Genomic DNA, 72089 nt, shown 5'->3' on the forward strand with positions numbered 1-72089 from the left:
CAACTTGACAATGAAACTGAGATTCCCAGTTCAGATCCAAAAAGAGGCAAATCGAGCTACAGAAAAGGGGATGAAAGCGAATGGCCGCGTCCAGCACCTAGCTAGTCTTCTTGTCTTCCCACCAGCGTGGAGCTAAGTGCTTTCACTGGCTGTGAACATAGTAATTGGGGGACAGTGTCGATGGCCAGCGCGGAGCATGGTGCTTCCACTAGGACGTGGGCGGGAGCTCCCGAGGCCTAAGGGCGGCACTCCGGAGACTCTGGGGTGTGTACAGCTCCACTCATTATTACGTGAGAGTGTCACGAGCGGAGACCTTCACAGGCGCGAGCCTCAATTCATACCACCAGACGAGGGCCCCACCCTGCGCCACCCTCGACCACCGTTGGGGCGTCCGGAAACCAGGATGGTGCCAAGGGGCAAGGCGGACGCTAGCGGCGCCCTCGTCGACCACGGGCCCTCTACTGGGGGGAATGGCTCGGCAGCGCCTCCCCGGCAGAGGACCTACCTCCGGGCAGCGCCTTGCTCCATGCGGCGCGGGGAAGGGCCTAGCTCCAGACCCCTCCCATGCAGCCCCCAGGGCGCTACCCCCGGTTGCAGCGTTGGGGTCCCCATCCGCCGCTGTGGCCTGATCCACCTGTGACCCATGGTTAGCGTAAGCCTACTCCTGAGATATCAGTGGTACCCTGCGATTGTTGTCATTGGTGGGGTCGGTGAGGCTCCTGGGCGGCTCGCGGAAGGCCTCAACTTCCAGCATCTCACCTTCCCAGCCCGGCTCGGGAAACGAGAAAGGGCCATCCTCTGGTGTATACTCATGGTCCACCATGCGGGGCACATAGGCTTCCGAAGTCGCCGCTTCGGAACCCTCGCATAGGTGCCCTGCGCCTTGCGCCGCCAGGCCATGCGCGCCCTCCTGATGGTTGTAGGGTGGCTCCTCAGGATGGCCGCGCAAGGGGTCGCCCAGGCCCACGCCACCCGGGGAAGCGCAGATGTGGCCGGATGAACGGCTTCGTCGAGCGTGCTGACGTCGGTGAACTCTACTAGTGCGCTGGGGAGCATGCGAGAGCGATGGGGCCCGCCGTGTGATCTGGCCACAACTTGAGGTGTAGGCGGGGAGCAGAAAGGCAGCGTACCCCTGGATGCCGCGTCCAACAGCTCAGCGACATGCTCCAGCAGCCCGTCGCGGCCGCTCTCTGCCAGCTGGCACCACAGCAGCTCCCGCACCACAACAAGCGCAGCTCACATGTTTGCCTGTTCCTGTCGGGTGTGTGGTGCCATTGCCGCAGTGTAGCCTGAGGATCTCGCGGTGGCCCGCGCGCACCATGGTGCGAGGGCGGGGGCGTCGGTCTGCGCCGCACGCGCCCGGCGGCATTCGGTGGTACGCGGGCCACCTGGAGTGCAGAGTTGAGGTCTTCTTGGGCGGCGGCGCTGCCCGGACGGGCCAAGCAGCCCAACGGTCGGCGTGATTCCTCGGGTCGTCAGACATCGGAACCGTGGGGTGTCGGCGGGTAAGGCAGTCCTGGACTAAGGGGTCCTCGGCCGTCCGGCATGTCAGCCATGGGCCCTACCGATGGGCTGTGAAGACACGAAGACCGAAGACTGCACCCATGTCCGGATGGGACTCTCCTTGGAGTGGAAGGCAAGCTTGGCAACCAAATATGTAGATTCCTTTCTTTGTAACCGACCTTATGTAACCCTAGAACCTCCCAGTGTCTATATAAACCGGAGGACTTATTCCGGAGGGGAGAGACTCATTACCATAGCCATACAAGCTAGACCTCTCGGGTTTAGCCATTACGATCTCGAGGTATATCAACTCTTGTAATACCCGTATTCATCAATATCAATCAAGCAGGACGTAGGGTATTACCTCCATAGAGAGGGCCCAAACCTGGGTAAACATTGTGTCCCCTGTTTCCTGTTACCATCGACCTCAGACGCACAGTTCGGGACCCCCTACCCGAGATCCGCCGGTTTTGACACAGACATTGGTGCTTTCATTCAGATTTCCACTGTGCTGTCGACGACAGGATCGATGACTCGCCTCGTCCTTAAAGACAATATTACTACCGGAGAAGAATTAGCCCCAGGCCAAACTGTAACACCCTCGATGCGACTATATCTCCCACGTGTCGAGGCACGACTTAGAGGCATAATCGCATTGAAGGCATATGTCGCAAGTGAGGTAATCTTCACACAACCCATGTAATATAATAAGGGAAAGAGATACATAGTTGGCTTACAATCGCCACTTCACACAATTACATGAATAAACATTACATCAATCAAATACACTCATGGTCCGACTACGGAACCAAAATAAAAGAAGAACCCTAAATGCGACAAAGGTCCCCGATCGACCCCAACTGGGCTCCACTACTGATCAACTAGAACGAAACAACACAAAGGACAAGATCTTCATCGAGCTCCTCCTGAGCTTGGCTGCGTCATCTGCACGGTCTCATCGGCACCTGCAAGCTGGTTTTGGAAGTATCTGTGAGCCACAGGGACTCAGAAATCTCGCACCCTCGCGATCAAGACTATTTAAGCTTATGGGTAAGGTAAAAGTATGAGGTGGAGCTGCAGCAAGCGACTAGCATATATGGTGGCTAACATACGCAAATGAGAGCGAGAAGAGAAGGCAAAGCACGGTCGAGAAATTATGATGAAGAAGTGATCCTATAACAACCTACGTCAAGCATAACTCCAACAACCGTGTTCACTTCCCGGAACCCGCCGGAAAGAGACCATCACGGTTACACACGCGGTTGATTCATTTTAATTAAGGTCGACTTCGGGTTTTCTACAACCGGACGTTAACAAATTCCCATCTGCCCATAACCGCGGGCACGGCTTTTGAAAGTTCAAATCCCTGCAGGGGTATCCCAACTTAGCCCATCACAAGATCTCACGGTCAACGAAGGAATAGACCTCCCCCCGAGACGTTCCGATCAGACTCGGTATCCCGGTACAACAAGATATTTCGACAGGGTAAAACTAAACCAGCAACACCGCCCGAATGTGCCGACAAATCCCGATAGGAGCTGCACATATCTCTTTCTCAGGGCACACTCAGATGAGCCAGACGTCGGGTAAGCCAGCCCAGAGTTGCCCCTGGTAGCCTCGGACATCGCTCAGTCGGACCAACACTCAGAGGAGCACTGGCCCGGGGGGTAAAATAATGATGACCCTCAGGAGCGCGACTCCCAAGGGAAAAGAAAAGGGCTAGGTGGCAAATGGTAAAACCAATGTTGGGCATTGCTGGAGGAGCTTTACTTAAGGCGAACTGTCAAGGGGTTCCCATAATAGCCCAATCGCGTAAGGGACGCAAAATCCGGGAACATAACACCGATATGAAGGGAACTAGGGCGGCAAGAGTGGAACAAAACACCAGGCATAAGGCTGAGCCTTCCACCCTTTACCAAGTATATAGATGCATTAATTAAATAAGATATATCGTGATATCCCAACAAGTAAACAATATTCCAACAAGGAACAACATCTCCATGTTCCAACAAGGAACAAACTTCAATATTCACCTGCAACTAACAACGCTATAAGAGGGGCTGAGCAAAGCGGTAACATAGCCAATCAACGGTTTGCTAGGACATGGTGGGTTAGAGGTTTGACATGGCAATTGGGAGGCTGACAAGCAAATGGTAGGCATCGAAGCAATGGCATAGCAAGAGCGAGCAAACTAGCATAGCAAAGATAGTAGTGATTTCGAGGGTATGATCATCTTGCCTGAGATCCCGCAAGGAAGAAGAACGAGTCCATGAAGAAGACAAACGGACGTAGACGAACGGATCCTCACAAACTCGACATTAACAAAACCAACCCGAAGAAGCAACACCGGAAAGAAGCAAACAACATAGTAAACAACCACGACATAATCATGGCATGATGCGCAAACAAGTATGATGCATGTCCGGTTTAAGTATGCATGGCATGGCAAAGTGCACAAACAATCCTACAAATTAAGTGGAGCTCAATATGCAACGGGATGCATATTGACGAAACACCACATCAATTATTTAGTTCTCTCTCGGTTATGTACCCAACAATATTAAATGTTGATTAACATGGCAAGGGGTGAAGCACAACAAAACTACCTATCTAGGCAAGTTTAAATGAGGCCGGAAGCAACGAACAACAATTCCGGAAAATCCTCATATGCATAATTTAAGGTTTGGTACTGTTCTGCCCTAAACATTATTTTAGAGTTGTTAAACATGCAAGATGAGTGCACCATGTTAAACTAGGCATTTTTCTACCCCAATTACATATAAAATTTATTAAATTCCGAGTTACGGTTATTTATTTATGAAATAAATCATTTTAGCATGGCATAGGAGAAAATTAAAGCAAACTACATTTTTAACATTCCAAACATAGATGAAAGTTGGATATTATTAATCTACACAAAATTCTGAGCAAGTTTCATATATAAAACATTTTAATCCGATGCACCAATTGTGAGTTATTATATGAATGAACTAGAGGGACTAATCTGTAAAACAGCAGTCTCAGGATAAATGGGCAAAATCGCTCCACAGAAAAAAAAACATGAATCGGGCCGAATCTGGGCAAGCCCAATAGCAGAAGGAAAAAAATGGGGCGTTGGGTGCTCTCTCACCACGGGCTTCGGCCCGGCTGGAGGGGAAGCAGGCCGAGGCGGGGGCGGCGCGCTGGGCCGGATGGAGCTAGCTTGGGAGGCCAAGGTGGCGCTGGGCCTTGGCGCCTGCGACTGGAGAGGAGGCCTGGCGCTGGCTGCGGGAAGCTGGGCCGACGATGCTGGGCCTGGGAGCTTCGGCCCATGCCTGGAGGAGGCGGAGGCGCTCGTCCCCCTCGATCCCGATGGGATCCCAGGAGGCAAGGGCGGCGGCGCCCGAGGTCAACGGCGAGGCGGCAGCGGCGGCTTGCCGTCGGGGAGGAGCAGAGGAGGCCCCTGAGGTGCGGATCCGGACGGGATCCGTCCGTTTCCGGCCGCAGTGGTGAAAATCCGGCGACGGAGGCAGCGAGGCGGCGAGAGTCGGTGCCGGCGACGAGGCTCGGAGGCGGCGGCGGAGGAAGACTCGGGCGGCGGCGGATCTGAGTGGCGGCGGGGAGCCTCGGGCGGCGGCGGCCGATTGGGCTCCGCGGGTCCGATCCGGGCCCGGCGGGCTTGGCGCGGTGGAGGAGGAGAGAGAGGACGGCGGTGCTGACGTGGCATGCCGTGGTTGGTCGCGGCGGGCGGCGCGGACATGTCCGGCGCGGGAAGAAACGTCCGGCGGCGCAAATCTGAGAATTTTTAGGGTTAGGGGAAGAATGAACCGCGAATTTCGGAGGGGGTGTATATATAGGCATAGAGGGAGCTAGGAGAGTCCAAATGAGGTGCGGTTTTTTGCCACGCGATCGTGATCGAACGACCGAGATGATGGAGCAGAGTTAGGTGGGTTTTGGGCCAAATTGGAAGGGTGTTGAGCTGCAACACACATGAGGCCTTCTCGGTCCCTCGGTTAACCGTTGGAGTATCAAACGAAGTCCAAATGATACGAAACTTGACAGGCGGTCTACCGGTAGTAAACCAAGGCTGCATGACAAGTCTCGGTCTAATCCGGAAATGTTTAATGCCCACACACGAAAGAAAGGTAGAAATGACCACCGGAGGAGAACGAAGCGCCGGAATGCAAAACGGATAACGGGGAAAATGCTCAGATGCATGAGACGAACACGTATGCAGATGAAATGCACATGATGACATGATATGCAATGCATGACACGCAAGCAATGACAAGGCAACACCAGCGAATAACTGAACGACACCTGGCACATCGGTCTCGAGGCGTTACGACACTCCACCACTACCAGAGGATCTCGTCCCGAGATCTAGAATGGCACCGGAGGGAAAAACGGAGGAGAAAGAGAAGAGGTAAAACTAAGTTGCTTCTTAGACAAACGAGTGAAACCAAAGAACCTTGAAAAGGTTAAACAAATTCGAGAAAAGAATACAATGAAGGTGAACAAGGTTGAAAACACTCCGTTAGCAAAGAGGGACAAAGAACATTTGCGAAAAACCTTGAGGTTGAAGGGAAGATATATATTGGAACCACGCCGGTTAAGGAAGGGGATCAAGGAAGACCAAATTCGAACAGCACTCCAGTTGAAAAGTGATACAAGACTAGATAAGATGAAAAGAACTTGAGTAGAGGACACGACACTCCGGTTAAATGGATAAGCACGAAAAGAACATGATCTTTGACAAACGAGATGATGGGTTGAAAAGAGCAACATCACAATGACTCCGGAACGAAGGGAAACAAGATCTTGAGAGAGCACGGATACAACAAATGCTAGAATGGAGTTGTTGAAAACCAACAACGAAAAGAATAATCTTGATATGGTCTTATGAAATACATCTCAAATTATGAGATGACAACCTGCCACTCACAGGAAGAAGAATTGGATTGATATGAACAAGGAGACGAGAAACTTATTTCACCGGGAGGATAAATGAATAACTTGGGTCATTTCTAAACACCATAGATAGCAACAATCCTTAGGGAAGGCTTTAGGTGAAATATAACCCAAGATAACTCCAATGAAGAGATTGATGGATTTGAAATATCTCATTCATGACAACATGTGAACGAAGAAAAATGAATTCAAATATCAAGAATGATGTAAAACCACCTCCAATGATATGGTAGAAAGAAATGCACTCCGGATTGCAAGATGAAGAAAGCTTGAGCTCCTTAGAAAAGAAAACTCAATGAAAAACTTCTAGAAGGAAATAAATCCTTGATGAACCATCATGTAGAGCCTCCATGAAGAACTCCGGTAAACAAAAGATAACAAAAAGAAAGAGAAGTTGAAAACACAAGGTGAAACCTTGTAATGATTAGATAGATCTTTGGAATGATATGATTTAAATAACTTTGAGCTCCGGAAAGAAAGATTAAACAAGTGAAACCGAGAGTTTTCATGAGGCTCCGGAATAAGGAATTGAATTTACTCGATGAAACAAGAATAAGAATTACATTATGCTTATCCTTCATCAATTAAATTGATGACAATCAACGGATTTGACATATTACTTATTCTCGTGGAAAAGATTAAGAGAGATATAACATAAACTTGAGAACGTCTTCGACGAATCCACCGGTAGGATTGAAAATGAACGAAGAAGAAAAAATAAAGAAGCACCGGGAAGAATTAGAGAACAAATGAAGATACTTGAGGGGAATTTATATACATGAGAACGAAGAGATCACGAGCTGATAAGAGAATACTTGAATGATGCGCTGGTAAGATTTAGAGAAAGAGAGCTGAAAGCTGAGAATGAATAAATCTTAGATGATGGGCTCCGGATAATCAGACTGAGAAGACTCTTGAATAGCTCCGGATGGGTGAAAAGAATTCCCACAATCGAAAATAATCATGAGAGGATGGCAACAAGCTAGAATCACGAATGTTTGATAGATCGAAACAAAATTCAAGGGGAAACTCTTCTTCGGTCTTCAAATCCGAGAATGACGACGAGAACCAGCACCAAATTGTTGAGACACTCCGGAATGATTAAAAGAGGAGAGGTTGAGCCAACGATGAAAAGAATTTGCAAGAATTTGGAGAAAACATATGACTGATGATGAATCATTCTTATGTCAAACTTCAAAAGAAATTTGAGGATAGCTCCGGGAAGACTAGAAGAGTCAGGTAAGATCCTGGGAAAAGACCCGTGGGTTAGGGCCCACTCAAAAGAAACACCGTTGAGGGATTTAAAAGATAGATTGCACCAGTTGAATTAAATGACTTGAATGAGATAACAACCTCGAAAGATCTTGAACAAATGCAGAGTGGAAAACATGAATCTTTGAGATATCTTGAGCACACCGGAATAATTGAATAGCGAGAGGTGAATGATAAAGAGGTGCATCGGTAAGAAAAGGTATTTGAAATGAGGAAAAAGGATATGATCAACACCAAAAGCTTGAATTGGTTCCATCGGAGAAGAAAAGAATGAAGAATGACGAACTAGTAGAACATCTCCTTGAGAACCACTGGGTAAGAATATTGATTAAAAAGAATGGAGTGACTTCACATGAGTTGAATGGATACCCGATGAAGAAATCTGGGTCCTCGAAGAAACAAAAAGGGAGGGAGGGTGGGAAAAAGAAAGACAACTTCGAGATGGATGAAACGAACACCATTGAGAGAGCTAATACTTGATCTTGCAGATGTTGAAATGATCGGATCCACTTGAGGAGAGACACACCAGTTGAAAAGAAATTAAAATGAGAAACTCGATGATCGAGAAGGATTAGTATTCACATAGGAATATGATAACACCATTTGGGGAAGGTATGGAATCAACATTTGACTTCGAAGCAACTCGAATACCACAACTCAAAACAAAACAAAGGATTGGCTTGCAGAATAAGCCGGAACAAACATATGATAGAGATTTCGTCCGAAGTTTTCGTGGTGGGGCCTACATGGGCTCGATCGTACAACACCATCATGTACAAGGCAGTGCACATGACATACGAAGCGTCCCCGAGTCGGCATAGCCAAGGACTCTTTAAGACACAACAAGACCACTGTAAAACCGACCGTGAATAGGCGGACCACTAGACGTCGAACCCCAATTTCATATCATACATCTGTCGGGAAGATATCCTAAGAGCTACTTGAATTCCCACCTATGAAACTCCCGAAATTTTCCGGTTATGCAATCAGGTGTTGGGGATACTGGGGAAGCATAATATCTCACCCAAAACTAGCAAATCCTACATCCAACTGTATCCATCCTTCAACACATAACCAAAAAACCTTCGGAAATCATCTACCTCAACCTTCGAAAAGCATCTGTTATACAAGTTATGGCGATACTCCCGAACTCCCGCCCCAGTACTGGGTGGCGTCGAGGTTATCTCACCAACGAACTGCATAAAAGAGATTTTCGATGTCGGCGTACTAAACTCAGGTATTCCAGAATTGCAACGATAAAATTATGACGACAAAACCTCAGAGCTCAACGCGTCGGGACACTTCCACAAAACCCCTGACAGGAGGCACCAAGACAATGTTCTCGTCATAAAACCATCGAAACGATTCCAAGATACCCGCGTGATCCTAAAAAAAATTTAGTGAAATTTGAGAAGGGAAGAGTCAAAACTCTACGTCAGGAAGCCTTACCAGAGCGATGAGGACACTGGGAAGTAAAAAGAATTCCTAAACTCTCCGATATATAATTCCTAAATGACTCAAAACATTTTTCTAGACACAACTCGGTCGCTAAAAACGATCAAGCAAGGGGGCTCCTAAGGTCGGGGAAGGCTCTGATACCAACTTGTAACACCCTCAATGCGACTATATCTCCCACGTGTCGAGGCACGACTTAGAGGCATAATCGCATTGAAGGCATATGTCGCAAGTGAGGTAATCTTCACACAACCCATGTAATATAATAAGGGAAAGAGATACATAGTTGCTTACAATCGCCACTTCACACAATTACATGAATAAACATTACATCAATCAAATACACTCATGGTCCGACTACGGAACCAAAATAAAAGAAGAACCCCAAATGCGACAAAGGTCCCCGATCGACCCCAACTGGGCTCCACTACTGATCAAGTAGAACGAAACAACACAAAGGACAAGATCTTCATCGAGCTCCTCCTGAGCTTGGCTGCGTCATCTGCACGGTCTCATCGGCACCTGCAAGCTGGTTTTGGAAGTATCTGTGAGCCACAGGGACTCAGCAATCTCGCACCCTCGCGATCAAGACTATTTTAGCTTATGGGTAAGGTAAAAGTATGAGGTGGAGCTGCAGCAAGCGACTAGCATATATGGTGGCTAACATACGCAAATGAGAGCGAGAAGAGAAGGCAAAGCACGGTCGAGAAAGTATGATCAAGAAGTGATCCTATAACAACCTACGTCAAGCATAACTCCAACAACCGTGTTCACTTCCCGGAACCCGCCGGAAAGAGACCATCACGGTTACACACGCGGTTGATTCATTTTAATTAAGGTCGGCTTTAGGTTTTCTACAACCGGATGTTAACAAATTCCCATCTGCCCATAACCATGGGCACGGCTTTCGAAAGTTCAAATCCCTGCAGGGGTGTCCCAACTTAGCCCATCACAAGCTCTCACGGTCAACGAAGGAATAGCCCTCCTCCCGAGACGTTCCGATCAGACTCGGTATCCCGGTACAACAAGACATTTTGACAGGGTAAAACTAAACCAGCAACACCGCCCGAATGTGCCGACAAATCCCGATAGGAGCTGCACATATCTCTTTCTCAGGGCACACTCAGATGAGCCAGACGTCGGGTAAGCCAGCCCAGAGTTGCCCCTGGTAGCCTCGGACATCGCTCAGTTGGACCAACACTCAGAGGAGCACTGGCTCGGGGGGGTAAAATAATGATGACCCTCAGGAGCGCGACTCCCAAGGGAAAAGAAAAGGGCTAGGTGGCAAATGGTAAAACCAATGTTGGGCATTGCTGGAGGAGCTTTACTTAAGGCGAACTGTCAAGGGGTTCCCATAATAGCCCAATCGCGTAAGGGACGCAAAATCCGGGAACATAACACCGATATGACGGGAACTAGGGCGTCAAGAGTGGAACAAAACACCAGGCATAAGGCTGAGCCTTCCACCCTTTACCAAGTATATAGATGCATTAATTAAATAAGATATATCGTGATATCCCAACAAGTAAACAATATTCCAACAAGGAACAACATCTCCATGTTCCAACATGGAACAAACTTCAATATTCACCTGCAACTAACAACGCTATAAGAGGGGCTGAGCAAAGCGGTAACATAGCCAATCAACGGTTTGCTAGGACATGGTGGGTTAGAGGTTTGACATGGCAATTGGGAGGCTGACAAGCAAATGGTAGGCATCGAAGCATTGGCATAGCAAGAGCGAGCAAACTAGCATAGCAAAGATAGTAGTGATTTCGAGGGTATGATCATCTTGCCTGAGATCCCGCAAGGAAGAAGAACGAGTCCATGAAGAAGACAAACGGACGTAGACGAACGGATCCTCACAAACTTGACATTAATGGAACCAACCCGAAGAAGCAACACCGGAAAGAAGCAAACAACATAGTAAACAACCACGACATAATCATGGCATGATGCGCAAACAAGTATGATGCATGTCCGGTTTAAGTATGCATGGCATGGCAAAGTGCACAAACAATCCTACAAATTAAGTGGAGCTCAATATGCAACGGGATGCATATTGACGAAACACCACATCAATTATTTAGTTCTCTCTCGGTTATGTACCCAACAATATTAAATGTTGATTAACATGGCAAGGGGTGAAGCACAACAAAACTACCTATCTAGGCAAGTTTAAATGAGGCCGGAAGCAACGAACAACAATTCCGAAAAATCCTCATATGCATAATTTAAGGTTTGGTACTGTTCTGCCCTAAACATTATTTTAGAGTTATTAAACATGCAAGATGAGTGCACCATGTTAAACTAGGCATTTTGCTACCCCAATTACATATAAAATTTATTAAATTCCGAGTTACGGTTATTTATTTATGAAATAAATCATTTTAGCATGGCATAGGAGCAAATTAAAGCAACCTACATTTTTAACATTCCAAACATAGATGAAAGTTGGATATTATTAATCTACACAAAATTCTGAGCAAGTTTCATAGATAAATCATTTTAATCTGATGCACCAATTGTGAGTTATTATATGAATGAACTAGAGGGACTAATCTGTAAAACAGCAGTCTCAGGATAAATGGGCAAAATCGCTCCGCAAAAAAAACATGAATCGGGCCGAATCTGGGCAAGCCCAACAGCAGAAGGAAAATAATGGGGCGCTGGGTGCTCTCTCACCACGGGCTTTGGCCCGGCTGGAGGGGAAGCAGGCCGAGGCGGGGGCGGCGCGCTGGGCCGGATGGAGCTGGCCTGGGAGGCCAAGGCGGCGCTGGGCCTTGGCGCCTGCGACTGGAGAGGAGGCCTGGCACTGGCTGCGGGAAGCTGGGCCGGCGATGCTGGGCCTGGGAGCTTCGGCCCATGCGGGGAGGAGGCGGAGGCGCTCGTCTCCCTCGATCCCGATGGGATCCCAGGAGGCAAGGGCGGCGGCACCCGAGGTCAACGGCGAGGCGGCAGCGGCGGCTTGCCGTCGGGGAGGAGCAGAGGAGGCCCCTGAGGTGCGGATCCGGACGGGATCCGTCCGTTTCCGGCCGCGGTGGTGAAGATCCGGCGACGGAGGCAGCGAGGCGGCGAGAGTCGGCGCCGGCGACGAGGCTCGGAGGCGGCGGCGGAGGAAGACTCGGGCGGCGGCGGATCTAAGTGGCGGCGGGGAGACTCGGGCGGCGGCGACCAATTGGGCTCCGCGGGTGCGATCCGGGCCCGGCGGGCCTGGCGCGGTGGAGGAGGAGAGAGAGGACGGCGGCGCTGATGTGGCACGCCGTGATTGGTCGCGGCGTGCGGCGCGGACATGTCCGGCGCGGGAAGAAACGTCCGGCGGCGCGAATCTGAGAATTTTTAGGGTTAGGGGAAAAATGAACCGCGAATTTCGGAGGGGGTGTATATATAGGCATAGAGGGAGCTAGGAGAGTCCAAATGAGGTGCGGTTTTCGGCCACGCGATCGTGATCGAACGACCGAGATGATGGAGCAGAGTTAGGTGGGTTTTGGGCCAAATTGGAAGGGTGTTGAGCTGCAACACATACGAGGCCTTCTCGGTCCCTCGGTTAACCGTTGGAGTATCAAACGAAGTCCAAATGATACGAAACTTGACAGGCGGTCTACCGGTAGTGAACCAAGGCTGCATGACAAGTCTCGGCCCAATCCGGAAATGTTTAATGCCACACACGAAAGAAAGGTAGAAATGACCACCGGTGGAGAACGAAGCGCCGGAATGCAAAACGGATAACGGGGAAAATGCTCGGATGCATGAGACGAACACGTATGCAAATGAAATGCACATGATGACATGATATGCAATGCATGACACGCAAGCAATGACAAGGCAACACCAGCGAATAACTGAACGACACCTGGCACATCGGTCTTGGGGCGTTACACAAACCCTCCGGTTGGGCAGCTTTACCATGACCGCCCGCTCGGCCGTTAAGCCGACAATGACCTCTCGGGCCATCGAAAATCCTCTTTGTATCGATCCCAAACACTCCAAGCAGATGGATCCGGCGGTGTTTTCGTCTTTAAACGAGCTCCTTGATCGTATCGCCGACCTGGAAGTCGCCACAGATTACAATTGGATCGGGATTAAACCCGACCAAAGAGAAATCAAATATCCATGTATCACCCACAAGATAATGGTAGTCGAGGAGCAAGACGGCGACTCTTCCCCTATGCTAAAGACGGACTATGTCCGGATTGCTGACCCTACAGAGCCGGATACCCACGCACAAAAGGAGGTGACCGGCCTTCCGAACATAGAATCGGATGACAGGCAAAGGCAACCAGAAGATACTCCGGAGCCCGGACTGTTAAGTCTAGAAAAACTTTAGACTCTGGATCATTGATCGGGTCAGGGTCCAAATCCAATTCTAGCCACCCACCCAAACATAAGCGCTCTCACGAGCATACAACAGCAGTCTCAGTTAACGGTCCACCACTTTTGGGCCAGATTCCTCCTTGTCAAGGACAAGATTAAAGATTAACGCAACGAGGACACGATATTAGCGTTCCGCAACAATTGCACGAATGAAGGAATCCTCAACGCCATTAATCGCTGCCGCATACTACACTTCGCTGACTTGGCAACTATCGTACAGAAGTACAGCGCAATGGAAAGCGCCTGGAGGGATCAGGCAGCTTGTTGGGAGCCATCGGTCCTAACTCAACCACTGGTCCAGGAGAAAAGGGCGCATCCCAGTGACATGCCCAGTCCAGTAGCCAAGAAATACAAACCCATTACGCGGCGCGGAACTGTTTTGGAGGGATGGCTCGATGGCCCATGCAAAATACACACAACACCGAATACCATACCAACCCACAGCCTTAGAGCATGTTGGATACTCTGGCAGGTAGCCAAAAGCAGCGAGGGCATCCTTACCAAGAACACCCCAGAGAAACACCCTCCAGAAGACGACAACCCCAAAGTACTGATGGCTTCAAACAATAAGCGCAAAAGGGTACTTCGCGGCCTCGCCGAAGTGTGTCAAATCACCATAGTGAACCCTTGGAACGACACGGCTATAACCTTTAATGCTGGCGACGAAGCAAAATATAGGACAGTCCGAGCACCAGCCGCTTTAGTCCTCAGTCCCATCATGGACGGCTTTCGACTCACCAAGGTCCTCATGGACAGTGGCAGCAGACTAAACCTCATCTATGAGGATACACTCCACAAAATGGAAATAGACAGGAGCCGCATCAAGCAAAGCAGCACGACCTTCCGAGGAATCATTCCTAGTCGGGAGGCACGGTGTGCAAGAAAAATCACACTTGACGTGGTATTGGGCACATCGGAGAATTATCAGGCTGAAGAGATCACCTTCCAAGTGGCTCCTTTCAGTAGCGGATACCACGCCCTGTTGGGGTGGGTTGCTTTTACACGCTTCCAAGCTATACCTCATGACGGGTATATGAAGCTCAAAATGCCCGGACCAAACGGCATAATCACTCTTGTCAGTGATCCGGACATAGCACTCCACGCGGAAAACAAAACTGCATCCTTGGCCCTCGAGGCATTATCTGAAGCCCTCGCGGCCGAAGAATTAACCACACCGTGCTCCACGGTGGATAGGGACGATGTGATCTTAGACAAACGACCCAAATCCACCTCCTTCAAACTAGCAGAAGAAATAGTCAAATTCCAGGTCCACCCAACGGACCCCAAGAAGACAGCATCTATTGGAGCACAACTAGACCCAATGGTCGACGCCGCACTAAGGGATTTCCTTCACGAGAACTGGGATATATTCGCTTGGCACCCTTCTGACATGCCTGGAATCCCACGTGAGCTGGCCGAACATAGCCTTAATATCTTAAAGGGATATGAACCAATCAAACAAGCACTGTTGCGCTTTTCCGAGCCCAAACGCCAAGCTATGGGGGAGGAGCTGACCAAGCTAATTGAGGCCGGATTCATCAGAGAAATAAAACATCCGGATTGGCTGGCAAACCTGGTGATGGTACCAAAGAAGGACAAATCCTGGCGGTTGTGCGTCGATTTTAAAGACCTTAATATAGCTCACCCTAAGGATCCCTTCCCCCTCCCCCGCATTGACCAAATCAATGATGCTACCGCAGGACACGAGTCACTGTGCTTCCTTGATGCATATTCCGGATACCATGAAATCAAAATGAAGGAGTCCGATCAAGCTGCAACAACATTCATTACCCCATATGGGCCATTTTGCTTCAACACCATGCCCTTCGGGCTCAAGAACACCGGCGGCACATACCCATGCATGATTCAACATGCCTGGAGAAACAGATCGGCAAGACAGTTGAAGCTTATCTAGACGACATCGTCATCAAAACTAAGTGCGTCAAAACACTAATAGACGATTTACGTCTCACATTTGATAACCTCCGCGCGTATGACATTAAGCTCAATCCGGAAAAGTGTGTTTTCAGCGTCCCCGCTAGAAAACTGCTGGGCTTCATCGTTTCCAATAGAGGAATTGAAGCAAATCCAGCCAAAATCCGAGCTCTGTCACAATTGGCTACTCCAACAGACCTTAAACAAGTCCAAAAGCTCGCGGGTTGCATGGCAGCTCTAAGCCACTTTATCTCCAGATTGGGAGAAAAGGCACTGCCACTCTATCGCCTTCTACAGCGAATCGATCACTTCAAGTGGACAGACGTGGCAACAGCCGGACTGGAGGAAATAAAAACCCTTCTTGCGAGCAACCCAATCCTGGTCGTGCCAAACGTCGGTGAACCGATGTTACTATACATATCGGCAACACATCAGGTGGTGAGCGTCGTGCTCGTCGTTGAACGAGAACAGGACGGACACAAATTCCCGCTTCAGAAGCCAGTATACTATGTATCCAATATCCTTACAACATGCAAATCCCGGTACCCCCATTATCAAAAGATAACATACGCAGTCTTCATGGCATCCCGAAAGCTCCGTCACTACTTTCAGGAGTGTTCGATCATGGTGGCTTCCGAAGTACCGCCCAATGACATTATAAACAATCGCGATGCCACGGGCCAGATTGCCAAATGGGCCATTGAGCTCCTTCCAGTCGATATTACATACAAACCACGTCGAGCTATTAAATCCCAAGTATTGGCTGACTTCGTCGCCGAATGGACAGAGGTCAAACTCCCTAAAGAGTATGACACATATTCCAATTGGGTTATGTATTTCGATGGCTCCAAAATGCTGGCAGGGCTAGGAGCGGGCGTTGTTTTAACGTCCCCCACTGGAGACATAGTTCAGTACATACTCCAAATACTATACACAGACTCCAACAACGCAGCCGAATACAAGGCCTTATTGCACGGTCTCTGGATGGCTGTCTCCATGGGCATATAGCGCCTGGAAGTGCGTAGGGACTGAAATCTCACAATATCTCAAATAAATGGAGGCTTCGATGCTAAAGATCCGAAGATGGCAGCTTATTGTAAGGCCGTCCTAAAAATGTCGGCTCGGTTCGAGGGGCTCGAGTTCCATCACATGGCTCGAGAAAGTAATCAAGCGGCGGACGTCCTTGCTTGTATCGGCGCCAAGCGCGATCCCGTCCCACCTAATATCTTTGTAGAAAGGGTTTTTAAGCCATCCGTGGTGTGGCAGGGGGAAAGCGGCAGTATTAGTCCGGGTCCGAACACAACCCCAGATTCTGAACCGACCGATATCATCGGAGGCTTAGCCACCGAAATAACACCGTCGGCACATCTCATCATGGCAGTCATTGCCCCATGGACCAAACCCTTCCTTGCCTACCTTAACAGGAAGGAGCTTCTTGAGGACCAGAATGAGGCCCGCCGAATTGTCCGGCGTTCGAAGGCCTACAAGGTTCATAACGGAGAACTCTATAAGAAAAGCGCTACTGGAGTCCTTCAAAGATGTATCTCCGAGGAGGAGGGGCGGCAGCTCCTGGCTGAGATTCATGCCGGTCTCGGCGGGCACCACGCCGCAGCGCGGGCCCTTGTTAGCAAGGCCTTCCGTATAGGGTTCTATTGGCCGACGACCCGAGCGGACGCAGATGACCTTGTCCAACATTGCGTTGGATGCCAACACTTCGCCAACCAAAGCCATATGCCCCCACCCCACTTCCTTACAAACAATCCCCATCACTTGGCCTTTTGCGGTCTGGGGACTCGATATGGTCAGACCCCTTGAAGGAGGAAGCCATAAGAGAAAGTATTTGCTGGTCATGGTGGATAAATTCACTAAGTAGATAGAGGCCAAACCAGTCAAAACGGCCGAAGCGGGGCCGGTAATAGATTTCATATTCGACATGGTACACCGTTATGGTGTCCCACACAGCATAATCACCAATAATGGCTCTAATTTCACAGCCGATGAAGTGAAAACCTGGTGTGCTAATCTGGGCATTAAGCTCGATTATGCATCTTTCTATCACCCGCAGACAAACGGTCAAGTCGAACGGGCTAATGGTCTTATTATGAGCGGCATCAAACCTAGACTAGTGCGGTCCTTGAAAGAATCAGACAAGCACTGGGTAGAGGAACTTGACTCCGTACTCTGGGGGCTGCGACCCATGCCCAACCGCACTACTGGATATACACCTTTCTTCATGGTGTACGGTGCAGAAGCAGTGTTACCCTGCGTTATTATTCATGACACACCTCGAGTGCGCATGTACGAAGAGAGAGAAGCTGAGCTTGATCGGCAAGACAGCTTAGATGCCCTGGAGGAGGAGCGCGACATTGTAAAAGCCCGTTCCACATTTTATCAACAACAGGCTCGCAGGTATCAAAGCAGAGAAGTGAGGGCCAAGACTTATAACATTGGTGAACTCATTCTACGCCTGCCAGAGAAGAAAAAGGACAAACTCAAGCCCAAGTGGGAGGGTCCCTTCATCATTGACGAAGTTCTCACCAGAGGAGCGTACCGCCTGCATGATGCGTCAGACAATCACCTCGAGCCGAACCCCTGGAACGCGGCCAGACTCCGATGATTTTATGCCTAGTGTCAAACTCTGTGTTCGTCTCCTTCCTCCTATTAATAACGTTATTTTTTCTCTCTCTTTTCATTTTTTATTATTTTTTCGTTTTGCTCTTTAGCCCTATGGCTTTAGTACAGCTAGACCGTCCTCCCCTGATGCATACATCTCCACATATGTACGTTCAATATACCTGGGGGCTTCTCGTATAGAAGCTTGCTATTATCCTTTGAGCATCAAGCTCACCACATATGCGTTTTTCCATATGCACCTTTTCTTCGCCATTATATGCATCGACATGACTTAAGTTTTGGCCAAGCTAGGTTGTTGATGCGTCTCCGTCGTATCTATAATTTTTTATTGTTCCATGTCAATATTCTACAACTTTCATATACTTTTGGCAACTTTTTATACTATTTTTCGGACTAACATATTGATCCAGTGCCCAGTGCCAGTTCCTGTTTGTTGCATGTTTTTTGTTTCGCGGAATATCCATATCAAACAGAGTCCAACCGGGATAAAAATTGATGGAGATTTTTTTGGAATATATATGATTTTTGGGAAGAAAATTCCACGCGAGACGATGCCAGAGGGGGCCACGAGGCAGGGGCGCGCCCCAGGGGGGCAGGCACGCCCTGGGCCCTCGTAGCCACCCCGTAAGGCAGTTCATGCCCTTCTTTCGCCGCAAGAAAGCTAATATCCGGATAGATATCATGTTAAAATTTTAGCCCAATCAGAGTTATGGATCTCCGGGAATATAAGAAACGGTGAAAGGGTAGAATTTGAGAACGCAGAAACAGAGAGAGACAGAGAGACAGATCCAATCTCGGAGGGGCTCTCGCCCCTCCCATGCCATGGAGGCCATGGACCAGAGGTTAAATCCTTCTCCCATCTAGGAAGGAGGTCAAGGAAGAACCGGAGTGCCACCGGGGGCCATCATCATCACCGCAATCTTCACCAACAACTTCACCGCCATCATCACCAACTCTTACCCCCTCTATGCAGCGGTGTAACCCCTCTTTTACCCATTGTAATATCTACTTAAACATGGTGCTCAACGCTATATATTATTTCCCAATGATGTATGGCTATCCTATGATGTTTGAGTAGATCCGTTTTGTCCTATGGGTTATTTGATGATCGTGATTGGTTTGAGTTGCATGTTTTATTATTGGTGTTGTCCTATGGTGCTCTCCATGTCGCGCAAGCGTGAGGGATTCCCATTGTAGGGTTTGCAATATGTTCATGATTTTCTTATGGTGGGTGGCGTGAGTGACAGAAGCACAGACCCGAGTAAGTAGGTTGTTTGCCTATGGGATAAAGAGGACTTGATACTTTAATGCTATGGTTGGGTTTTATCTTAATGATCTTTAGTATTTGAGGATGCTTGCTAGAGTTCCAATCATAAGTGCATATGATCCAAGTAGAGAAAGTATGTTAACTTATGCCTCTCCCTCATATATAATTGCAATAATGATTACCGATCTAGTTATCGATTGCCTAGGGACAAATAACTTTATCGTAACAAAAAGCTCTCTACTAAAACTAAGTTAGTTGTGTCTTTATCTAAACAGCCCCTACCTTTTATTTACGTAATATTTATTATCTTGCAAACCTATCCAACAACACCTACAAAGTACTTCTAGTTTCATACTTGTTCCAGGTAAAGCGAACATCAAGCGTGAGTAGAGTTGTATCGGTGGTCGATAGAACTTGAGGGAATATTTGTTCTGCCTTTAGCTCCTCGTTGGGTTCGACACTCTTACTTATCGAAAACTATTGCGATCCCCTATACTTGTGGGTTATCAAGACCTTTTTCTGGCGCCGTTGTCGGGGAGCCATAGCGTGGGGTGAATATTCTCGTGTGTGATTGTTTGCTTTATCACTAAGTAATTTTATTTGCTATTCTTAGTTGTTCTCTATCTTTAGTTATGGATATGGAACACGAAATACCAAAAAAATTAGGTGTACTTGCTACTCATGGATATGAGGAACCTCCTAAAACCCTCGATGCTCGTTATGTGACAGAAATTATGTTCTACTTTGATAATCCTGAGAAAACCCCATTCAATCTAATAATGTGAGTAATGTTGGATCAACGTGAATACTTTAGGGATTATCGCTTGACACACAAAAAGGGAAACTATTATGGGATCAAATTTATATATTGAAGTGGTATGCTCGGCAAGTATGCTTGAGTTATGATTATACATGTTGCTCTAGGATGAAGGCTCCACACCTTCCCTTTTCATGCAAATTTAATGATAATGAAACCTTAGCTTCTTATGATAATGGTATATATGATTACTATGATGTGGAACAAATAGAAGAATTTATTGCTTTTAAGGGTGCTTATGAAATTGAATCTTTGTTTGAAAAGTATGAAGCTTTTGATGATGATGTTTATAGGCCTGAAAATTTAGCTATCCTAAAATATTGCTATGATAATTATGAATATAATTCCTATATTAATGCGCTTATTGAGAAAGTCTCCATTGTCCAAGAAGAGACTAATATTTTGCAGGAATCTATGGAAGAAGAAGTTGATGAAACTGTGAGCTCATTGGATGAAAAAGATGAGGAGGAGAGCGAAGAACAAAAGGAGGAAGAGCGAATTGATCACCCATTCCCACCTTCTAATGAGAGTAACTCTTCAACTCATACATTGTTTAATTCCCCTTCATGCTTACCGAAGGATGAATGCTATGATAATTGCCATGATCCCGTTGATTCTTTTGAAATATCCCTTTTTGATGATGCTTGCTATGCTTGTGGCCAAGATGCCAATATGAATTATGCTTATGGAGATGAACTTGCTATAGTTCCTTATGTTAAACATGAAATTGTTTCTATTGCACCCACGCATGATAGTCCTATTATCTTTTTGAATTCTCCCAACTACACTATATCGGAGAAATTTGCACTTATTAAGGATTATATTGATGGGTTGCATTTTACTATTACACATGATGATTTTGGTAGACACAATATGCATGTGCTTGCTGCTCCTACTTGCAATTATTATGAGAGAGGAACTATATCTCCACCTCTCTATGTTTCCCACACGATAAAATTGCAAGAAACTGTTTATACTATGCATTGGCCTTTACTGTGTGTGCATGAATTGTTCTTTTATGACATGCCGATGCATAGGAAGAGAGTTAGACTTTATCATTACTTGATATATGTTACTTTGAGCTCACTACAAAATTATAAATCATTGTTAATTAAAATTGGCTTTGATATACCTTGGGATCCGGGTGGATTCACTACTTGAGCACCATATGCCTAGCTTAATGGCTTTAAAGAAAGCGCTGCCAGCGAGACAACCCGGAAGTTTTAGAGAGTAATTTATTTCTGTTGTGTGCCTTTATAAGGTTTAAAAATAAAAATAATGTGCCAAGATTTGCCTTTAGGATGTTTTAGATGCTTGTTGGTTTATACGGTGCAGGATAGAAACTTTGGCTGTAGTGCGCGATTTTACATTTTTTACTGGAACGTCAAACGATTCTGATTCTTTTTGCACTGTATTTATATAAAAAAAATTCCTAATTTTGATAGAATTTTCCAAGTATCAGAAGTATGGTGAATGTTCAGATTATTACAGACTGTTCTGTTTTAGACAGATTCTGTTTTTGATGCATAGTTTGCTTGTTTTGATGAAACTATCGATTCCTATCAGTGGATTAAGCCATGGAAAAGTTATATTACAGTAGCTACAATGCAAAAACAAAATATGAATTGGTTTGCAACAGTACTTAGAGTAGTGATTTTCTTTATTATACTAACGGATCTTACCGAGTTTTCTGTTGATGTTTTGTGTGGATGAAGTGTTCGATGATCGAGAAGGTCTCGATGTGAGAAGAAGGAAGAGAGGCAAGAGCTCAGTCTTGGGGATGACCAAGGCACCCCCAAGTAAATATTCAAGGAGACTCAAGCGTCTAATCTTGGGGATGCCCCGGAAGGCATCCCCTCTTTCTTCAACAAGTATCGGTATGTTTTCGGATTCATTTCGTTCATGCGATATGTGCAATCTTGGAGCGTCTTTTGCATTTAGTTTTCATTTTTCTTTTATGCACCATGCTGGTATGATATAATCCTTGGTTGATTTATACAATGCTCTATGCACTTCATTTATATCTTTTGAGTATGGCTTTATAGAACGCTTCATGTGCTTCACTTATATCATTTGAAGTTTGGATCGCCTGTTTCTCTTTACATAGAAAACCGCCATTTATAGAATGCTCTTTTGCTTCAAGTATATTTGTTAGAGCATGGGCATATCTTTTGTAGAAAGATTTAAACTCTCTTGCTTCACTTATATCTATTTAGAGACATGATAGGAATTGGTCATTCACACGGTTAGTCATAAAATGCTACATAAAACTTGTAGATCACTGAATATGATATGTTTGATTCCTTGCAATAGTTTTGCGATACAAAGATGGTGATATTAGAGTCATGCTAGTGGGTAGTTGTGGATTAGTAGAAATACTTGTGTTGAGGTTTGTGATTCCCGTAGCATGCACGTACGGTGAACCATTATGTAACGAAGTCGGAGCATGATTTATTCATTGATTGTCTTCCTTATGAGTGGCGGTCGGGGACGAGCGACGGTCTTTTCCTACCAATCTATCCCCCTAGGAGCATGCATGTAGTACTTTGTTTCGATAGCTAATAGACTTTTGCAATAAGTATGTGAGTTCTTTATGACTAATGTTGAGTCCATGGATTATATGCACTCTCACCCTTCCGCCATTGCTAGCCTCTCTAGTACCACGCAACTTTCACCAGTATAATAAACCCACCATATACCCTCCTCAAAACAACCACCATAGCTACCTATCATGGCATTTCCATAGCCATTCCGAGATATATTGCCATGCAACTTCCATCATCATCATATACATGACTTGAGCATTCATTGTCATATTGCTTTGCATGATCGTAAGATAGCTAGCATGATGTTTTCATGGCTTGTCCGTTTTTTGATGTCATTGCTACGCTAGATCGTTGCACATCCCTGTACACCGCCGGAGGCATTCATATAGAGTCATATCTTTGTTCTAGTATCGAGTTGTCATATTGAGTTGTAAGTAAATAAAAGTGTGATGATCATCATTATTAGAGCATTGTCCCAGTGAGGAAAGGATGATGGAGACGATGATTCCCCCATAAGTCGGGATGAGACTCCGGACAAAAAAATAAAAATAAAAAGAGAAAGGCCAAAAAAAAGAGAAGGCCCAAAAAAATATGAGAGAAAAAGAGAGAAGGGGCAATGTTACTATCCTTTTACCACACTTGTGCTTCAAAGTAGCACCATGTTCTTCATATAGTGAGTCTCTTGAGTTATCACTTTCATATACTAGTGGGAATTTTCATTATAGAACTTGGCTTGTATATTTCGATGATGGGCTTCCTCAAACTTCTGAGGTCTTCATGAGCAAGCAAGTTGGATACACACCCACTTAGTTTCAGTTTGATCTTTCATACACTTATAGCTCTAGTGCATCCATTGCATGGCAATCCCTACTCACTCACATTGATATCTATTGATGGGCATCTCCATAGCCCGTTGATACGCCTAGTTGATGTGAGACTATCTTCTCCTTTTTGTCTTCTCCTTTTTGTCTTCTCCACAACCACCATTCTATTCCACCTATAGTGCTATGTCCATGGCTCACGCTCATGTATTGCGTGAAAGTTGAAAAGCTTTGAGAACACCAAAAGTATGAAACAATTGCTTGGTTTGTCATCGAGGTGGTGCATGATGTGAATATTTTGTGTGGTGAAGATGGAGCATAGCAAGACTATATGATTTTGTAGGGATAACTTTATTTGGCCATGTTATTTCGAAAAGACATGATTGCTTTATTAGTGGGCTTGAAGTATTATTGTTTTTATGTCAAAAGATAGACTATTGCTTTGAATCACTCGTATCTTAATATTCATGTCATGAGTAGATATGTGATCAAGATTATGCTAGGTAGCATTCCACATAAAAAATTATCTATTTTATCATTTACCTACTTGAGGACGAGCGGGAATTAAGCTTGGGGATGCTGATACGTCTCCGTCGTATCTATAATTTTTGATTGTTCCATGTCAATATTCTACAACTTTCATATACTTTTGGCAACTTTTTATACTATTTTTGGGACTAACATATTGATCCAGTGCCCAATGCCAGTTCCTGTTTGTTGCATGTTTTTTGTTTCACAGAATATCCATATCAAACGGAGTCCAAACGGGATAAAAATTGACGGAGATTTTTTTGGAATATATATGATTTTTGGGAAGAAAATTCCACGCGAGACGATGTCCGAGGGGGCCACGAGGCAGGGGGCGTGCCCCAGGGGGCAGGCGCGCCCTGGGCCCTCGTGGCCACCGCGTAAGGCGGTTGATGCCCTTCTTTCTCCGCAAGAAAGCTAATATCCGGATAGAGATTGTGTTAAAATTTCAGACCAGTCGGAGTTACGGATCTCCGGGAATATAAGAAACGGTGAAAGGGTAGAATCTGAGAACGCGGAAACAGAGAGATACAGGGAGACAGATCCAATCTCGGAGGGGCTCTCGCCCCTCCCACGCCATGGAGGCCATGGAACGGAGGGGGAACCCTTATCCCATCTAAGGAGGATGTCAAGGAAGAAGAAGAAGGAGGGGGGCTCTCTCCCCCTCGCTTCCGGTGGCACCAGAGTGCCACCGGGGGCCATCATCATCACTGCAATCTTCACCAACAACTTCACCACCATCATCACCAACTCTTCCCCCTCTATGCAGCAGTGTAACCCCTCTTTTACCCGCTGTAATCTCTACTTAAACATGGTGCTCAATGCTATATATTATTTTCCAATGATGTATGGCTATCCTATGATGTTTGAGTAGATCCGTTTTGTCCTATGGGTTATTTGATGATTGTGATTGGTTTGAGTTGCATGTTTTATTATTGGTGCTGTCCTATGGTGCTCTCCGTGTCACGCAAGTGTGAGGGATTCCCTCTGTAGGGTTTGCAATATGTTCATGATTTGCTTATGGGATAAAGAGGACTTGATACTTTAATGAGTGACAGAAGCAAAGACCCGAGTATGTAGGTTGTTTGCGTATGGGATAAAGAGGACTTGATACTTTAATGCTATGGTTGGGTTTTACCTTAATGATCTTTAGTAGTTGCAGATTCTTGCTAGAGCTCCAATCATAAGTGCATATGATCCAAGTAGAGAAAGTATGTTAGATTATGCCTCTCCCTCATATAAAATTGCAATAATGATTACCGGTCTAGTTATCGATTCCCTAGGGACAAATAACTTTCTCGTAACAAAAAGCTCTCTACTGAAACTAAGTTAGTTGTGTCTTTATCTAAACAGCCCCTGCCTTTTATTTACGTAATCTTTATTATCTTGCAAACCTATCCAACAACAGCTACAATGTACTTCTAGTTTCATACTTGTTCCAGGTAAAGCGAACATCAAGCGTGCGTAGAGTTGTATCGGTGGTCGATAGAACTTGAGGGAATATTTGTTCTACCTTTAGCTCCTCGTTGGGTTCGACACTCTTACTTATCGAAAACTGTTGCGATCCCCTATACTTGTGGGTTATCAGTTGCCTGGCTCCTGTGCTTATGCCCTACGTTCCCGTTAGTTTGGCTAGGGCATAAAGGGAGCACCTCTACGATTGTTACTGCCGGGTCATCCGGATGTTTACCTCAGACTGGGTGAAGCCGAAAGCTAGCGTTCTTAAGGGAATATTTGGTCAGCGAATTAAAGATGTTTCCGCATTCACTCCATTATGAAACCCCGGAAGTTACTTACTCTGCGGTTTTTTCAATCACAGTTCAGACATGCACATTAAACGCATGCACACCCAGGGAAAGGAACCCTTAAAGGAACTATTCTCTCTGGAAGATGTTTCTTACATAATGTAATATAACATAACTAGCCGGATACACATTGTCTGTTCAAGCAACCATGACCCCTATATCAGCTACTTTTACTTCCAAACTATTATAAGGTAAATACGGCCACATACTGAATATGCCGCCTTGCAGTTTTTTGTTCTCCTTCACGGAGTCGACTAGCTGGGCCCACACATCCTTCAGCTCTTCGCCCAACTGGGTGTTTGCATCTTGGAGTTTGTTTTTCTCCTGTTTGACATGGGTCAAAAACCGCTCGCATGCGGCATGCAGTCTTTTCGACTCTTTTTCCTCCAATTGATCCGATGATCCTGTTATGAGATAAAGCCACAGTGTTAACACAGTCACTATGCAATAACTGTTTCTCGATGGAGGGAAATATCACCGGAAGACGCCGCTTTGGATTTTTCCAGTTCGGCGGTCACTACGTTCAACTGCGTCCGGCACTTTTCTAGCTCTTGGGCTAGCACGTCGTTCTTCTCCATAGAACCTGGTCATGTAGTGATCCTCAAATCAGTTGTCCCAACTACTTTAAGTCTCGGGGGCTACTGGCATATGGTTATCATAGTCAGAAAAAGTAAACTTACCTGCACATCTTTTAAATGCTGCTTTGTGGCTTTGTTAATCCCATCTCGAGCAGCTCAGATATATGCATTAAATGCCTCTTCTGAAAAGCCAGGGTGTTGTAAAACAGCACTGCGGTGCCGATGATTCATGGCGCTCTCCACTTTCGAGTTGGTGACGGATACGTCATCCGAATCTTTGGCTGGAGGACAGTCCAATGTCACCCCGCATCAGCCCCCGTCTTCACGGTAGGATCTGGATCGTGGCTGCGGGAAGTATGGCCGGGCCGGACCCCCAGATATAGTCCGGCACACCTTTTTCCTGATATAGGATAAATGGAAAGGTCACAGTTGGATGTGACTGCCAAGGTGCATATTTGCAAATTCATACCTCTTTCATGAAGGCTCGGCCGTATCTTCGTGTGCCCTCCTCTTCGAAGGCTTGCGTGGTGTGGGGGACGCTCTCTACGGAGATGCCCCCAGGGCAGCATGGCACGCTGAGCGCCTCCCCTTTTGAGCACAGGACAGTGCGGTGGGTAAGGAGGAATTAGAAAACCCTCTTGGACAAGGTATCTCCAGATTACTTACATGTGAAGCAGGATGGAGGCCGTGGTAATCGGCGATGATGGGTACATATGTACCATCATAGCTCATCTGATAGAATATTCCATCCTCGAGCTCCACAAATATGTCCGGATCTTCCTCATATCCTGGGTCAAGATCTCAGTTGCGATTCTCCGGCTGAGGGCCAGGGTCATGGATCCCCTCGACAGCCTTTTGCCATTCCTGTTATAAGTGGATAAGATACTGCCTGTCAAGAATGATTCAGGGACATGAGTAAAATAGTGGAGCTGAAGCTTACCCAGCTGGGAGGATTATACATGGAAAATCCGTCTCGATGTTGGAGACGGGTGAACTCCTCTTTCCCCCCTTTATACAGCTCGGCCAGTATTTTGGCCAGGGCGGCGGGCTCTTCAGGCCCTTCCGACCATAGCGTGAGGCATCGTCCTCCCTATTATAATGCCACATGGGCAGCCCTCTGTATTGGAGTGGCTGGACCCCCCGTGCTATAGAGGTCGCCATTACCTCAACTATTGACAATCCGGACTGGGCAAGCGTCTGAATCTTGCCCAACAGCAGGCTGATCTCTGCACTATCCTCTTCCTCGAGGCTCCGAGGATGCCAGCTATGGCGTTTCTTCAGTGGAGCACTTGAAAACTCGGGGAGGCCCATACGGACGGGGTCGGGTAGGCCACTCTTCGGAAGCTTTCTTCAGCGTGTCGGACAGGTATCCGGTCTCGGCGATGCGCCACACTTCCGCGCCTCCCACTTCAAAAATTGACCCACCTTGATTACGAGGGACGAGGCAGAACAGTCTTCTCCATACATCGAAATGGGCCTCGCAGCCCAGGAATAGCTCGCATAAATCGACGTAACCCGCAATATGAAGGATAGAAGTGGGAGTGAGACTGTGTAGTTGGAGGCCGTAATACTCCAGCAGATCTCGGAGGAAGGGATGGATCGGAAATCCGACACCTCTTAACAAGAAAGGGGCGAAGCATACTCGCTCTCCCCTGGACGGATTTGGGAAGTTCTCCGTTTGAGCCCCGCCCTTGAAGGACGTCATCCCTGCTCGTATGGGAACCAGGTCCGCGGGGGGAAGAAAGCATTGTGTTTGCAGCTTCGCCAGTTGACTGTGGGATACAGAACATCTCTCCCAATCACCCTTCTTGGAGTCGTGGGGACGAGAGGAAGAGCCGGGAGCGCTAGCCATGTTGGGGTGGTTTTTCTTAGCAAGCTCTGAGGATTTTCCGCGGGGTGTGGAATGGATCTGAGATCTGTTCTCTTTAAATAGGCACCTTTGTGGTATGGTCGGGGTGGTATATGCAAAAATACCCTGACCTCTCGCATTCGCTCAACATGTGGAAACTGAAGTTGTTGATGCACAGAAGCCGATGAGTACAACATTAAATGGAAGGCCGAATACACTACTCGGAAGTCATCGATGGAGGTGTTGGGGAACGTAGTAATTTTAAAAAAATTCCTACGCACACGCAAGATCATGGTGATGCATAGAAACGAGAGGGGAGAGTGTTGTACTGAACGCACGGCACCTCCGAGTTCTACACACGTTCAACTCGATGACGTCCCTCGAACTCCGATCCAGCCGAGTGTTGAGGGAGAGTTCCATCAGCACGACGGCATGGTGACGATGATGATTTTCTACCGACGCAGGGCTTCGCCTAAGCACCGCTACGATATGACCGAGGTAGATTATGGTGGAGGGGGGCACCCCACACGGCTAAGAGATCAAGAGATCAATTGTTGTGTCTATGGGGTGCCTCCTGCCCCCGTATATAAAGGAGCAAGGGGGGAGGCGGCCGGCCTAGGAGGAGGGCGCGCCAAGGGGGGAGTCCTACTCCCACCGGGAGTAGGACTCCTCCTTCCCTTGTTGGAGTAGGAGAGAAGGAAAGAGGGGGAGAGGAACAAGGAAAAGGGGGTTGCACCCCTTGTCCAATTCGGAACAGAGGGGGGGCGTGCACCTCCTTCCTTTTGGCCTCTCTCCTCTATTCCCGTATGGCCCAATAAAGCCCATATACTCCCCGGCGAATTCCCGTAACTCTCCCGTACTCCGAAAAATACCCGAATCACTCAGAACCTTTCCGATGTCCGAATATAGTCGTCCAATATATCGATCTTTACGTCTCGACCATTTCGAGACTCCTCGTCATGTCCCCAATCTCATCCGGGACTCCAAACTCCTTCGGTACATCAAAACTCATAAACTCATAATATAACTGTCTTCGAAACCTTAAGCGTGCGGACCCTACGGGTTCGAGAACAATGTAGACATGACCGAGACACATCTCCGGTCAATAACCAATAGCGGAACCTAGATGCTCATATTGGCTCCCACATATTCTACGAAGATCTTTATCGGTCAAACCGCATAACAACATACGTTGTTCCCTTTGTCATCGGTATGTTACTTGCCCGAGATTCGATTGTCCGTATCTCAATACCTAGTTCAATCTCGTTACCGGCAAGTCTCTTTACTCGTTCCATAATACATCATCTCGCAACTAACTCATTAGTTGCAATGCTTGCAAGGCTTTAGGTGATGTGCATTACCGAGAGGGCCCAGAGATACCTCTCCGACAATCATAGTGACAAATCCTAATCTCGAAATACGCCAACCCAACAAGTACCTTCGGAGACACCTGTAGAGCACCTTTATAATCACCCAGTTACGTTGTGACATTTGGTAGCACACAAAGTGTTCCTCTGGTAAACAGGAGTTGCATAATCTCATAGTCATAGGAACATGTATAAGTCATGAAGAAAGCAATAGCAACAAACTAAACGATCAAGTGCTAAGCTAACGGAATGGGTCAAGTCAATCACATCATTCTCCTAATGATGTGATCCCGTTAATCAAATGACAACTCATGTCTATGGTTAGGAAACATAACCATCTTTGATCAACGAGCTAGTCAAGTAGAGGCATACTAGTGACACTCAGTTTGTCTATGTATTCACACATGTATTATGTTTCCGGTTAATACAATTCTAGCACGAATAATAAACATTTATCATGATATAAGGAAATAAATAATAACTTTATTATTGCCTCTAGGGCATATTTCCTTCAGTCTCCCACTTGCACTAGAGTCAATAATCTAGTTCACATCGCCATGTGATTTAATACCAATAGTTCACATCACCATGTGATTAACACCCATAGTTCACATCGACATGTGACCAACACCCAAAGGGTTTACTAGTCAATAATCTAGTTCACATCGCTATGTGATTAACACCCAAAGAGTACTAAGGTGTGATCATGTTTTGCTTGTGAGAGAAGTTTAGTCAACGGGTCCGCCACATTCAGATCTGTAAGTATTTTGCAAATTTCTATGTCAACAATGCTCTGCACGGAGCTACTCTAGCTAATTGCTCCCACTTTCAATATGTATCCAGATTGAGATTTAGAGTTATGTGGATCAGTGTCAAAATTTGCATCAACGTAACCCTTTACGATGAACCTTTTTTTCACCTCCATAATCAAGAAACATATCCTTATTCCACTAAGGATAATTTTGACCAATGTCCGGTGATCTACTCCTAGATCACTATCGTACTCCCTTGCCATACTCAAGGCAGGGTATACAATAGGTCTGGTACACAGCATGGCATACTTTATAGAACCTATGGCTGAGGCATAGGGAATGACTTTCATTTTCTCTCTATCTTCTTCCGTGGTCGGGTTTTGAGTCTTACTCAACTTCACACCTTGTAAGACAGGCAAGAACTCCTTCTTTGACTGTTCCATTTTGAAATACTTCAAAATCTTGTCAAGGTATGTAATCATTGAAAAACTTATCAAGCGTCTTGATCTATCTCTATAGATCTTGATGCTCAATATGTAAGCAGCTTCACCGAGGTCTTTCTTTGAAAAAACTCCTTTCAAACATTCCTTTATGCTTTGTAGAATAATTCTACATTATCTCCGATCAACAATATGTCATTCACATATACTTCTCAGAAATGTTGTAGTGCTCCCACTCACTTTCTTGTAAATACAGGCTTCACCGCAAGTCTTTATAAAACTATATGCTTTGATCAACTTATCAAAGCATATATTCCAACTCCGAGATGCTTGCATCAGTCCATAGATGGATCACTGGAGCTTGCATATTTTGTTAGCACCATTAGGATTGACAAAACCTTCTGGTTGCATCATATACAACTTTTCTTTAATAAATCCATTAAGGAATGCAGTTTTGTTTATCCATTTGCCATATTTCATAAAATGTGGCAATTGCTAACATGATTCGGATAGAGTTAAGCATAGATACGAGTGATAAACTCTCATCGTAGTCAACACCTTGAACTTGTCGAAAACCTTTTGCGACAATTCTAGCTTTGTAGATAGTAACACTACTGTCAATGTCCGTCTTCCTCTTGAAAATCCATTTAATCTCAATGGCTCGCCGATCTTTGGGCAAGTAAATCAAAGTGCATACTTTGTTCTTATATATGGATCTCACCTCAGATTTCATGGCCTCAAGCCATTTCGTGGAATCCGGGATCATCATCGCTTCCTCATAGTTCGTAGGTACGTCATGGTTAAGTAACATGACCTCCAGAACATGATTACCGTACCACTCTGGTGCGGATCTCACTCTGGTTTACCTACGAGGTTCGGTAGTAACTTGATCTGAAGTTACATGATCATCATCATTAGCTTCCTCACTAATTGGTGTAGGAGTCGCAGAAACAGATTTCTATGATGAACTACTTTCCAATAAGCGAGCAGGTACAGTTACCTCATCAAGTTCTAATTTCCTCCCACTCACTTCTTTCGAGAGAAACTCCTTCTCTAGAAAGGATCCATTCTCAGCAATGAATAACTTGCTTTTGGATCTGTGATAGAAGGTGTACCCAACATTTTCTTTTGGGTATCCTATGAAGACACACTTCTCCGATTTGGGTTTGAGCTTATCAGGTTGAAACTTTTCCACATAAGCATTGAAACCTCAAACTTTAAGAAACGACAACTTTGGTTTCTTGCCAAACCACAGTTCATACGGTGTCGCCTCAACGGATTTATATGGTGCCCTTTTTAACGTGAATGCAGCTGTCTCTAATGCATAACCCCAAAACTATAGTGATTAATCGGTAAGAAACATCATAGATTGCACTGTATCCAATCATAGTACGGTTATGACGTTTGGACGCACCATTACACTATTGTGTTCCAGGTGGCGTGAGTAGTGAAACTATTTCACATTGTTTTAACTGAAGGCCAAACTCTTAACTCAAATATTTCACCTCTGCGATCATATCGTAGAAACTTTTATTTTCTTGTTACGAAGATTCTCCACTTCACTCTGAAATTCTTTGAACTTTTCAAATATTTCAGACTTGTGTTTCATTAAGTAGATATACCCATATCTGCTCAAATCATCTGTGAGGGTCAGAAAATAACGATACTTGCCGTGAGCCTTAAAACTCATAAGATCGCATACATCAGTATGTATTATTTCCAATAAGTCAGTTGCTCGCTCCATTGTTCCGGAGAACGGAGTCTTAGTCATCTTGCCCATGAGGCATGCTTCGCAAGCATCAAGTGATTCATAATCAAGTGATTCCAAAAGCCCATCAGCATGGAGTTTCTTCATGAGCTTTACACCAATATGACCTAAATGGCAGTGCCACAAATAAGTTGCACTATCATTATTAACTTTGCATCTTTTGGCTTCAATATTATGAATATGTGTTTCACTACGATCGAGATCCAACGAACCATTTTCATTGGGTGTATGACCATAGAAGGTTTTATTCATGTAAACAAAACAACAATTATTCTCTAACTAAAATGAATAATTGTTTTGCAATAAACATGATCAAATCATATTCATGCTCAACGCAAACACCAAATAACATTTATTTAGGTTTAACACTAATCCCGAAAGTATAGGGAGTGTGCGATGATGATCATATCAATCTTGGAACCACTTCCATCACACATAGCCACTTCACCCTTAACTAGTCTCTGTTCATTCTGCAACTCCTGTTTCGAGTTACTACTCTTAGCAACTGAACCAGTATCAAATAGTGAGGGGTTGCTATAAACACTAGTGAAGTACACATCAATTACATGTATATCAAATATAGTTCACTTTGCCATCCTTCTTATCCGCTAAATACTTGGGGCAGTTCCGTTTTTAGTGACCAGTCCCTTTGCAGTAGAAGCACTTAGTCTCAGGCTTAGGTCCAGACTTTGGCTTCTTCACTTCAGCAGCAACTTGCTTGTCGTTCTTCTTGAAGTTCCCTTTCTTTCCCTTTGCCCTTTTTTTGAAACTAGTGGTCTTGTTAATCATCAACACTTGATGCTCTTTCTTGATTTCTACCTTCATCGATTTCATCATCATGAAAAGATCGGGAATCGTTTTCGTCATCCCTTGCATACTATAGTTCATCACGAAGTTCTACTAACTTGGTGATGGTGACTAGAGAATTCTGTCAATCACTATTTTATCTGGAAGATTAACTCCCACTTGATTCAAGCGATTGTAGTACCCAGATAATCTGAACACATGCTCACTGCTTGAGCTATTCTCCTCCATCTTTTAGCTATAGAACTTGTTGGAGACTTCATATCTCTCAACTCGGGTATTTGCTCGAAATATTAACTTCAACTCCTGGAACATCCATATGATCCATGATGTTCAAAACATCTTTGAAGTCCCGATTCTAAGCTGTTAAGCATGGTGCACTAAACTATCAAGTAGTCATCATATTGAGCTAGCCAAACGTTCATGACGTCTGCATCTGCTCCTGCAATAGGTCTGTCACCTAGCGGTGCATCAAGGACATAATTCTTCTGTGCAGCAATAAGGATAAACCTCAGATCACGGATCCAATCCGCATCATTGCTACTAACATATTTCAACTTAGTTATCTCTAGGAACATATCAAAAATAAAACAGGGGAGCTAAATGTGAGCTATTGATCTACAACATAGATATGCTAATACTACCAGGACTAAGTTCATGATAAATTTAAGTTCAATTAATCATATTACTTAAGAACTCCCACTTAGAAAGACATCCCTCTAATCTTCTAAGTGATCATGTGATCCAAATCAACTAAACCATAACCGATCATCACGTGAAATGGAGTAGCTTTCAATGGCGAACATCAATATGTTGATCATATCTACTATATGATTCACGCTCGACCTTTCGGTCTCAGTGTTCCGAGGCCATATCTACATATGCTAGGCTCGTCAAATTTAACCTGAGTATTCTGCGTGTGCAAAACTGGCTTGCATCCGTTGTAGATGGACGTAGAGCTTATCACACCCGATCATCACGTGGTGTCTGGGCACGACGAACTTTGGCAACGGTGCATACTCAGGGAGAACACTTTTATCTTGAAATTTAGTGAGAGATCATCTTATAATGCTACTGTCAATCAAATCAAGATAAGATGCATAAAAGATAAACATCACATGCAATCAATATATGTGATATGATATGGCCATCATCATCTTGTGCTTGTGATCTCCATCTCCGAAGCACCGTTATGATCACCATCGTCACCGGCGCGACACCTTGATCTCCATCGTAGCATCATTGTCGTCTCGCCAATCTTATGCTTTAGTGATAAAGTAAAGCATTACAGGGCGATTGCATTGCATACAATAAAGCGACAACCATATGGCTCCTGCCAGTTGCCGATAACTTGGTTACAAAACATGATCATCTCAAACAATAAAATTTAGCATCATGTCTTCACCATATCACATCACAACATGCCCTGCAAAAACAAGTTAGACGTCCTCTACTTTGTTGTCGCAAGTTTTACGTGGCTGCTACGGGCTTAGCAAGAACCGTTCTTACCTACGCATCAAAACCACAACTATAGTTTGTCAAGTTGGTGCTGTTTTAACCTTCACAAGGGCCGGGCGTAGCCACACTCGGTTCAACTAAAGTTGGAGAAACTGACACCTGCAGCGACTTGTGTGCAAAGCATGTCGGTAGAACCAGTCTCGCGTAAGCGTACGCGTAATGTCGGTCCGGGCCGCTTCATCCAACAATACCGCCAAACCAAAGTATGACATGCTGGTAAGCAGTATGACTTATATCGCCCACAACTCACTTGTGTTCTACTCGTGCAAATAACATCAACGCATAAAAACAGGCTCCGATGCCACTGTTGGGGAACGTATTAATTTCAAAAAAATTCCTACGCACACGCAAGATCATGGTGATGCATGGAAACGAGAGGGGAAAGTGTTGTACCGAACGCACGGCACCTCCGAGTTCTACACACGTTCAACTCGATGACGTCCCTCGAACTCCGATCCAGCCGAGTGTTGAGGGAGAGTTCCGCCAGCACGACGGCGTGGTGACGATGATGATTTTCTACCGACACAGGGCTTCGCCTAAGCACCGCTACGATATGACCGAGGTGGATTATGGTGGAGGGGGGCACCCCACACGGCTAAGAGATCAAGAGATCAATTGTTGTGTCTATGGGGTGCCTCCTGCCCCCGTATATAAAGGAGCAAGGGGGGAGGCGGCCGGCCTAGGAGGAGGGCGCGCCAAGGGGGAGTCCTACTCCCACCGGGAGTAGGACTACTCCTTCCCTTGTTGGAGTAGGAGAGAAGGAAAGAGGGGGAGAGGAATAAGGAAAAGGGGGCTGCACCCCTTATCCAATTCGGAACAGAGGGGGGGCGCGCACCTCCTTCCTTTTGGCCTCTCTCCTCTATTCCCGTATGGCCCAATAAGGCCCATATACTCCCCGGCGAATTCCCGTAACTCTCCGGTACTCCGAAAAAAACCCGAATCACTCGGAACCTTTCCGATGTCCGAATATAGTCGTCCAATATATCGATCTTTACGTCTCGACCATTTCGAGACTCCTCGTCATGTCCCCAATCTCATCCGGGACTCCAAACTCCTTCGGTACATCAAAACTCATAAACTCATAATATAACTGTCTTTGAAACCTTAAGCGTGCGGACCCTACGGGTTCGAGAACAATGTAGACATGACCGAAACACATCTCCGGTCAATAACCAATATCGGAACCTAGATGCTCATATTGGCTCCCACATATTCTACGAAGATCTTTATCGGTCAAACCGCATAACAACATACGTTGTTCCCTTTGTCATCGGTATGTTACTTGCCCGAGATTTGATCGTCCGTATCTCAATACCTAGTTCAATCTCGTTACCGGCAAGTCTCTTTACTCATTCCGTCATACATCATCTCGCAACTAACTCATTAGTTGCAATGCTTGCAAGGCTTTAGGTGATGTGCATTACCGAGAGGGCCTAGAGATACCTCTCCGACAATCGTAGTGATAAATCCTAATCTCGAAATACGCCAACCCAACAAGTACCTTCGGAGACACCTGTAGAGCACCTTTATAATCACACAGTTACGTTGTGACGTTTGGTAGCACACAAAGTGTTCCTCTGGTAAACAGGAGTTGCATAATCTCATAGTCATAGGAACATGTATAAGTCATGAAGAAAGCAATAGCAACAAACTAAACGATCAAGTGCTAAGCTAACGGAATGGGTCAAGTCAATCACATCATTCTCCTAATGATGTGATCCCGTTAATCAAATGACAACTCATGTCTATGGTTAGGAAACATAACCATCTTTGATCAACGAGCTAGTCAAGTAGAGGCATACTAGTGACACTCTATTTGTCTATGTATTCACACATGTATTATGTTTCCGGTTAATACAATTCTAGCACGAATAATAAACATTTATCATGATATAAGGAAATAAATAATAACTTTATTATTGCCTCTAGGGCATATTTCCTTCAGTCTCCCACTTGCACTAGATTCAATAATCTTGTTCACATCGCCATGTGATTTAATACCAATAGTTCACATCACCATGTGATTAACACCCATAGTTCACATCGACATGTGACCAACACCCAAAGGTTTTACTAGTCAATAATCTAGTTCACATCGCTATGTGATTAACACCCAAAGAGTACTAAGGTGTGATCATGTTTTGCTTGTGAGATAAGTTTAGTCAACGGGTCTACCACATTCAGATCCGTAAGTATTTTGCAAATTTCTATGTCAACAATGCTCTGCACGGAGCTACTCTAGCTAATTGCTCCCACTTTCAATATGTATCCAGATTGAGATTTAGAGTTATGTGGATCAGTGTCAAAATTTGCATCGACGTAACCCTTTACGATGAACCTTTTTGTCACCTCCATAATCAAGAAACATATCCTTATTCCACTAAGTATAATTTTGACCAATGTCCGGTGATCTACTCCTAGATCACTATCGTACTCCCTTGCCATACTCAGGGCAGGGTATACAATAGGTCTGGTACACAGCATGGCATACTTTATAGAACCTATGGCTGAGGCATAGGGAATAACTTTCATTCTCTCTCTATCTTCTTCCGTGGTCGGGTTTTGAGTCTTACTCAACTTCACACCTTGTAACACAGGCAAGAACTCCTTCTTTGACTGTTCCATTTTAAAATACTTCAAAATCTTGTCAAGGTATGTAATCATTGAAAAACTTATCAAGCGTCTTGATCTATCTCTATAGATCTTGATGCTCAATATGTAAGCAGCTTCACCGAGGTCTTTCTTTGAAAAAACTCCTTTCAAACATTCCTTTATGCTTTGTAGAATAATTCTACATTATCTCCGATCAACAATATGTCATTCACATATACTTCTCAGAAATGTTGTAGTGCTCCCACTCACTTTCTTGTAAATACAGGCTTCACCGCAAGTCTTTATAAAACTATATGCTTTGATCAACTTATCAAAGCATATATTCCAACTCCGAGATGCTTGCATCAGTCCATATATGGATCACTGGAGCTTGCATATTTTGTTAGCACCTTTAGGATTGACAAAACCTTCTGGTTGCATCACATACAACTTTTCTTTAATAAATCCATTAAGGAATGCAGTTTTGTTTATCCATTTGCCATATTTCATAAAATGTGGCAATTGCTAACATGATTCGGATAGACTTAAGCATAGATACGAGTGATAAACTCTCATCGTAGTCAACACCTTGAACTTGTCAAAAACCTTTTGCGACAATTCTAGCTTTGTAGATAGTAACACTACTGTCAATGTCCGTCTTCCTCTTGAAAATCCATTTAATCTCAATGGCTCGCCGATCTTTGGGCAAGTAAATCAAAGTGCATACTTTGTTCTTATATATGGATCTCATCTCAGATTTCATGGCCTCAAGCCATTTCGTGGAATCTGGGCTCATCATCGCTTCCTCATAGTTCGTAGGTACGTCATGGTTAAGTAACATGACCTCCAGAACATGATTACCGTACCACTCTGGTGCGGATCTCACTCTGGTTTACCTATGAGGTTCGGTAGTAACTTGATCTGAAGTTACATGATCATCATCATTAGCTTCCTTACTAATTGGTGTAGGAGTCGTAGAAACAGATTTCTGTGATGAACTACTTTCCAATAAGGGAGCAGGTACAGTTACCTCATCAAGTTCTAATTTCCTCCCACTCACTTCTTTCGAGAGAAACTCCTTCTCTAGAAAGGATCAATTCTCAGCAATGAATAACTTGCTTTTGGATCTGTGATAGAAGGTGTACCCAACATTTTCTTTTGGGTATCCTATGAAGACGCACTTCTCCGATTTGGGTTTGAGCTTATCAGGTTGAAACTTTTCCACATAAGCATTGCAACCTCAAACTTTAAGAAATGACAACTTTGGTTTCTTGCCAAACCACAGTTCATACGGTGTCGCCTCAATGGATTTATATGGTGCCCTTTTTAACGTGAATGCAGCTGTCTCTAATGCATAACCCCAAAACTATAGTGATTAATCGGTAAGAAACATCACAGATTGCACTGTATCCAATCATAGTACGGTTATGACGTTTGGACGCACCATTACACTATGGTGTTCCCGGTGGCGTGAGTAGTGAAACTATTTCACATTGTTTTAACTGAAGGCCAAACTCTTAACTCAAATATTTTACCTCTGCGATCATATCGTAGAAACTTTTATTTTCTTGTTATGATGATTCTCCACTTCACTCTGAAATTCTTTGAACTTTTCAAATGTTTCAGACTTGTGTTTCGTTAAGTAGATATACCCATATCTGCTCAAATCATCTGTGAAGCTCAGAAAATAACGATACTTGCCGTGAGCCTTAAAACTCATAAGATCGCATACATCGGTATGTATTATTTCCAATAAGTCAGTTGCTCGCTCCATTGTTCCAGAGAACGGAGTCTTAGTCATCTTGCCCATGAGGCATGCTTCGCAAGCATCAAGTGATTCATAATCAAGTGATTCCAAAAGCCCATCAGCATGGAGTTTCTTCATGAGCTTTACACCAATATGACCTAAATGGCAGTGCCACAAATAAGTTACACTATCATTATTAACTTTGCATCTTTTGGCTTCAATATTATGAATATGTGTTTCACTACGATCGAGATCCAACAAACCATTTTCATTGGGTGTATGACCATAGAAGGTTTTATTCATGTAAACAGAACAACAATTATTCTCTAACTAAAATGAATAACCGTTTTGCAATAAACATGATCAAATCATATTCATGCTCAACGCAAACACCAAATAACATTTATTTAGGTTTAACACTAATCCCGAAAGTATAGGGAGTGTGCGATGATGATCATATCAATCTTGGAACCACTTCCATCACACATAGCCACTTCACCCTTAACTAGTCTCTGTTCATTCTGCAACTCCTGTTTCGAGTTACTACTCTTAGCAACTGAACCAGTATCAAATAGTGAGGGGTTGCTATAAACACTAGTGAAGTACACATCAATTACATGTATATCAAATATAGTTCACTTTGCCATCCTTCTTATCCGCTAAATACTTGGGGCAGTTCCGTTTTTAGTGACCAGTCCCTTTGCAGTAGAAGCACTTAGTCTCAGGCTTAGGTCCAGACTTTGGCTTCTTCACTTTAGCAGCAACTTGCTTGTCGTTCTTCTTGAAGTTCCCTTTCTTTCCCTTTGCCCTTTTTTTGAAACTAGTGGTCTTGTTAATCATCAACACTTGATGCTCTTTCTTGATTTCAACCTTCATCGATTTCATCATCATGAAAAGATCGGGAATCGTTTTCGTCATCCCTTGCATACTATAGTTCATCACGAAGTTCTACTAACTTGGTGATGGTGACTAGAGAATTCTGTCAATCACTATTTTATCTGGAAGATTAACTCCCACTTGATTCAAGCGATTGTAGTACCCAGATAATCTGAACACATGCTCACTGCTTGAGCTATTCTCCTCCATCTTTTAGCTATAGAACTTGTTGGAGACTTCATATCTCTCAACTCGGGTATTTGCTCGAAATATTAACTTCAACTCCTGGAACATCCATATGATCCATGATGTTCAAAACATATTTGAAGTCCCGATTCTAAGCTGTTAAGCATGGTGCACTAAACTATCAAGTAGTCATCATATTGAGCTAGCCAAACGTTCATGACGTCTGCATCTGCTCCTGCAATAGGTCTGTCACCTAGCGGTGCATCAAGGACATAATTCTTCTGTGCAGCAATAAGGATAAACCTCAGATCATGGATCCAATCCGCATCATTGCTACTAACATATTTCAACTTAGTTATCTCTAGGAACATATCAAAAATAAAACAGGGGAGCTAAATGTGAGCTATTGATCTACAACATAGATATGCTAATACTACCAGGACTAAGTTCATGATAAATTCAAGTTCAATTAATCATATTACTTAAGAACTCCCACTTAGAAAGACATCCCTCTAATCTTCTAAGTGATCACGTGATCCAAATCAACTAAACCATAACCGATCATCACGTGAAATGGAGTAGCTTTCAATGGTGAACATCAATATGTTGATCATATCTACTATATGATTCACGCTCGACCTTTCGGTCTCAGTGTTCCGAGGCCATATCTACATATGCTAGGCTCGTCAAGTTTAACCTGAGTATTTTGCGTGTGCAAAACTGGCTTGCACCCGTTGTAGATGGACGTAGAGCTTATCACACCCGATCATCACGTGGTGTCTGGGCACGACGAACTTTGGCAACGGTGCATACTCAGGGAGAACACTTTTATCTTGAAATTTAGTGAGAGATCATCTTATAATGCTACCGTCAATCAAATCAAGATAAGATGCATAAAAGATAAACATCACATGCAATCAATATAAGTGATATGATATGGCCATCATCATCTTGTGCTTGTGATCTCCATCTCCAAAGCACCGTTATGATCACCATCGTCACCGGCGCGACACCTTGATCTCTATCGTAGCATTGTTGTCGTCTCGCCAATCTTATGCTTCTACGACTATTGCTACCGCTTAGTGATAAAGTAAAGCATTACAGGTCGATTGCATTGCATACAATAAAGCGACAACCATATGGCTCCTGTCAGTTGCCGATAACTTGGTTACAAAACATGATCGTCTCATACAATAAAATTTAGCATCATGTCTTGACCATATCACATCACAACATGCCCTGCAAAAACAAGTTAGACGTCCTCTACTTTGTTGTCGCAAGTTTTACGTGGCTCCTACGGGCTTAGCAAGAACCGTTCTTACCTACGCATCAAAACCACAACGATAGTTTGTCAAGTTGGTGCTGTTTTAACCTTCACAAGGGCCGGGCATAGCCACACTCGGTTCAACTAAAGTTGGAGAAACTGACACCTGCCAGCCACTTGTGTGCAAAGCATGTCGGTAGAACCAGTCTCGCGTAAGCGTACGCGTAATGTCGGTCCGGGCCGCTTCATCCAACAATACCGCCGAACCAAAGTATGACATGCTGGTAAGCAGTATGACTTATATCGCCCACAACTCACTTGTGTTCTACTCGTGCAAATAACATCAACGCATAAAAACAGGCTCCGATGCCACTGTTGGGGAATGTAGTAATTTTAAAAAAATTCCTACGCACAAGCAAGATCATGGTGATGCATAGAAACGAGAGGGGAGAGTGTTGTACTGAATGCACGGCACCTCCGAGTTCTACACACGTTCAACTCGATGACGTCCCTCGAACTCCGATCCAGCCGAGTGTTGAGGGAGAGTTCCGTCAGCACGACGGCGTGGTGACGATGATGATTTTCTACCGACGCAGGGCTTCGCCTAAGCACCGCTACGATATGACCGAGGTGGATTATGGTGGAGGGGGGCACCCCACACGGCTAAGAGATCAAGAGATCAATTGTTATGTCTATGGGGTGCCTCCTACCCCCGTATATAAAGGAGCAAGGGGGGAGGTGGCCGGCCTAGGAGGAGGGCGCACCAAGGGGGGAGTCCTACTCCCACCGGGAGTAGGACTCCTCCTTCCCTTGTTGGAGTAGGAGAGAAGGAAAGAGGGGGAGAGGAACAAGGAAAAGGGGGTTGCACCCCTTGTCCAATTCGAAATAGAGGGGGGGCACGCACCTCCTTCCTTTTGGCCTCTCTCCTCTATTCCCGTATGGCCCAATAAGGCCCATATACTCCCCGGCGAATTCCCGTAACCCTCCCGTACTCCGAAAAATACCCGAATCACTCGGAACCTTTCCGATGTCCGAATATAGTCGTCCAATATATCAATCTTTACGTCTCGACCATTTCGAGACTCCTCGTCATGTCCCCAATCTCATCCTGGACTCCAAACTCCTTCGGTACATCAAAACTCATAAACTCATAATATAACTGTCTTCGAAACCTTAAGCGTGCGGACCCTATGGGTTCGAGAACAATGTAGACATGACCGAGACACATCTTCGGTCAATAACCAATAGCGGAACCTAGATGCTCATATTGTCTCCCACATATTCTACGAAGATCTTTATCGGTCAAACCGCATAACAACATATGTTGTTCCCTTTGTCATCGGTATGTTACTTGCCCGAGATTCGATCGTCCGTATCTCAATACCTAGTTCAATCTCGTTACCGGCAAGCCTCTTTACTCGTTCCGTAATACATCATCTCGCAACTAACTCATTAGTTGCAATGCTTGCAAGGCTTTAGGTGATGTGCATTACCGAGAGGGCCCAGAGATACCTCTCCGACAATCGTAGTGACAAATCCTAATCTCGAAATACGCCAACCCAACAAGTACCTTCGGAGACACCTGTAGAGCACCTTTATAATCACCCAGTTACGTTGTGACGTTTGGTATCACACAAAGTGTTCCTCTGGTAAACAGGAGTTGCATAATCTCATAGTCATAGGAACATGTATAAGTCATGAAGAAAGCAATAGCAACAAACTGAACGATCAAGTGCTAAGCTAACGGAATGGGTCAAGTCAATCACATCATTCTCCTAATGATGTGATCCCGTTAATCAAATGACAACTCATGTCTATGGTTAGGAAACATAACCATCTTTGATCAACGAGCTAGTCAAGTAGAGGCATACTAGTGACACTCTGTTTGTCTATGTATTCACACATGTATTATGTTTCCGGTTAATACAATTCTAGCACGAATAATAAACATTTATCATGATATAAGGAAATAAATAATAACTTTATTATTTCCTCTAGGGCATATTTCCTTCAGGAGGAACCCGCCTTGCAATGCCGAATATAATCTATGTGCCGAACACCTTGTCGTTGAAGACTGGTTCGGGGGCTACTGAGGGAGTCCTGGACTAAGGGGTCCTCGGGCGTCCGGCCTGTTAGCCATGGGCCAGACTGATGGGTTGTGAAGACACAAAGACCGAAGATTGCACCCGTGTCCGGATGGGACTCTCCTTGGCGTGGAAGGCAAGCTTGGTGACCAAAAATGTAGATTTCTTTCTTTGTAACCGACCTTATGTAACCCTGGATCCTCCCAGTGTCTATATAAACCGGAGGACTTAGTCCGGAGGGGAGAGACTCATTACCATAGCCATACAAGCTAGACCTCTAGGGTTTAGCCATTACGATCTCGAGGTAGATCAACTCTTGTAATACCCGTATTCATCAATATCAATCAAGAAGGACGTAGGGTATTACCTCCATAGAGAGGGCCTGAACCTGAGTAAACATCGTGTCCCCTGTTTCCTGTTACCATCGACCTCAGACGCATAGTTCGGGACCCCCTACCCGAGATCCACCGGTTTTGACAGCGACAACAGGAGAGAGGCTTCGGCGCCCCCCTACCTGGCGCGCCAAATGTCGAATTCCAGGTTCCGGAAAACCCTTGAGGTTTGAACACTGGGGTGCACACGAAGAATTCTCTCTCTCTCTAGCTCGCTCGCACAACGATCACAAGGCCTAACTCGACAAACCCAAGGAACAAGAGACACGAAGGTTTATACTAGTTCGGGCCACCGTTGCGGGCCCCAGGTAGGCAAGTCTGGGTACCCTCGTTCCCAGGATGCCGACAGCTGGCAGGTCCCAGTCCCTAGGCAAGCTTCGGCCATGGCTGGTATGCCAGGTCGCAATGTCGTGGTCAAGCCTAGGAGGTGAGCGGCCCAAGGTATGGTGAGAGCTCGTGAGGCGCGATGCTCAAGAGGTCCCCTTTGGCATGCAAGCAGCTTCCTGAAGGCCAAAAAGGAAGGCGGCATTGCCAGAGCAAGGCTGCGAGAGCCGAAAATTCCAGACTACGGAGCTACGCTAACACTAATAGGTGACTTATCTTAGCGAGCCCGAGGTGATTCCTTGCGCAACGTCCGATTCGCGCTTCAGCGGCGATGTTATTGGGTAGGGCTCACGCCGGTCTCCCCTTTTCCCCGCTCATCTGAATACTCCGCGTCCTCGGGTGCCGACCCTCAAGCGAGGCTCAGCCACCGCTGGTAATCACGTGTGCTATCCTGCCGCTGATCCTTCCGCAAGAAAATGGAGGCACTGAGGACCTGGTGAGGTGACATGAGCGGGGCGTGCCGCGAGCCAGAGCTCGATCTCTCAGATTTGCCAGCGTTGCAGGGACGAACCTGAGCACAAGCGCCATGCCAGCATGTGTAGCCCCCGTTGCGGGATGAGCCGGAGGCAGGTGAGCAATGCGGGAGGCCGCGAGGGGTAATGAACAATCAGGTGAGAAGGTGATAATCATAAGTCAGCCTATGGGAGGAGGAAAAGCTAGTCTAGATAGATGCCAGAACGATACATGCCGCAGGGACAGACCCACGTGGTCTGGGGATGATGCGGCCCGAGGGGCGCCCCCAACAGAGCAAACCGGAAAATGTCACCTGGCACTGTTGCTGAAGAGATGTCGAAGTAGCTGAAGATGCATGCTGAAGAGATTGCTCCTCACGAGCCGCCTGGGTCCTGATACGTCTCCAACGTATCTATAATTTTTGATTGCTCCATGCTATATTATCTACTGTTTTGGACTATATTGGGCTTTATTTTCCACTTTTATATTATTTTTGGGACTAACCTATTAACCGGAGGCCCAGCCTAGAATTTTTGTTTTTTGCCTATTTCAGTGTTTCGAAGAAACAGAATATCAAACGGAGTCCAAACAGAAAAATCCTTTTTGGAACGTGATTTTCTTCTCGGATAAGACACTGGAGACTTGGACCCTACTCCAAGAAGTACCGGAGGCGGTCACAAGGGTAGGGGGCGCCCCCCCCCCCTACAGGGCGTGCCCCCTGCCTCATGGGCCCCTCGGTGCTCCACCGACGTACTCCTTCCTCCTATATATACCCACGTACCCCCAAATGATCAGAACAGGAGCCAAAAACCTAATTCCACCGCCACAACTTTCTGTATCCACGAGATCCCATCTTGGGGCCTCTTCCGGAGCGACACCGGAGAGGGCTGTCATCACAGAGGGCTCCTACATCATCATAGCCCCTCCGATGAAGTGTGAGTAGTTTACCTCAGAGCTTTGGGTCCATAGTTAGTAGCTAGATGGCTTCTTCTCTCTTTTTGGATCTCAATACAATGTTCTCCCCCTATCTTGTGGAGATCTATTCAATGTAATCTTCTTCTTTTGCGGTGTGTTTGTTGAGACCGATGAATTGTGGGTTTATGATCAAGTCTATCTATGAACAATATTTGAATCTTCTCTTAATTATTTTATGTATGATTGGTTATCTTTGCAAGTCTCTTCGAATTATCCGTTTGGTTTGGACAACTAGAATGGTAGTTCTTGCCATGGGAGAAGTGCTTAGCTTTGGGTTCGATCTTGCGGTGTTCTTTTCCCAGTGACAGAAGGGGCAGCAAGACACGTATTGTCTCGTTGCCATCGAGGATAACAAGATGGGGTTTGTTTCATATTGCATGAATTTATCTCTCTACATCATGTCATCTTGCTTAAAGCATTACTCTGTTTTTAACTTAATACTCTCGATGCATGCTGGATAGCGGTCGATGAGTGGAGTAATAGTAGTAGATGCAGAATCATTTTGATCTACTTGTCATGGACGTGATGCCTATATACATGATCATGCCTAGATATTCTCATAACTATGCTCAATTCTGTCAATTGCTCAACAGTAATTTGTTCACCCACTGTAGAAAACTTATGCTCTCGAGAGAAGCCACTAGTGAAACCTATGTCCCCGGGTCTATTCTCATCATATCAATCTCCATCACTTTTATATTGTTTTGCTATTTACTTTGCTTTTACCTTTTACTTTGCATCTTTATATCAAAAATACCAAAAATATTCTATCTATCAGATCTCACTCTCGTAAGTGACCGTGAAGGGCTTGACAACCCCTAATCGCGTTGGTTGCGAGTAGCTATCGATTTGTGCATGTATGAGGGACTTGAGCGTGGCCTCCTACTGGATTGATACCTTGGTTCTCAAAAACTGAGGGAAATACTTACGCTACTCTGTTGCATCATCCCTTCCTCTTCAGGGAAAACCAACGCAAGCTCAAGACGTAGCAAGAAGAATTTCTGGCGCCATTGCCGGGGAGGTTCGCGCATGTCATCATTTGACTCACGATTTGACTCAAGACAATGAGCCATTTCTGGCGCCATTGCCGGGGAGTCTACGCAAAAAGTCAACATACCAAGTACCCATCACAATCCCTATCTCTCGCATTACATTATTTTCCATTTACCTCTCGTTTTCTTCTCCCCCCAATTCACCCTTGCCGTTTTATTCGCCCTCTCTCTCCCTATCTCCCTCTCTATTTGCCTCTTTTTGTCCACTTGCTTTTTGTTTGCTCGTGTGTTAGATTGCTTGTTCGTTGCGATGGCTCAAGATACTACCAAATTGTGTGACTTCACCAATACCAATAATAATGATTTCCTTAGCACTCCGATTGCTCCTCATACCGATGTTGAATCTTGTGAAATTAACACTTCTTTGTTGAATCTTGTTATGAAAGATCAATTCACCGGCCTTCCTAGTGAAGATGCCGCTACTCATCTGAATAGCTTCGTTGATTTATGTGATATGCAAAAGAAAAAAGATGTCAATAATGATGTCTTTAAATTGAAGCTATTTCCTTTTTCACTTAGAGATCGTGCTAAAGCTTGGTTTTCGTCTTTGCCTAAGAATAGTATTGATTCATGGAACAAGTGCAAAGATGCTTTTATCTCTAAGTATTTTCCTCCCGCTAAGATCATCTCTCTTAGAAACGATATTATGAATTTTAAGCAACTTGATCATGAACATGTTGCACAAGCTTGGTAGAGAATGAAATTAATGATACATAATTGCCCTACTCATGGCTTAAATTTGTGGATGATTATACAAAAATTTTATGCCGGATTGAATTTTGCTTCTAGAAATCTTTTAGATTCGGCCGCGGGAGGCACTTTTATGGAAATCACATTAGGAGATGCTACTAAACTCCTAGATAATATTATGGTTAATTATTCTCAATGGCATACTGAAAGATCTTCTAATAAAAAAAGTGCATGCGATAGAAGAAATCAATGTTTTGAGTGGAAAGATGGATGAACTTATGAAATTATTTGCTACTAAGAGTGTTTCTTCTCATCCTAATGATATGCCTTTGTCTACCTTGATTGAGAATAACAATGAATCTATGGATGTGAATTTTGTTGGTAGGAATAATTTTGGTAACAACGCTTATAGAGGGAATTTTAATCCTAGGCCTTATCCTAGTAATCCTTCTAATAATTATGGGAATTCCTACAACAACTCTTATGGAAATTATAATAAGATGCCCTCTGGTTTTGAATCTAATATTAAAGAATTTATTTCTTCGCAAAAGAATTTTAATGCTATGATTGAAGAAAATTTGCTTAAGATTGATGATTTGGATAGGAACGTTGATAGAATTGCTCTTGATGTTGATGCTTTTAAACTTAGATCTATTCCACCTAAGCATGATATTAATGAGTCTCTAAAATCCATGAGAATTTCAATTGATGAGTGTAAAGAAAGAACCGCTAGGATGTGTGCTTCCAAAGATGCCTTTATTAAAGCGTGTTCTTCTAATTCTTATGAAAATCAAGATGAAGATCTAAAAGTTATTGATGTGTCCCCTATCAAATCTTTGTTTTGCAATATGAATCTTGATGAAACTGAATATGATCTTCCTTTATCTAGAAGGCGTTCCAAAAATTCAGAGTATTTAGATCTTTATGATGAAATTGACGAAAGTGGGATTGAAAGAAATAAAAATTTAGATGTTGCTAAACCCACTATATTGGATTTCAAGGAATTTAATAATGAAAGTTGCTCTTTGATTGATTGTATTTCTTTGTTGCAATCCGTGCTAAATTCTTCGCATGCTTATAGTCAAAAGAAGGCCTTCACCGAACATATTGTTGATGCCTTGATGCAATCTTATGAAGAACAACTTGAGTTGAAAGTCTCTATCCCTAGAAAACTCTATGGTGAGTGGGAACCAACGATCAAAATTAAAATTAAAGATCATGAGTTTTATTCTTTGTGTGATTTGGGTGCTAGTGTCTCCACTATCCCCAAAACTTTGTGTGATTTGCTAGATTTCCACGATCTTGATGATTGCTCTCTAAACATGCATCTTGCGGATTCCACTATTAAGAAACCTATGGGAAGAATTAATGATGTTCTTATTGTTGCAAATAGGAATTATTTGCCCGTAGATTTCATTGTTCTTGATATAGATTGCAATCCTTCTTACCCTATTATTCTTGGTAGACCTTTCCTTAGAATGGTTTGTGCGATTATTGATATGAAGGAAGGGAATATTAGATTCCAATTTCCATTAAAAAAGGGCATGGAACACTTTCCAAGAAAGAAAATAAAATTGACATATCAAACCATCATGAGAGCCACTTATGGATTGCCTTCCAAAGATGGCAATACCTAGATCTATCCTCGCTTTTATGCCTAACTAGGGGCGTTAAACGATATCACTTGTTGGGAGGCAACCCAATTTTATTTTTATTTTTTGTGTTTTTATTCTGTTAGGGAATAAAATAACCCATCTACCCTCTGTTTGGATGTGGTTTTGTGTTTTAATTAGTGTTTGTGCCAAGCTAGAACTATTGGATCTTCTTGGATGATAGTTATTTGATCTTGCTGTAATTTCCAGAAACTTTGCGTTCAGTGCCCGAATTACTAAAAATCATCAGAACGTTATAAAATACTGATTCCAATTGCTGATGATAAATAAACAAATTATCTAGGTCGTCTAATTTTGGTAGATTTTTTTGGAGTTCCAGAAGTTTGCGTTAGTTACAGATTACTGCAGACTGTTCTGTTTTTGACAGATTCTGTTTTTTTTGTGTTGTTTGCTTATTTTGATGAATCCATGGTTAGTAAAATAGTTTATAATCCATAGAGAAGTTTGAATACAGTAGGTTTAATACCAAAATAAATAAAGAATGAGTTCATTACAGTACCTTGAAGTGGTATTTTGTTTTCTTTCTTTAACGGAGCTCACGAGATTTCTATTGAGTTTTGTGTTGTGAAGTTTTCAAGTTTTAGGTGAGTTCTTTTGATGGATTATGGAACAAGGAGTGGCAAGAGCCTAAGCTTGGGGATGCCCATGGAACCCCCAAGATAATCCAAGGACACCAAAAAGTCAAAGCTTGGGGATGCCCCGGAAGGCATCCCCTCTTTCGTCCACTTCCATCGGTAATTTACTTGGAGCTATATTTTTATTCACCAACATGATATGTGTTTTGCTTGGAGCGTCTTGTATTATTTGCGTATTTGTTTGTTAGTATGCTATAATCATCCTTGCTGTACACACCTTTTGAGAGAGCCATACTTGAATTGAAATTTGATAGAATACTCTATGTGCTTCACTTAAATCTTTTGAGCTATGTAGTTTTGCTCTATGCACTTCACTTATATCTTTTGAGCGTTATAATTTTGCTCTATGTGCTTCACTTAGATCTTTTAGAGAACGGTGGTGGTTTGTTTTAAAGAAACTATTGATCTCTCATGCTTCACTTAAATTATTTTGAGAGTCTTAATAGCATGGTAATTTTCTTAATATAAATATGCTTGGTGTTCAAGATATGTGAAATTTTCTTTTGAGTGCATTGAATACTAAGAGAAGATTGATGCATGATAATTGTTTTGAGATATGGAGATGATAATATTAGAGTTATGCTAGTTTAGTAGTTTTGAATTTAAAGAATACTTGTGTTAAAGTTTGTGATTCTCGTAGCATGCATGTATGGTGAACCGTTATGTGATGAAGTCGGAGCATAATTTATTTATTGATTGTCTTCCTTATGAGTGGTGGTTGGGGACGAGCGATGGTCTTTTCCTACCAATATATACCCCTAGGAGCATGCGCGTAATACTTTTCTTTGATAACTTCTAGATTTTTGCAATAAGTATATGAGTTCTTTATGACTAATGTTGAGTCCATGGATTATATGCACTTTTTCCCATCCTTCCACCATTGCTAGCCTCTCTAATACCGCGCACCTTTCGCCGGTATCATACACCCACCATATACCTTCCTCAAAACTGCCACCATACCTACCTATCATGGCATTTCCATAGCTATTCCGAGATATATTGCCATGCAACTTTCCACCTTTCCGTTTATTATGACATGCTCCATCATTGTCATATTGCTAGCATGATCATGTAGTTGACATCGTATTTGTGGCAAAGCCACCATTCATAATTATTTCATACATGTCACTCTTGATTCATTGCATAGCCCGGTACACCGCCGGAGGCATTCATATAGAGTCATATTTGTTCTAAGTATCGAGTTGCAATTGTTGAGTTGTAAGAAAAATAAAAGTGTGATGACCATCATTTTCTAGAGCATTGTCCCAAGTGAGGAAAGGATGATGGAGACTATGATTCCCCCATAACTCGGGATGAGACTCCGAACGAAAAAAAAGAGGCCATAAAAAAAGAGAAAAGGCCCAAATAAAGAAAATGAGAGAAAGAGAGAAGAGACAATGTTACTATCCTTTTACCACACTTGTGCTTCAAAGTAGCACCATGATCTTCATGATAGAGAGTCTCTCGTTATGTCACTTTCATATACTAGTGGAAATTTTTTCATTATAGAACTTGGCTTGTATATTCCAATGATGGGCTTCCTCAAATTGCCCTAGGTCTTCGTGAGCAAGCGAGTTGGATGCACACCCACTTAGTTTCTTTTGATGAGCTTTCATATACTTATAGCTCTAGTGCAGCCGTTGCATGGCAATCCCTACTCACTCACATTGATATCTATTGATGGGCATCTCCATAGCCCGTTGATACACCTAGTTGATGTGATACTATCTTCCCCTCTTTTTGTCTTCTCCACAACCACCCTTCTATTCCACATAGTGCTATGTCCATGGCTCACGCTCATGTATTGCGTGAAGATTGAAAAGGTTTTGGAAAAGTTAGAGTATGAAACAATTGCTTGGCTTGTCATCGGGGTTGTGCATGATTTAAATACTTTGTGTGGTGAAGATAGAGCATAGCCAGACTATATGATTTTGTAGGAATAACTTTCTTTGGCCATGTTATTTTGAGAGGACATAATTACTTTATTAGTATGCTTGAAGTGTTATTATTCTTTATGTCAATATGAACTTTTGTCTTGAATCTTTCTAATCTGAATATCCATACCACAATTAAGAAATTTTGCATTGAAATTATGCCAAGTAGCACTCCGCATCAAAAATTCTCTTCTTATCATTTACCTACTCGAGGACGAGCAGGAATTAAGCTTGGGGATGCCTGATACGTCTCCAACGTATCTATAATTTTTGATTGCTCCATGCTATATTATCTACTGCTCTGGACTATATTGGGCTTTATTTTTCACTTTTATATTATTTTTGGGACTAACCTATTAACCGGAGGCCCAGCCCAGAATTGTTGTTTTTTGCCTATTTCAGTGTTTCGAAGAAACAGAATATCAAACGGAGTCCAAACAGAAAAATCCTTTTTGGAACGTAATTTTCTTCTCCGATAAGACCCAGGAAACTTGGACCCTACTCCAAGAAGTACCGGAGGCGGTCACGAGGGTAGTGGGCGCCCCCCCCCCCTACAGGGCGCCCCCCTGCCTCGTGGGCCCCTCGGTGCTCCACCGACGTACTCCTTCCTCCTATATATACCCACGTACCCCCAAATGATCAGAACAGGAGCCACAAACCTAATTCCACCGCCGCAACTTTCTGTATCCACGAGATCCCATCTTGGGGCCTGTTCCGGAGCGACGCCGGAGAGGGCCGTCATCACGGAGGGCTTCTACATCATCATAGCCCCTCCGATGAAGTGTGAGTAGTTTACCTCAGACCTTCGGGTCCATAGTTAGTAGCTAGATGGCTTCTTATCTCTTTTTGGATCTCAATACAATGTTCTCCCCCTCTCTTGTGGAGATCTATTCAATGTAATCTTCTTCTTTTGCGGTGTGTTTGTTGAGACCGATGAATTGTGGGTTTATGATCAAGTCTATCTATGAACAATATTTGAATCTTCTCTGAATTCTTATATGTATGATTGGTTATCTTTGCAAGTCTCTTCGAATTATCCGTTTGGTTTGGCCAACTAGATTGGTAGTTCTTGCCATGGGAGAAGTGCTTAGCTTTGGGTTCGATCTTGCGGTGTTCTTTCCCAGTGACAGAAGGGGCAGCAAGACACGTATTGTATCGTTGCCATCGAGGATAACAAGATGGGGTTTATTTCATATTGCATGTATTTATCTCTCTACATCATGTCATCTTGCTTAAAGCGTTACTCTGTTTTTAACTTAATACTCTAGATGCATGCTGGATAGCGGTCGATGAGTGGAGTAATAGTAGTACATGCATAATTGTTTTGATCTACTTGTCACGGACGTGATGCCTATATACATGAGCATGCCTAGATATTCTCATAATTATGCTCAATTCTGTCAATTGCTCAACAGTAATTTGTTCACCCACCGTACAAAACTTATGCTCTCGAGAGAAGCCACTAGTGAAACCTATGGCCCCCGGGTCTATTCTCAGCATATCAATCTCCATCACTTTTATATTTTTTTTGCTATTTACTTTGCTTTTTCTTTTTACTTTGCATCGTTATATCAAAAATACCAAAAATATTCTATCTATCAGATCTCACTCTCGTAAGTGACCGTGAAGGGCTTGACAACCCCTAATCGCGTTGGTTGAAGGTAGCTATCGCTTTGTGCAGGTACGAGGGACTTGAGCGTGGCCTCCTACTGGATTGATACCTTGGTTCTCAAAAACTGAGGGAAATACTTATGCTACTCTGCTGCATCATCCCTTCCTCTTCGGGGAAAACCAACGCAAGCTCAAGACGTAGCAGGTCCTGAACCTCGGGAGGCTCTAGAGGCGTGGGAGGCTCGTGAAGAACCGTTGCCATCTTCGCCACGACCACATGGTGCCTGGCCTCCTTAGTAGCCATGATGCCTCGCAGGCGGCGCTGGAAGGTAACAGCCACGCCTGACAGGCCAAGGGCATGCAGACATAACTGTGGGGTGGACCCTCACACCGACCAACGTGTGAATCCCAGAAGCGCTCCTTGGATGTGGCTCTATTGAGCACTAGGATGTTGACGCAGACGCGTAGCTCGTTGTCCTCGCCAGGACAAGGAGCCGCGCATGGCTCTCGCTTCCTGAAGCTCCTCGGTCGCCTTGGTGATGAACTCCTGAGCACCTAGCACCCCGTGCCTCATGCCCTTGTGGGAGAGGTGCTCGACGAAGCAGGCCTCCATGTGGTTCTCGAGCGCCTCCCTCACGACCTTGGCTAAGTCAAAGGCCCTCCAGCAGAGAGCCCCTGAGCCCAGCCTGAGGAGGGCGCTAGGCGTGCTTTCCTATGTGCGCGAGGGAGGCACCCCATCCATGGGTGCTGATCCTGAGATGGTGTCGCTGGAGACTCCGCTCTCCCGAGGCTCTTGGCGGAGCAGCTACTTCTTCTTCTTGGGGATGGCCTCAGGGGGGTAGATGGCGCCTTCATTGTCTGGGTCTTCGACCGCCACAGCCTGGTAGGCACGCTCGAGAGAGCACACCGCGTCCTTCTCCTCGGAAGCGATCGTGAAGATATCGCGGTTCCCTGGCATCTTGAGGGCGTTGTAGCCATGGTGGGTCACTGCCATGAACTTGGCCAGGGCTGGATATCCAAGGATGGCGTTGTACGAGAGGCGGATGTGAGCGACATCGAAGTCGATGAGCTCGGTGTGGTAGTGGTCGCATTGGCCGAATGTGAGAGGGAGGCGCATCTGCCCTATCGAGGTGGTGGAGCCGCCGGTCACTCCTGAGAAGGGCTTGGTGGGCTGCAACTGATCATATGGCAAGAACATTGAGCCCCGCAGCACCATCGATGAGCATCTTGGTGACAAGGACATTGCTGATGACGGGCGAGCAAAGCATCGGGAGGGTGCCAGCAGTTGCCGTGCACTTGAGCTGGTCGGATGAGCTAAAGGTGATGGTGCACTTGGACTACCTGAGCGGATGTGTGGCCTCGAGCCTGGGGAGAGCCGCGTTCACATCATGAGTGAACTGCTTTAAGAATCATTGGGAGGCTGGGGCCTAAGCGCCACCCAAGATGCAAGCGATGGCACGAGGCTCCTGGAAGCCCCCAACCCCCTCGTCTGGGTGGTGGTCGTCGTTCCTTCTTGGTGGTGGTGGCAGTGGAGGGAGGCCGGCATTGCGCTGAGGTTTGTCCTCACGAGGCTGGTCTCTCCAGGCGCCCTCGCGAGGCTGGCCTTGCCGATGATCCTCATGAGGCTGGTCGCGCCACTCCTGGCAGGGGCTGCGGTCGTCCCAACTTCCTACACTTTTGCCTCCTCCGCGGCCGTAGCCTCGATCATTGCGCTCGGGGCATCAACCGAGGCACCTATCATGAATGGCCCTGAGCTCCTAACAGTCGTCAGTGTTGTGGTTGTGTAAGTTGTGGAAGACGCAGAATGGACGACTGCCCTTGGACGACTCTGGGTGGTTGCAGTCGCGCTTCATCTCTAGTTCAGCCGCAAGCACACCAGCCCCCTTGCGCTTCACATCCTTGGCCTTGGCCTTCTTTTCTTCTGGGTCGGTAGCTTGGAGTTCGAGGAGGGATAGGCACCCTTCCTCAGCTCTCGCGCACTTGGTAGCCATGTTGAACATCTCTAGAGTCGTGCATAGGTCCTTGTGGATGGCGAGCTCCTCCTTCATCTTGACATCATGGACGCCATCGGAGAATGCCAAGATGATGGCTTCGTTCAAAACCTTGGGGATCTTGAGGCGAACGTTATTGAAGCGCAGGATGTACTTTTGCAGGGTCTCCCCTGGCTGCTACCTAATGCTCCGCAGGTCACCGCGGTAGGCGGGCGGTCGCGAGTGCCCTGGAAGTTGGCGATGAAACGCTCGTGCATCTCGCCCCAGGACGAGATCGATCCCGCGAGCATATTCAGGAGCCACGAGCGTGCTCCATCGATGAGGGCCATGGGGAACCAGTTCGCCATGACCTTCTCGTCGCCGCTGGCAGCCTCGATGCTTAGCTCGTAGAGCTGCAGGAACTCAGCAGGGTCGGGGGCACCATCGTAGCGTGGAGGCAGGTCGGGCTTCAACTTGCCTGGCCAGACGACGCTGCATAGCTCAGGGGTGAAGGCGCGGCAGCCCACTGTGGTCACCGGAGCTTGTCATGGAGGTGGAGCCTGGTCTTGGTGCTCGCGTGCCACCACTGCAGGCAGGGCGCAGTCTTGATGTGGTGGTGGAGGGAGCGCTGGAGCACCTTCTTGCGGCCGTTGGACCTCCCGGCAACTTTCCTCTTCGCGTGTAGGCGCCCGGCGTGTGTGGGTCATGCCATGGGGCCGTGCGTCTTGGGCAGAGGGCGATGTCCTGACGGGGAGGTGGCAGAGGCGCTCCATGGGCTACGTCACCCGCAGCAGGTGTCAGACGAGGCAACGAGAGGGACAGGGCAGGTGAGCCCCCAGCCACGCTGACTAGCTCGGTGATGCGGTCGAACCAGTCTTCGTAGAGGTCGTCAACCGGGTGGTAGCGTAGGAGCTCACGCGCCATGAGGAACGTAGCCTACGCATTCGCCGGACCGTGATGAGCGTAGAACGACGAGCCGGTCGGTGTCAACGACGAGGTGGCGGTGCGTCTGTCCCACCGCATGGAGGGGTGCTGCAATGAAGCTTGCTACTCGTGCCCTACTGGGTCGGTGGCGGTGTTGGCGGCGGGTGATGGAGAAAGACGGGGAGGCCCGCCAATGGGCTCCATCTGAGCTACGCGGGCGGCAAGAGCAGCTTGATGCTCAGCACAGGCTCGACGAGCATCAGCCATGGAGACAGTGGAGCGATGGCGCGCCAAATGTTGGATTCGGGGCTCCGTAGACCCTTGAGAGGTTCGAACACCAGGCTGCGTACAAAGAACTCCCTCTTCCCGACCTGCCGGCCCAATGATTCCACAACCTAGCTCGACGAACTCGAGGGACAAGGGACACAATAGTTTATCCTAGTTTGGGCTACCTTGTGGTGTAATACCCTACTCTAGCTTTGTGGTGGATTGCCTCGAGGGGCTGAGATGAACTAGTATAGTGGATGAACCGCCTCAGGAGGTAAGGGCTTCTTGAGCTCGATGAGCTGGTGGGTGAGAGGATGATCTGAATGATCCTAATCCCCCTCCATGGTGGTGCCTAGGTCCTATTTATAGTGGACTTGGTCCTCTTCCCAAATGTAGGCGGAAGGGATCCCACAACGACCAAATTCAAAGGGGGACAACTAGTACAAGTTATCCTGACAAAAGAAGTCTTCGCCTACAAAGGCTTTGGTGGTGACATTGTAGTGGGCTCCGCGATGACCTCCGTCCTGTTGTCCTAGCGGTCTTGGTCTCATTGCACCGATATGGAAACCTTTGCTTGATTCCTCGGGACTCCGTGCCTGCACTTGCCTCCTTAGCACCAAAGAGGAAATTGGTACACTGCGCCCGCTGGTGCCCACCTGGCCTTGGTCGTCATGGCTCATGTCACGTGAACCTCGTGAAGTGCACATTGACTTGATTTCTCTGCTCCTCGGGAGCCAGCCTAGTGAGGCTGCCCCCCGGGGAGGTCTTGGTGTCGTCCGCCTCGCGAGGCTTGGCCCCTCTCGAGGGTCTTGGATTGTTGTTGCTAAAACTGGGCCGTACCGGGCCGCCAAGGAGCCACGCCGTGGGCCGCAGGCAGGCAAGTCTGGGTACCCCTGTTCCCAGGACATCGACATTGACAACCCCTTATCACGTTGGGTGCAAGATGGTGTTTGTTTGTGTAGGTATTCAGTGACTTGCACATTGTCTCCTACTGGATTGATACCTTGTCTCTCAAAACTGAGGGAAATACTTAGTCTACTTTGTTGCATCACCCTTTCCTATTCAAGGGAAAAAACAATGCAAGCTCAAGAAGTAGCACCCATCAACCGTCGCTCGCCTCTGTCGCTTCCCCGTAGCTGCTACTGCGATGTCACCCGCAAGCCCCTGCCGCACTTGCCGGCAGGCCTCGCCCCCTCGCCCCGCTCCAGCCAGAGCCGCAGATCGCCCGTGCAGGCTGCTGCCTCGCCATCCACGTTCCCAGCTCGCCCGCGGCCTCATCAACTTCCCCTGTGCCCTCGTTCGCGCGCGCTGACCGCCCCTGCCCCGCGCCGCATGTTCCCCTGGCCGCAACCATCAGCGGCCACCCGACCATGGTCGTGGCCTTGCCGTCCCCTGCCGAGCGGGTGCCCGCTCAGCCTCCCTGTTCCGCTCTGCCCCGTTAGCCTTGTCAGGCTGGCGCCCACACCCGCTACGGCCGCCCCAATTTGGCACCGTGGGGTTAAAAAGAAAATGTTGTTAAAAAGAATTGAAATAATAATAATAATTAAATAGCGAGTTAATTAACTTAATTAATTCTTTTTAATTAACTTGTTAAACTTAATTAACCTAATTAACTAATTAATATGTTAATTATGTTAAATAGTCAATGATAGATGGGACTCGCACGTCAGGTTGACCGGTTAATGGTCAGCATTGATCGCTGACGTCATGCTGATGGAATAATTTTTTTTATTTAACTTAAATCTGTTAATACCAAAAATGAATTAAAACTTTGAAAATTAATATAAAATAATCTGTAACACTGATGAAAATGTTTTATGCATGAAAGTTGCTTAGAAAAACATGACGATTCCGAATATGCACTCCCTTCGTTTGCCACACGCCCCTAGCATAGCGAACATGGTACTGTCCCCCTCCGTTTCATTTGTCTAAAAATGCCTAACTCTGGGAATACTTACCCGGATGTTTTCCACCTTCTCCGGTATCACCTAGTACTGCGTTAGATCACCTCTAGCATCGCTTTTCCCATGTCATGCATCATCATGCATCTGTTTGCATTGTATTCATTGTTTCTCCCCCCTCTTCTCGCAGGTAGACTTCGAGACTGACGCCACTGCTGCCCCGATGGACTATGGTGTCGATGACCCGTCCTTCTTCGTAGAGCTTCTAGGCAAGCAAAACCCCCCTTGATCATCCCGATATCGCCCACTCCTTCTCTCTACTACTCGCATTAGAGTAGCGTAGCTGTTACTGCTTTTTGGATGATCCTATTCTGCTGCATAGCCTGTCTTTGCTACTACTATTGATTCCTTTACCTGCAATCCTACATGGTTAGTATAGGATCCTAGATTTCCATTAGTGGCCCTACATACTTGTCCGTCTTCCATGCTATACTATCAGGCCGTGATCACTTCGGGTGGTGATCACGGGTATATACCATACTATTACATACTTATGTTACTGTTTGGATGTGGGAGCTGAAGGGAAAGGTGGTTCCATCAAGGTAGTGGTGGGCCTGGCTTCCCAACGACCCCCGAGTGTTACTTTGTGGCGGAGCGATAGGGAAGGTTGAGACCACCCAGGAGAGAGGTGGGTCTGGTCCCTGCTCGGTGTCAGCGGTTACTTATGACTAACACACATAATGAGTTTGGATATTTGATCTGAGTTGGTTTTGACCTATAGGCAGTAACCTCCACGTGGGATAAGATATGGGCAACTGGCATTATAGTATTAGCCAAAGCTTTCCTGGCGTTAGTGACTAAGAAGCGCGCGCCGGGTTGGACCGCGTAAAGCACCTTCCTTTGTAATGGAGGTTGCTAGGTCTACTCAATGGTCGCGTACACAATGTGCAGGAGTGCAACGGGCGATGGGCCCAAGACCCCTGCGTGTTAAGGATGTAGACCGGCGTGCTGACCTCTCTGTTGGGCCTAGGTAGGGCTGCGATGTGTTGATCTTCTGAGGCCGGGCATGACCCAGGGAAGTGTGTCCGGCCAAAGTGATCGAGCGTGTCGGGTAATGTGGTGCACCCCTGTAGGGAAGATTTATCTATTCAAATAGCCGTGTCCATGATGACAGGACACTTGGAGTTGTATTCCAACCTCTTACAACTAGAACCAGATACCTAATAAAACACACCCTTTCAAGTGCCAGATACAACCCGGTGATCTCTCTCTCTCGCAGGGTGTCCAGGAGAGGATCATCAGGTAGGTTTATGCTATATGTTGTTACTTGACACTATTCTTGCTATTCTCTTCTCCTGTTTCAAGATGGAAGTTGCCAGAAGCGTAGTCTTCGATAGGACTAGCTTCTCCCCGCTTATTCTAGCATTCTGTAGTCTAGTCCACAGATACTACCCCTTTCATTGATATCGATGCATATGTAGTGTAGATCTGATGTCAGTCTTTTGAGTACTTTGGATGAGTACTCACAGTTGCATTGCTTCCCCCTTTTCCCCTATACTCGGTTGCTGCGATCAGATGAAGTAGCCAGACGCCACTGTCGACAAACGCCACTACCCCGAGGGTGCCTACTACTACATGCAGGCCGCTGACAACTAGGAGTAGTTTAGGAGGATGCCAGGCAGGAGGCCTGCGCCTCTTTGATCTATATCCCTGTTTGTGCTAGCCATCTTATGGAAACTTGTTTGACTTATGTCTGTACTCGGATAGTGTTGATTCCGATGACTCGTTTATGTTTGAGCTTATGTATTCGAGCCCTTGAGGCTCTGGCTTGTAATGTGAAGCTTGTATGACTTTATTTGTGTTTAGAGTTTTGTTGTGATATCTCCCCGTGAGTCTCTAATCTTGATCATACTCGTTTGCTTGTGTGATTAGTTTGTGATTGAATCGAGGGCTTCCATAGTTACACCGTTGCATAGAAGGGGAGAAAGTTGGTGTTGACGGTGGCAAAGTTGTTGGTGTAGATCGGTGTCACGATGGTTTCCCAACCTACGTTCCGGAGCCACGGGAAAGAGGGGGAGATATCCCCCTCCTTATTTTTCCTTGGCATCCCCCATAGATGGGAGGACAGTTTCCCCTCTAGTCCATGGCTCCGAGAGGGCAGGAGCCCCTTCAAGATTGGATCTCTCTCTCTCTATGTGTGTGTGTGTGTGTCTGCTCTTTTGTTTCACGTTCCTGGTTTCTGGCCCTTCATCGTTTCTTAAATTCTCGGAGATTTGTAACTCCGATTGGGCTAACATTTTGAGGTGATTTTCTTCTGAATATTTTATTTTTGCGGCGAAAGAAGGGCACCAACTGCCTTACAGGGGACCCACAAGCCTGCTAGGCACGCCCTGGGTAGGGGGCGCACCCTCTGGGCTTGTGTCCCCCATGGGCATCATCTCGCATTGATTCTTCTTCCCAAAAATAACATATATCCCAAAATAATTCTTCATAAATTTTTATCGCATTTGGACTTCATTCGGTATGGATATAACGCGAAAAAAACATGCAACAAATAGGAACTAACACTGGGCACTGGATCAATATGTTAGTCCAAGAAAATCATGTAAACTGTTGCCAAAAGTATGTAGAAGTTGTAAAATAACGGCATGGAACAATAAAAAATTATAGATACGACGGAGATGTATCAGCATCCCCAGGCTTAATTCCTGCTCATTCTTGAGTAGCTAAATGATAAAAAATTAGTTTTTGATCTGGAATACTACCTAGCGTAATGTCGGTTAAATAATCTTGTCGGGTCATAAATATTAAGATATGAGTGATTGAAAGCAATAGTCTATCATTTGATATGGAGATATCAATACTCGGGCATACCAACAAACAATCATGCCTTTGAGAACAAAAATGTTAAAGGACGCCATCCCTAGCCCGTCATGCTCAATCATTGATCCAGTCATGGCGCACACAACATTAGCTACACCTAATGCATAAAAATGACAATAATGCTCCCAACTGGTGCTTGAATGAGAAGGTGATAACTCAACATTAAAAGTAAATAACATAAAAGTAAATAGATAGGACTTTTGCAAAGGGAAGCATGGATATGTAGAGGTGCCAGAGCTCAAAGCTTAAATCAAAGATGAATTCATTTTGAAAGGTGTACTTTTCCTGTCGATGTCATGGCCGAAGATTCTCAATATCTTCCATGTTAAACACATTATCGATGGTCCCCAAGCGGAAAGGTAAAGTTTTCTCCCCCTCAGCCATTCAAACAAAAGTCATGGCTGGCGGAATCCTTGGGTGCCCTCCATAAAATCAACTTTCCGGGGGAGTTCATTTCATTATAATTTTTCTTTATTTTGATTACAGGACTGGGAATCCCAATTACCAGCCTCTCTCGTGCAATGACAAGTGAATAAACACTTATCATGAGAATAACCCGCTTAGCATGGAAGGTACTAACCACCCTCTACCACTCCACGAGCGGTACAAGCACACAAAACAGATTCTTGTTTGAATGTTTAGGGGTGGCACATGCAAATTTACTTGGATACCATATAGGTTGATATGGTGGACTCATCTTGAAAAATCTTTGGTTTAAGGGTTTGGATGCACAAGAAAAATTCTTGCTTAGTACAGGCGAAGGCTAGCAAATAGATTGAGAAGCGACCAACTAGAGAGCGACAACGGTCATAATCATGCATTGCAAATACTTAACATTGAATACTACCATGAGTAGGATATAACTTCGCTGCATAACTAGAGATTGTACGTGCATGCATAGGGAATCGCAAACCTTAACACCAATATTCTTACTAAACCATAATTATTCACTGGTACCCCCTCATATCACCATCTTAATATCGCAAAACTATTGCAAGAAATCAAACATATTATATTAAATGATCTACAAGTTTTATGTAGGATTTTATGACTAACCATGTGAATGACCAATTCATATTGACTCTCTAAATAGATATAATTGAAGCATGAGAGTTTAATACTTTCTACAAAAGACTTGCCCATGCTCTAATAAATATAAGTGAAGCAAAAGAGCATTCTATGAATAATAGTTTTCTATATGTAGAGAAACAGGCATCCAAACTTCAAACGATATAAGTGAAGCACATGAAGTATTCTATAAAGACATACTCAAAAGATATAAGTGAAGTGCAAAGTACATTCTATAAATCAACCAAGGACTATCTCATACTAGCATGGTGCATTATTACCAGGAAAATAAAATGCACATGATGCTCCAAGAATTTACACATATCATATGAACAAAACAAAAACTGAAGCATACTAATAATTGTCGAAGAAATATGAAATGCCTCCCCAGGCATCCCCAAACTTAGACGCTCGAGTCTTCTTGAATATTTACTTGGGGTGCCCTGGGCATCCTCAGGCTTGAACTCTTGTCTCTGCTTATTCTTCTCATATGAATACCTCCTTGATCTTCAAACACTTCATCCACACAAAACTTAACTGAACTTTTTATTAGAATGGTTAGTACATATTACATCAAATCCCATCATGTACTGCTGTAACTTTATTGTATAATTACCGGCAAAACAGCCCGTGCGTTGCAACGGGAGAACAAAATCCTCGTATGCACCAAGTGACTCATTCGTGTTGCCACTTCCATCTTCCATCTTCTCCTTCTGATCTTATTGTGGTTTGTGGTTTAATATGCCACTGTCCTTTAATTTCGCCCCTTCTCTTTCATTTCTCCATCAGAATCTTCACCTTCCGATGTTACCGAGGTTTATGATTTATGCCACTGTCCTTTAATTTCGCCCTTCAAATTTTTATACATTATACATTTGACTACCAAGGAAGATCCTGCTAGGGATACACCTCAGGAGTTGAAACATAGCTTCCACATATTTTATAATTTGAAAGTCAATAATGACCGTTCGTCCTCAGTGAACATGTATGTCTTAGTTTAGTAGTAACGAAAATGTACCAAATTAAACCATGCAAGTCACACACCATATATAACAGTATTATTTCTAAGCGCATCAAGCAAATTATTTTGTTAAACAAAGTAACCACACAGGAAAATATATAAAATCACGAAGATGCACACTATTACAATAATTCTGTTGTGGTGAAATTAATAACAAAAAATAATTGTGGAATTGGGAGGAGGTGAGAAAGATAAGAACAGTTTGATATTGTGCATTGTACATTTCACTGATTAAGGAGTTACAGGTTCACGATTCAACTCCGAAGGGAGATCATAGTCAGCCAGAACTGCTAAAGCTCTCTAGTGTTGTTACTTCTCAGTCTACAATAGATTTTTTAGGTACACAAATATACTCAGATGCAGCTTGGTCGTTGGAGCCAGGACAAGCTATAGCAAAGGCGGACATAGGTGTTTTCTTAAAAATTAACGGGCAACATACCGAACATGTATACATCTCTACTGTGTCGCCACCAGTAGCATCAGCTCTGCAGGTAGAGGCTTATGGACTGCTATTGGCGGTGAAGATTGCAGCTCAACTACATGTGCAAGATCCGAAGTTTTTGACAGACTATGTCGTGCTTGCCTCAGCTATTGTAGAACCTGATGTTACTAAAGCAGGTCCGTGGGCTATCCGGCCAATCTTAGCTGCTATCCAGACCACACCGTCATTTCATCCATGCAGAATACTCAAAGTGCACATGAGTCTGAATCTCAAGGCACACCATCAGGCTAGACTTGCTGTCAAAGTGCAAGATAAACCTTTCCGCTCTACTTGCCTACATTCAGATCAAGGTTTAGATACTAATCTGGAACAATGTCCTACCTATATTGAGCTATCAGCAATGAGTGCTCAGCCACTCGAGCTGCTATTTGTAAAGTGTGCTTAATGCCATATAAATAAAATCCTTCTGTTAAAAGAATCAAACTTAACTAGTGTGCCTAACTTTCAGGTCAGTGTCTGGTTACAAATGTTTCAACTATGTAACTGACCCTGAGTATGATACTCTTTGACTTCTCCAGTATAGAGTAATTAATAGTACAATAATCTTTGCATGATGTAAACGCATAGAACTCCTTAATACAAAAAGATTAGATAATCCCTATTAATTTACCATGTTAGCACTTACAAAACCTACGCTGTATTGCTTGCCGCTGGCAGCACAGAATATGGACATGCTTGCCGCTCCAGGCATAATAATATTAGCTGACAGGAGCTTCTATCAGGTAGTCCAGGCAATGCAAGAGAAAAAATTCAAACACAATGGAAGGCATATAACAACTATTAGTTGGACGGCATCACATGCCAGTATGTCTCCACCAAGTAGATTGGATTTCTACATCCTGCCGCCGAATCGGTTAAGGGGTGATGATGATTCCAGATATTTTTCTTAATTTCTCTGTTCAAAGTAATTGTAATCTCAAGCACAAATTTACTCGGTGACACAAAACTGACTAAAAGATCATTCCTAGTTTTTTGTTCGTTTACTGACATAAGTGTAGCATCTATGCATATTTCAGAACTTTAATCAAACTGGGAGAAAAAAAACTTATTTGTCCATAGGGAGCAAATAGGGAATTAAACACAGACTGACAAACGTTGGACTAATATAAAGTATAGGTAACACCTAATATAAAATACAAGAAACACCCAACTTACAGAGATTGGACACCCAGATTAAACAGAAAAAAGTGCATACAACTTTAGTAAACGCCCAGGTTACAAAGACTTATTTTGATTTGTAAAAAAGGGGCAAATATCCAAGCAATATTGAACAACGTGGGCTACTATGAGTACAGGTTAATAGACGTGATGCGTTTGGTTAATGGAACCCGACTACTGGTCTCTTTAATTATTTTTGCTTAATTAGCTTGATCAGCTAATAGAATACCTTCCTTTTGTTAGCTATCTAGAAAAAACACAAAATTAGCTTGATCAGCTAATAGAATACCTTCCTTTTGTTAGCTATCTAGAAAAAACACTAAAAATACTTGTGAACCCAGTGCATCTCAATCAAGATACAGGTTAATAGATGTGAAACATTTGGTTAATTGAACCTGACTACTGGTCCCTTTTATTTTGGTACTTGATTAGCTTGAGCTGCTGACATGACACCTTCTTTTTGTTTTTCATGAATTGTAGACTCTTAATTACTTGAGATATCTAGAAAAAAATTAAAACTACTTGAGAATCCAGTGCATCTCTATCAGGATAAATCATATTGTAGTTGTTGACATATATGATCGTTTCCCCATTCATACTCTGCATTTCTGCAACTCCACTTGAAAAGGGCATGGAGTCAGGAATGGCTACAATCTTCTGATGGATATTCAATCCAATGGTTAGACTGTGAATACATTAGGGCCAAAGCGCCACAAGATAATTAGTTGCTAATTAAATATGGCCTGAACCTCAATTCACACACTTATTGTTCAAGTTTAAGGACCAACCACAACATACTGTTAAGCTTGCAAAATGGTCTTACATTATAGGACGGAGGGAGTACATGTGTAAATTTTATGAAAGCTAGAAACTCAAAGTCTTTTACACCCTATTGATCTACATCCAATGAATTATGAGGCACTCTTTCCTTAGCTACATTTCTACAACTGCCATCAGGGATGCCAGCCAATAGAGAAGCTTCTCAAATATTATTCTAAAACACTGAACCTATCTAACTAAATATGAATCTTTAAGACTTGAGTCAAACAGGGAGCAAGCAGAAAACTGTTCATGAACTTATTTGGTCATGGATTTGAATCAAACAGAGAGCAAATCGGGAATCAAACAGGGACTTACAAACAATGGACTAATATAATGTACAGGCAACACCCGGCTTACATAGATTGGATGCTCGGATTAAAGAGAAAAAAGTACAAGAAACATTAGTACACGCCCAGGTTTCAAAGATTCTTTTTGATTCAAGCTATATCCAACAACGTTGGCCTAATTTGGGAAAAGCTGATACATACCACAACGTTGGACTAATTTGGGAAAAGCTGATACATACCTCTGGTGTAGCACATTCGGACGGCTGATGTTCTTCCTCCGGCGAACTCAGCAGAGGCGACATTGGACGGTTCGGTGGCGAACTCGGCGGATGCGACATTGGAATGCTCGACCGATGTTCTTCTTCAAGTGAACTCCACAGCGGCAACATTGGACGTTGCCAAAACAACCTTGTCCAATCATATGTGATGGGTGAAAATTGTTTGTCACAGCTGCAACATCTTTGAAGCTTTGAAAATTCAAAACCATCAATGGGGCTTCGTGTCCCAAAACCTTCACAAGTGCTCAACTCTCCTAGGCCTTGTAATTTTGCAGTATGTGCGAGCACTAAGCAGCATAATGTAGAATTGGTTTATGTCACATATGCATGAGCATAGTACACTGTGTCTTTGACCTGCAAACTCATATCACAATGGATAAGCATGTGTGCACCAGCATGCCTGCTAAAATCGGCAATACAATTTTCATCATGTTTCTCTCTTTCTTCCTGCCTTTAGAGATTCAGATTGATGTTATCAGAAAATGTTTGTGGTACAAATTCCAGCAACTCACAATGATCGAATATTACTATGAGGAAGGTTAATTTGTGTGGTACCTGCAGTAGCCACACCGTCGACAGGGAGGTGTAGCGTGCCGCTGCCAGCAGCACTGCCTCCCAACTTCTTGGCATCGATGAGGTCCCCCAGCCAGACCAGGTACCTGGTGGCGTCCTCCTTGGAGCTGTTGCTCAGGTTGGCCCGCTGATCTACAAGCTCTAGCCTCCGTCACTGCCGTTCTACAAGCTACAGCCTCCATCGCCGATCCAGCCGTCCCCGCCGTTCTACATCGAGCAGCCGCGCCGCCCCCAGCCGCTCGAGCCACCACGTTGACCTCCAACGGCACCGTTTTGCAAGCTCCAACCGCCACTGTCGATCCAGCCGCCCCCGACACTCTACACCGATTAGCCGAGCCGCCCCTAGCCACGTTGAGCGTGCTCCACCTCGCCGCGCGATAGAAGCTGTCTCTGTCGTGACCAACAGCGGGGGACTATGACAGCGAGTGCAAGGGGATGGGAGAGAGTAGCGAGGGTAGCCGGGAGCGGAGCGATGGGCGCGGCGGGGGAGGGAACCCTACGCCGGGCGTCTCTCGTTCTCGTGCGGGAGAGACAGTGTCCATCAAATCTTTTTTTCTTTCACTTAATAGAGTAGATTAATGGATATGAAAGCGTAAATTCACAAAAATAATCGTATTGTGACGATGAACACACGAAGTCAATCCGTGCTTTATTATATAACTAGCACAAATGCCCGTGCTTTGCAACGGGAGAAAAGTTTATATGTATTCAATTATGTGCAAAATACATCTATTGTTCATGAAAATTGTGCATGCAAAAAGATCGCTTGTGTTGCAATGGATATTATAAAAATAATGAGAGTTTGCGTTACTCAATAGTTTACCTCATTGTGCACAATCCGCTTCTGCCTCCGTTATCTTTACTTTGGTGTGAAACTGCTGGAATGCAATGCTGATCCTTAAAAAACAGAAAATGATATGATTTAGATATACATGTGACATTGTCCTATAAAGTTTTCAGCAGATTATCGATCAAGTGTATGCCACTTCCATATATTGCACAAGCAATTGAGGAAAAAGATCATTGGGTTTGGATCAAACTCTACTACCTTTGCTTTCCAAGAAAAGAACTTCCTTTCAAATGCATAATTACCAATATGATGCTCAATGTGAGCAAATCTTTGTATAAAATCTATGCAAAGCCAAATCACTAAAGTTACTCATCAGGATGCAACGATGCAATTTTAAAGCAGAGAATGAAATATAATTTTGTAGCACTTGCTTAACAAAAAATAATCGGCCACCCCAACAGGTTTTTGGAGCTGTTAAGAAACTGGGTCCCTTCTTTGTCTTGCATATTACATAACCGGCTATCTGCATAACTGTCCCTTGGTAAATAAATGGAACTGATATAGCAACATCCTTTTTAGGCCCTGATTACCAGCGTGCACATTATTGGCAGAAGTGTTCTAGCAAAAGAGCCCGTTTGTTGCAACGAGTATAAAATAAATATCAGAGTTCACGTGATATTTGAGAGTTTATCTGCTGTGGTGAAATACTGAGCTATATCTCTCAATCCGTTAGATTATTCCTCGTCTTATCATGAATTCATATTTTATACTTGCCCACTTTGAATATAAGATGACCGGCTAGACAGTAAAGAGTTTACAACGTATGGTGCTCTTTTGTTCCTACGCTGTCGTCGGCAGTAGGAGCGCACCGATTGCGCCAACGCAGCAACTTCCTTTGAAACCATCATAAGGGCTCAAGGAGGACCAGGATTGAGGCATGTAGAGCTGTGGGAGAGTTGGTACAACGAAGGGGAGTAGCCACCTGAAGGACCAAGGAAATGGTAGTCGTATCCATCACCACACGCCTCTCTCTCTCTCTCTCTCTCTAGCTGACGTTAGGGGCGAAATAGGACGCGGCCCCTCCTTCACCCAGTTCGAGCAACATGCACCGTTGGCGTACTCTCTCAAATCTTCATCCCTCCCTCTCTCCTCTATATCTCACCAATGGCACCGGTAACATCTAGAGTGGAGGAATGTATTGATAACCAGCTAGTCCACAAGAGAGCTCCAAATATCATTTCCTTTAAGAAATATTTCTTTCTAATATTCCAGTGACACGTATTTTAATTATTGTAACTACTAATGCATTTGTAAGATATGATAGGCATGAACATTAACGAAAATCCACTGGTGCTCCCGGGAGCGCGCGCTCCTGCATGCGAAAAAATATTTCAAAGCGTGAAAAATTCTAAACAAAAATTTGGCGCATACATCTCGATATTATATATGTGCACATCAAGTTTCGGAGAAAATCGATATTTTTTATGCCTTGTGTAAAAAAGATAAAAGGATGTCTTGTGAAAAACTATTTTTAACATCGGATTTTATTTTTTTCACACGCGACACATAAGTTGTCGGTTTTTCGCGAAACGACTTTGTGAGCATGTACAATATCGAGATGTATGCGCCAAGTTTTTGTTTGAAATTTTTTGACATTTCAAAATATGATTAGAACACATTTTAAAAATCAGGAGCACGCGCTTCCATGTGCCAAAACGCCACTCTTTGAACATTAAGCCTTAGTCATACAAACAAATAGCAGCCCAAGTAATAATAGTCCATCCAGCAGCTTTTAATCGATAAGAAAAAGCAGTAGGCGATCGGCAAGTGCGTGCCTTATCTTATCTACAAGATGGTCATCGCGCGGCCTCTTCTCCTTACGATTAATCTCTCCATCCAGCCTACGACCTGTCCTGCGCTTCCGTCGACGAGCCCATCTCCTCCGCAGTTTGTCTCGCCCCCTTCTCCTACCTTGGTCCTCCTCACCTGTGTGCGCCCTCAGTCTCCCGCACCTCCCCTTGCTCGCCGTCGCCCAGCGGGGTTCACCGGCGAGGTGAGTGAGCTCCGCAGCCGCGCGCCTCTCTCCCCCACTAATCTCCGATCCCTCCCTCTGTCGTCTGCAACCTGCCGGAGCGCCATGGACGTCCCGCCGCATCCTACTGGCTATGGGTCGACGTCCAGCACCACTACCCGGCGCCGTCCTACTCTGCCATGACCTTCCCCTCATGCAGCTGTTGTGCTTCTGGCCATCGCTGCCAGCCTCCTCCTTGGCTATGCACCACCGAGCCGCCCTATTTCTGCCTTTCATGGCCGTTTGTTGATTCCTTTTTCCAATGTGGCTTCCTCTGTGGCGTTGCTGAGTTAATTTCTTCAAAGGGCCGTTTGTTGATTTCCTTTTCGTTTCCTTCGTTTCCTTCGTTCCCTTCTTGATTTCAGGCCACTTGTTGATTCTCTAGGCTGTAGGTATATAAATGGGTGATATTGGATGTACTCCCTCCGGTCCTTTTTACTTTGCATATTAGGTTTGTCCAAAGTCAATCCCATTCAACTTTGACCAACTTTATATAAAAAATTATAAACATTCACATAACAACACTAATATCTTTAGATTCATCTTGTAATATATTTTCATATTATATTTATTAGATATTATAGATGTTAATAATTTTTAATATAAATTTGGCCAAACTTAGCAAAGTTTGACTTTCAACAAAACCAATGTGCAGAGTAAAAAGGACCGGAGGGAGTAAAAGAGCAAGGTGGGATTATTTCGACTGTAGAAAGACCCTCCTCTAGCATAACTGTAGGCTGGCACAATTGATTGCGGCATAGACGGGCCGGGAAGTTGCACATGGATGGGCCAGGTCAAAGCAGCCCAATGCAGCGAGCGTGGATGTGGAGGCAAAAACGAACCGTTGGATACGCAGGTAAAATAGGACCACCTTGAATGTAGAAAATAATATGTCATTAGCTTAACTGGTTAGCGTCTCTGTTTGACGAGAGGTAGCTCGTGAGTTCGATTTCCACTTTTCCCACAGCTTTTGCGATATTTTTACGTGTCACAAGCTTGTTACTCCAAATGGGCCAGCCCAGACGCCCCAGGTAGAAAAACACATAACGATCAGCGCTGGCTTCTAATTAAATGGGCTGGCCCATACCTAGCAATTGATCGGTGGAAACCAAGCACACGACCTATGAAGGCCCATGCCGAGCGATCGATAGGTGGAATCAGACGAACGATTAAACGTAGGAAACGAACACTGTAATGTAATATTAGTACCACCTCGGATATAGAAAATAATATAGGTGAAAAAAACTGAAAGCGTAAATTCACGGGAAGAAGCGTATTGTGACGGTGAACCCACGGAGTCAATCCGTGCTTTATTATTAGGGATAGACTAGGAAAATTGCCCGTGCGTTGCAACGGGAGAAAACGATGAGATGTAGAATCGGTTCCGATGTAGGGTCAATACTTTTATGGGAAGACACCATCAAGGAGAGCTGTTGGTAAGGCGGAGGAGGTCTTAACTTGTGCAAACAGAGATTGCAATTGATAAGGAGGATCTGAGGGGCAAACAGTGGCAACAGAGCAGTTGAGCTAGTCATCAACATGGGCTAGAAATTTTCAAGACTATTTTTTATACTGATTTACTGAATGAATCTATATGTATCCTAGTTAGGATTAATGAAGCTCAAGAGTATGCCAATAAAAGGAGGTATCTTATTCTTTTAGTATGTACGCACTTCAGGAGGTGCATAGAGGTGCATAAATGATAATTAAAATGTTGAATGCTCAATATTGATCGTTGATGATTAACTCAAGTGCATAACTTGAGAGCACCTAACAGATTAGTATATGTTCGCAGCACATTATTTCACAGATCTATAGGAATATCAAAATGATCCGTAAACTATTTATGACATGGAGCATCTGTATGAGAGAAGAAAAACTGATTTGACGGTAAATCTTGAATGAGATATGTGGCACAACATATACAAAATCACCAACTGATGAAGGGATCCACCTTTAGAATTTGATAGCTGAAACTAAAAGCCTCTCATTCAATAGTTTCAGGTAATCTAACCGTGGCAATGAAAAGCCAGAAATACATGC

Source organism: Triticum dicoccoides, chromosome 4A, assembly GCF_002162155.2.
Source record: "Triticum dicoccoides isolate Atlit2015 ecotype Zavitan chromosome 4A, WEW_v2.0, whole genome shotgun sequence".
NCBI classification, from domain to species: Eukaryota; Viridiplantae; Streptophyta; class Magnoliopsida; order Poales; family Poaceae; genus Triticum; species Triticum dicoccoides.